The sequence below is a fragment of the Myotis daubentonii genome, chromosome X (genome assembly GCF_963259705.1).
Source record: "Myotis daubentonii chromosome X, mMyoDau2.1, whole genome shotgun sequence".
In the NCBI taxonomy this organism is placed as follows: Eukaryota; Metazoa; Chordata; class Mammalia; order Chiroptera; family Vespertilionidae; genus Myotis; species Myotis daubentonii.
This window is the reverse complement of record NC_081861.1, coordinates 113,447,529-113,519,459: the sequence shown is the minus strand read 5'-3', so window position 1 is coordinate 113,519,459 and position 71,931 is coordinate 113,447,529. Positions and strand designations below refer to the sequence as shown.

The 71,931-nt window shown below is 42.9% G+C and overlaps 3 protein-coding genes and 3 pseudogenes across 3 annotated transcripts; 2 read left to right on the top strand and 4 right to left on the bottom strand.

Moving 5' to 3' along the window:
- Positions 1–19,574: 19,574 nt before the first annotated feature.
- LOC132224990 (ferritin heavy chain-like) lies at positions 19,575–20,117 on the bottom strand (annotated as a pseudogene).
- A 9,463-nt stretch (positions 20,118–29,580) lies between these two features.
- On the top strand, positions 29,581–31,993 carry LOC132223642 (tryptophan--tRNA ligase, cytoplasmic-like; annotated as a pseudogene).
- A 2,079-nt stretch (positions 31,994–34,072) lies between these two features.
- Positions 34,073–35,557, bottom strand: LOC132223641 (putative protein FAM47D). The gene has a single exon (XM_059678715.1). It carries the CDS (start codon positions 35,555–35,557, stop codon positions 34,073–34,075), a length of 1,485 nt encoding a protein of 494 aa, XP_059534698.1.
- Positions 35,558–54,608: 19,051 nt separating this feature from the next.
- LOC132223640 (tryptophan--tRNA ligase, cytoplasmic-like) lies at positions 54,609–56,807 on the top strand (annotated as a pseudogene).
- Positions 56,808–59,375: 2,568 nt separating this feature from the next.
- On the bottom strand, positions 59,376–60,809 carry LOC132223638 (putative protein FAM47D). Its single transcript, XM_059678714.1, has 3 exons — positions 60,443–60,809; positions 59,692–60,187; positions 59,376–59,583 (listed from the first exon to the last, which is right to left on the bottom strand). Exons 1-3 carry the CDS (start codon positions 60,807–60,809, stop codon positions 59,376–59,378), a joined length of 1,071 nt encoding a protein of 356 aa, XP_059534697.1.
- A 2,177-nt stretch (positions 60,810–62,986) lies between these two features.
- Positions 62,987–63,529, bottom strand: LOC132223637 (ferritin heavy chain-like). Its single transcript, XM_059678713.1, has one exon. The coding sequence runs from the start codon at positions 63,527–63,529 to the stop codon at positions 62,987–62,989; it is 543 nt and encodes a 180-aa protein (XP_059534696.1).
- Between the last annotated feature and the right edge of the window lie 8,402 nt (positions 63,530–71,931).

The window sequence follows — 71,931 nt, the reverse complement described above, 5'->3', positions numbered from 1 at the left end:
TACAATCCAGGCATGTGCACCAAACAGGAATCAAACTGTGACCTCCTGTTTTATGGGTTGATGCTTAACTAATGAGACATGATGGCCTGATGCACTTAATACTCCTTAGACTGTCAGAGATGAAAAAAAAAGTCCTTTGTCTTTATTAAACTACATGTTCCTAGAGCGAAATTCTTCTAAGGTTCTGTTACTCCACATGTGACAATATAATACAATTGATTATTACGATATTTGTTTGGATTTCTTTATGTTGTGAACCTCAAAAACAAAAGCAGAAGTTAAGGAATGTGAACAGGCTTTGAAAACTTCATGAGGCTATGCTAACACAATTATATATTAGGCTCTTGTGACTTTTCTGTCCTAAAAAGTACAAATTGGAGGTCAGGTAATATTTCCTACTTTCTCTGGGGTTAAAAAATTCAAATGGATCAAGCACTGTTTCTGTTTCTGTATGACAACTAATACCAATGCACGTAATTACAGCAACAGAGAACCCCATATAATGTCTCCATGAAAGTTTATTTTGCTGGACGTAGCCATCACCAAAGCCAATAGGGAGCTTTACTGATGACTTATTTTGAAAATACATTTTTTCATCTTAGTCAACAGGTAAGATTGAGTCAACTGTAATTGAAAGCTATCACACAGGATAAGCACTATGACAACTTTTTTGCCTTGGCTTCTTGGTGACTTTGTAGCACTCTCCTTTCTATTCTCCCCCTCCTCCTCTTCCACAAATATATGCTGTGCATCATTCTGTGATGCTTGTGGTATTAGGCACTTGTGTAAAGTAACCCTGTAATTCTCACCAAAATTTGAGTTGAATGATACGGTTTCCATTTCATAGATGAGGAGACATGTTCTGGGAAATGCAAGGTCACAAAACCAAAATGTGGAAAAGCAAATTTTATGGACCTGAACAATGAATGTGTAAGGATGAATGCTACTGCACGTATCCCCAGGCTTGAATGGAGACCCCCAGCAACTACATAATCCTGAGCCAGAGAATATAATATTGGCCTCTTTAATGTCTGAATAAATAAGTCTGGGTATTTCCCAGATTTTGGAAATTAGAGTGAGTTCTTTAGAAAACGGCAGCTGTCTAAAAACAAGGTCTTGATAAAACCAATCAAAAAATTGGCTCTGGAGGAGAGAGCATTAAAACCGGATTACAGTGGCTTGAGTGAAGACCTAACAGTAGGAAAGACCCTATACAAAGCCATAGAGGTGTGAAAGCACATATGGACTGGTGTCTGTAATGTAGGAGCATGTTTGTATGGCAGTACGTGTGTGGGAGGTGTGCCTATGTAAATAGATATGTTATTGATTAGCCTGGAGATTTAGCAAGCTTGTGAATTGGACCAGATTTGCATTGTTGAAAAATATACTGAAGTAGAAGAAAGACTAGTTTGGAAACCAATGCAGAATTAAGATACATTGGTGATGTAAACTTAATTATTCTGAGAAAGTCTAGGTCAGAGAGACATTCTAGGCCTTGACTTACAAAAATACATAGAAAAGACCTGGTTCCTCGGGCTCACAATACTCATAGACTTCATTTGAAATGGAAAATTTAAATTAGGCATATATCTGTCCTGTCCTATCAAGATGAAATTCTACATACATATAGTGCCATTTACATGGGTCTTCCTTATGAAGGCAAGCAGAAGTGAACTCTAGATCTGCACTACAAATCTTTCTAGCTATAAATTGTCCCAATCACAGACAGGTTTAGCTGTTATTTTTAAAATGTAAAGAAGTTGTTTGATTTCTCATTTTACATTTATGAGTGAATTTTAAGATGATATTCATGGCATGCAAAGATTACCTGCACTTCAATAGAAATGGGAGGATATTTGGTGGTGCTGGGTAGTTTTATTCACCTATCAATTTTGCACAGGAGATTTTCAGCACTTGAAGCTCCTTGGTGTTCTACAGCTCTGTTATATTGTATGGAAATACGCTTTCGGTCCAGCTGGCAAGGCTCAGTGCTTGAGGGTCAATCCATGAACCAGGAGGTCATCTTTCAATTTCTGGGCAGGGTACATGCCTGGGGTTGCAGGCTCAATCCCCTGTAGGGGGCATGCAGGAGGCAGCTGATCAATGATTCTCATCATTGATGATTCTCTCTCTCCCTCTCCCTTTCTCTCTGAAATCAATAAAAATATTTTTTAAAAGATATAAACTTTCACAGTGAATTTTTATGAATATTATAAGAAAATTTAAATATATTCTATAGGGAGCAATGATAAAACAAAACACCCAAAGGTTATCCTACAATTTTTGTTTAGTAGGTTCCAATCAGGTTTTGGGCCTTGATGCAATCCTAATAAAGGTGATCACAATTTTATTATTAAATGAGACTTAAATTAACTTGGCTACAGATTTCAACTTTTGATAAACAAAATAATTGTCATAATAAATTCCTTAATAATTTTAATATTAGTGGAAATATAGAATTCTCTCATTCTTTATTCTATAACTCAATCCTAACATTAATGCTAACAATAATCACAAAATATAGGTATTTCTGGTGGCTCACAAACAGAATGATGATAATAGCCTCATTTGCAAGAATTAATGATTTTAGTGAAAATGTTTTCATAATTTATAGACTCTAGTGACATCAGGGAAGATTCTGCTTCTTGCTCAAAGGTTATAAACTCAAATACCCATGTGGGCCAAGGAGGTCATTTAACTGTGTAAAATAGATCATAGACTTACTAAGATGGGATGAGGATGGTGATAAAGTAGCAAGGGCAGCCCCCACAGAAAAGCATTCAATTAAAAAGATTGAAAAATGGTTATGGATATACAAAACACGTTTCCTGGCCAACCCACTTTTGTGGACATCCTATTGAATTAATTAGCCATTTCAGTTGGGCAGAAAGTTAGTCTGTCTTTATCATGTTCAGGCTGCCCTACCTCACATTTAACACCTGCATTTTTGGAGTCATGGGGAATCTCTGCATGACAAGTCATCACATGGAGAGACATCACAAGAAACAGGGGCTATAACAGTGGTTCTCAACCTTCCTAATGCTGCAACCCTTTAATACAGTTCCTCATGTTGTTGTGACCCCCATCTATAAAATTATTTTCGTTGCTACTTCATAACTGTAATTTTGCTACTGTTATGAATCGTAATGTAAATATCTGATATGCAGGATGTATTTTCATTGTTACAAATTGAACGTAATTAAAGCATAGTGATTAATCACAAAAACAATATGTAATTATATGTGTGCTTTCCAATGGTCTTAGGCGACCCCTGGGAAAGGGTTGTTCGACACCCAAAGGGGTCGCGACCCACAGGTTGAGAACCACTGGACTATATGATGATTTGCCTCAGGGATTTTTGACCCTAAGAATATTCAAATTAATTGGCAGATTTGAAAAGTGTTCAAACAGGTCTAACTAAATAGTTATTTTTAAAAATATATTTCACTTGATTCTATTCTATAGATGAGCATGTATTATCTTCTGTTCAGCTAAAGTGTGGCATCATTGATTTAATATATGTCTGAATATATTTTTCTTCTAGATTAGGGGGACAGTAAATTTTACTGTACAAATTCAGATAGGAAATTTTTTATGCTTGCAGGCTCTATGATCTCTGTGACAATTCCTAAATTCTCATGTTGTAGTGCAAAGGTAGTCATAGACAATTCACAAACAATACATAAAGTTACTTTGACTATGGGTTACAAGTTCTGCTTAACAAAATAATTGTCAAAATGCATTATAAATTGAATATTATTGGAGCGATACAGTTCTTTCATTCTGCACAATTATTTTGAGATTCATCCCATGGAGTAGCTGGCATAATTTTTTATAAATATACTAAAGGTCTGGTGCAAGAAATTCATGCACAGGTACGGTCCCTTGGCCTGGCCTGTGATCAGGGCCATCTCCCTCAGCTGCCCGCAGCCAGCCCCATACCCCGCCGCCACCCACCCCCAGTAACCCATTTGCCACTGGGTGATTGGAGCCTGCTGGCCAGGGAGAAGAACTAAGAGGTGAGCCATTCTGTCTGCTTGTATGCCCCCCCCCCGCTGTGGTTGCCCTCTGTGTGTGGGGCAACTGGTGGGGTGGGGGCCTAGGCCTGGAGCCACCCACATCTCCTGCCACCCACCCCAGGTTCCCCTTTCACCATTGGGAGATTGGAGCCTGCCGGCTGGGGATAGGAACTGAGAGGTGGTCAGTGCGCATCATAGTGACTGGCCGAGCAGTCATTCTGGTTGTTCCACCGTTAGGGTCAATATGCATATTACCCTTTTATTGTAAAGGATAGAGGCCCGGTACACAGGTGGGCTGGCCAACCAGCCCTGATGGGGGCCCCGACTGGGGTGGGGGGTCTCCACCAGGGGGCAGGGCTGGCTGGGGCGATGGGCTGAGGGTGGTTTGCAGGCTGACCACACCCTGGACCATTGTGGGATCCCCTCTGGGGGTGGGATAAGCAGGGGGAAGGGGCGGCAGTTGTTCTGGTCTCTGGTTGTTCTGGTTGTTCTGACATTTTGGTCACTTGGATTTAATTAGATAGGAATTTTACTGATTTTCAGAGAAGGAGAGGAAGAGAGAGAAACATCAATGTTGAGAGAGAATCATTAATCAGCTGCATCCTGCATGCACCCCCACTCAGGATCAAGCCTGCACCCCAGGCATATGCCCTCACCTGGAATCAAACCATGACCTACTGGTTCATAGGTCAGTGCTCAAACACTGAGCCACATTGGCTGCACAACAAATCCTTTTTAAGTAATTCTTTTATTATATGGTTATTTTTAATGAATAATTGAAATAAAAATATAATACTCCTAATGCAATCAAAACCAAGAGGAGTATGTGTAAGTATTGACTTCATAGTTGGTAAAGTACATAACACATTGATGAACCCAAGCAGAAGCGCATTCAGAAAGTTTTATTAGCAATAGGTGTTAAATTTACAGATATTGTGGAATCAAATGGTCCATACACAGTGAGGCACTCATAGTAAATTCTGACTTATGTTAAAATGAGAGAGACACACTAGCCAAGTGAGTAGTAAATATAAAATTGTCTAATCCTCTTTGTCCCCTGAATCATCCTCTTTGGGTTTGGAGAGGAGTTTCATTACTCGGTGTATAGGAGTCTTCACAGACTCATAGTTCCATCCCTTCCTCATAAACATCTTCTCAATCACACCTGGCATCCTGTAGCCCTTGCTTACAATGAAATCTTTGAAGGCAATTGGTCCATAAAGTTCATCAATAATGTCTGGTTCAAGATGCCTTCCATCGGTCAAATGTTCCTTGTCAGGGACGACTTTAGGGTCGGGCAGAGGCTGGTCATTGACCAGCTTTTTCCAGGAATTGGGGTCCAGGTACTATGCTCCATACCTTATCTTCTCTCCTTTGGGTTTATAAGGGTCTTCTGGTTTTCGGAGTTTCCTTTCCCAGTTACCTTCCTGCAGGGAGAATTTTCTCTGCTGTATGTGATCTAGCTGTGTGCAGGGCCTTATATTCAAAGGAAGCTGGCCTATTTTCTTTATTTTGACTGTATTATGGGTGAGTGGGACCTCTAAGTCAACTTCAAACTGTTTCATGAAGTTCCTCTTCATCAATGCCTATGTCTCCAAAATTATCATCGATCCATCTGCAGAATTCACGAATTCTTCTTATTGATTTTTGGAGCCAAAGATCTTTGGGGATATCCGTTGTGCATGCTGCATTTGTCTCTTCCTCAGGAAACAAACTGAATAAATATGACTGGAGACTCTCCTTGGCTGTTTCCACATAGGCTTGGTCTTCAAGTTCCAGGTTGACCTCCTCGGGAGTTTCCAGGTTGAGCTTCCAGGCAGATTCCAGGCGGACAGCCTGGGGAGGCTCCAGGTTCATGGCCTGGGGAGGCTCCAGGTTCACTGCCTGGGGAGGCTCCAGGTTCATGGCCTGGGGAGGCTCCAGGTTCATTGCCTGGGGAGGCTCCAGGTTCACTGCCTGGGGAGGCTCCAGGTTCACTGCCTGTGGAAGCTCCAGGATCCCTGCCTGGGGAGGCTCCAGGTTCCCTGCCTAGGGAGGCTCCAGGTTCACTGCCTGGGGAGGCTCCAGTTTAACTGCCTGGGGAGGCTCCAGTTTCACTGCCTGGGGAGGCTCCAGGATCCCTGCCTGGGGAGGCTCCAGGTTCGCTGCCTGGGGAGGCTCCAGGTTCGCTGTCTGGGGAGGCTCCAGGTTCACTGCCTGGGGAGGCTCCAGGTTCTTGCCTGGGGACGCTCCAGGTTGACCTCCTCAGGATGTTCTTCATACAGGTGTGTGGGGGTCTTCTTTCTTTCCTTGGTGCCCTCACAATACGCCCACATGTTCCCCAGCTCCCTGTCCGGATCTAGCACTTCCAGGACCTTGAGCAGGAGGTCTGGAGGAAGAGCTTCCTCCAGATTCGGGCAGTTCGCCAGGGACTGCTGGGTCAGGCTGGCTTCAATGTTCTCTACAAAGGCCTTCCGTGCTCGCTGGGCTGGCGAGAGCTTGGAACACAGGTCTGCTCCCTTGGGCGGCTGACTGTGAATCTTTTTGGCGGAGGGCGGGGAATTCTATGAGCAATCATGGGGAGAATGCCCTCCCAAGGGCCACGAGTGATCACATCTTCAGCAGATGGACAGCCCGTTCTGAAGTCGTCCAGTCCCTCCTTCACAAATACCCACCGCCGGCTGTCCATGGAGGTGGGGCACTTCCCAAGCTGCTTGTTCTGCCTGGAGAGATAGCGGGAAGGCAACATGTCCCTGTCCTTGAACCAGGGCTTACATTCCATGCCCAGGGGCTGAAGGGACAGAACGGAACTGATAGCTGTGTCTCTAACTCCTCTTCCTGAAAAAGCCACAGAATGTATCAGTTACTCAGCCTGCCCTTATCTCAGCCAATGGGAAAGCAGGGGAAACTAGCCCAAGGCCAAGAGTATGCTAGCCACCCCCCTCTCTTTGTGTAACCAGACCCTAGCTGCACCCTGCCCTTGCATCACTAGCCCCCGGCCCTCACTCAACCAACCAGAATCGGCCAAATCAGTGGTCAGAGTGTGCACCCACCCCCTACCCCAAGCCCTATAAATTCTTTGTTCCCTTGGGACGCGGGGCTCTCTCTCGCATCCAGTAATGGAGGCGGAGGGGGACCAAGCCCGGGTTTGAATAAAAGGACTCTTTGCTTTTGCATCGGATTCGGCTCCCTGGTGTTCTGTCTTGGGGGATCTTGAAATCTGGGCATAACATTTGGGGGCTCGTCCCGGACCCCCAGGACTCACAAGGGACACTGATCCGGAGAGTCTGACTGACCGCAGTAAGTGTCTGTGTGTTGTCTGTTATGTCCTATGCGAGCTCGCTTCTGCAATCTGGCCCTGATAAGATCTAAGTGGACGCACAGGCGGATCTTGGGCAGGAGGAGTCAAGGGACGCCTTCAACCTCCATCTGGCGGGGTGTAAAATCCCCATCTGGCGGGGTGTAAAAGCCCTATCTGGCTTTTTTCAGTTTTTCTTCCACGGGGTCGGAAGGCTGTTTTTAGGTGTCTTTGTTTGTTTGGTGTCTGTGTTCTTTTGTTTGATTTTGTGGACTCACTGGACGGACGCTAAGGGACACACTCAAACTACTCCTTTAAGCATTATGGTCGTTTTAAAGTCAAGGGCTGGGCCAAACCTGCTTGCCAGCCTCAGGTGTGGTTTTCCAGAACCACTGGGAACTTGGCACCTTGAAGCCTACTGAATTCAAATGATAAAAAACTTATGTCTTGCATTTTTGACGTTTATTCTTAAAAAAATGTTACTGATTGAGAAATGCCAGCTAAAAGTTTAAGATTCGGATCGAATTGAGAAAGACTGTGTGTTGTGATAGCTAAATGCCTTTGCTGAATGAATGTCTGGTGAAAGTGTGCGAGTGTGGAGGGAGGGGGCCTGCCCTCTCCTCTCCTTTGTGTGGCTCCACAACTTTGGTCAGGCGGGTACGTGAGTGAAAATCTGTGAAAACAGGTCACCCCTCCCTTGTCTGTCTCTCATCACTGATCATCATGAGGTTGGGATAAAGTAAACCTGCTGCTCTTAATTACATGTTAAAAAAGATTTTTTAAAAGGGATACAATAGAGATTGTGAAATTAAAATGAATGCTAAAACATTGAGGAAGCATGAATGAACAGCTGTTTGTTTGTGTGGAACTAGCCAACTTGCTACCGAGAGGGGGGACTGGACGCAGTCTTAACTCCTCCGGTAGGTTCTCACCAAAACGTTGGTCAAGAATTCTGTTCTGGGACATGGGTGCCAGGAGTGCTCCCCACGCCCGTCTGGGGAGTTGGGCATTGTTTTGTTTATCTGCTCAGCTCCAGTCTGGGCTAGTCTACTGAGAGTGTGAATACGAGTGTTTATCTATTTTGGCTGCTCATTACTAGTCTGTGTGAAGTGAAAGTTACTTTGATTCATTTTGCATTTCTGTTAATTCATCTGGCTGAACGTTTGGACTGGACCCTCGATGGGCTGCAAGAATCTCTAGCAGTTCTCAGAGTCTTTTGCTCGCCACTACAGAAGGAATCAGCCCACTTAGTTAATATAAATTTCTGTCTATCAGTTGCTCTTACCTGGGTTGTAAATTGCTGTAATTCCAAGATTTCTTAGTTCTAAAATTGCTTGTAAAAGAGTAAAAGAGAAAAAAAAAATCTGTGAGGAAAAGCAGCCTGGGCTGAGAGAAGTGGGGCGGGGGGGGGGGGGGGGGTTGGCAGTTATGCTGCTGGCTGCAAACCTAACAGGTCTTATCAATGAACTTCAAGGTTACAAAAAAATAACTGTAAGCACAGTGTTTCTCTGCCCTGGTTTATTCTTTTAACACCTCCAATGCTGAATCAGACCAATACCTGTTCTTAGTTTTATCACAAAAGGTCTAGATATATCTTAAGAGTAAAAGTACATTTAAAATATGTTCATAAAAATTAATCTAAAATTGCTAAATGTTCACTTTTGGTAATCATTAAAGGATTAAAGTTTCTAAGAATAATAATGATAAAAAAAAACCTAAACTCCAGCTAGAAAAGCAGAGGAGGAACAAAGCTAGAATCTGCAGCCCCCCTGCTGATTTAGAACTGTTTGCCAGGCAGACTCAGCCCCTGAGAGCCAGGTCAGAGAAGTGGGGGCTGAATGCCTGAGCTGCCCGCAAGGCCAGGAAGCCCCTGGTGGAGAAGAAGCGGCGTGATCACAGTCAAGGAGAGCCTACAGGAGCTGCAGCAGCTGCTGGCGGCCCCGAGGTGCAGGCTAAGCTGGAGAATGCCTAGGTGCTGGAGCTGAAGGTGCGGTGCGTGCTGCGGGGGCAGAGCTTGTGGTTGTGAGCAGCTGCAGGCAGAAGCCAGTGAGCGCTTCGCTGCCGGCTACATCCAGTGAATCCCCTGCTTGAGTCCATACCACTGCAAAAGGGCAGCAACTTCCGGGATTTGCTGGGGGACACTCTGGCTGGGCGCCTGGGAGACCCTAGGCTGAGCAGCTGGCTCACAGGAGGAGCTGATATCCCCCTCTAGTGCACTCCCTTGAAAGAGGCCTGGTTGCTGCTCTGCCACAAAGGGAACTGGTAAAAAGGCAAAAAGCAGGGCCCTAAGGGTTAACAAAAAAGCACTCTCCCTGGACCTGGGAGCTATCAGGACTTTGAAATTCTCCAAGAGAGGAGGAGTCTGACTCAGACTGGCCGAAACCTCCTTGGGTTAGAAAAACCGGAGCCTGCATATTTAACTTATAGACTGCAGTTTGCCTCCCTAAACAAAGGTTAAATCGTTTATGTCTATCTGATTAGTGTCATTTGTTGTCCACACCCAGGGACAAATGAAGTTAGAAAATAAGCCTTATTTTGATTAGTTCTTTTATTCAGGAGGAACCAACCTGGTCCCTCCCTGCAACATGGGTGATAAAATGTATGTTAAAAACTTTTAAAATTGCTCAAACCTCGCTGCCTTGGATCCAGTTCTGCGTGTGTAAGAAGGGACAGAGTAAAGGCCAGAAGAAGCTGGCAAGGCCATCCAAACCACCCAGCCGCTATTGGCCAGAGCCACCTGAGGCAGACCTCCTCGGACTGGCAACAGCTGACTCTGACTAGCACAGACTGGGCTTTTCCCAACTGGGCCCCCATGAGCCGATGGTCAAAATGAAAATCGGGGGCCAGACTGGGAACTTTATGATTGATACAGCGGCAAAGCACTCGGTAGTTACTCAGAAGGTAGCTCCCCTCTCAGGACAGGAAGTCACCATTATTGGAGCTACCGGTAAGGTACCACAGCTGCAGACTGTTCTGCCGCCCCCACCGATGTCAGTTAGGCAGCCATCAGGTGGTTCATGAATTCCTATATTTACCAGTTGACCTGGTCCCTCTAATGGGTGGAGACCTTTTAGCCAAAATGGAAGCAGAAACCACTTTTACCCCAGATGGCTCAGCACAGCCTTGCCTAGGTGAAGAGACCTCTCCAATGATCCTGTCCTTAGCAGTGCCGAGAGAGGAAGAATGAAGACTTTATACCCCCCAGCCAAAGGCCCCCACATCTGTTCTTGTCAGGCCCCCATCAGAAGACTTGGGCAGTGTTCTGCCAAAATTCCCAAGACTGTAAAAGTACTTGTTCACTAAAAAGGTGTAAATGTGGATGTTTATTTAATTTTTATATGTCTACTTAGGTTTAAATATTTGTAAATAAATAGAACCCCCGGTTAGTTTCCTGGTGTATTCTGGAGCAGCCCATTCAGTCTTGACAGAGCCAATGGGATCAGTAACATCTAAGAAGACACCAGTTCTAAGAGCCACCGGACAAACTGCCTTTTTCCTTGGACATCAAAGAGGACTGTGGACCTCAGAAAGAACACCGTAACTCATTCGTTTCTAGTCATGCCAGAATGCCTGTACCCCTTACTTGGACGTGATCTCTTACAGAAATTACAAGCCACCCATAAGCTTTTTTGAGATGCCCTGCCAGTGCCACCTCAGACTCTGTACATCCTTTCCAGCCTGGGGACTTGGTGTGGGTAAAGAAGTTCACGACCCCAGGACTCACCCCAACTTGAAAAGGACTATTCCTGCAGAAAATTGTATAATAGGCTCAGATGATGCCTGCATCTTCATAGACATGGCTTCAGAAAGACAAGGACAATTTTACCTTATATAGAAAGGTCAAAGAATGGACTTTAGTCACCTCCCTAAAATGTTTGTATAGCCCTGCCATATCTCATGTTTAGTAGTAGAGTATTCGGCTGCCTGAAGCAGCCATGGTGCCAATATTATGTTTCATTGTATTAATATGTTGTATTAACCTTCAATTCTCATGCAGGTTTGAATGTAGCTGTCAGCAGTTGCTGTAGACCTGTGTTGGTCTACAGTCCTTGGTAGTCTTTGGGAGTAACTGGCAAGTGTTCAGTTTCCCATACTAAAGGCCATTGTTATGGCCATATGTTAACTGTCCTGTAAAGGAACTATGTGGGGTGAACCCCCAAAAGTAAAGGATGTCTAGCTGCCAAGAGGGCAGGTGCCCAACTAGGTAAAGAAGAATACCCATCAGGTTTTGGTCTCTATTAAGAGACAGTTAACAGTTGGCAGCCTGTATACTATCTTGAAGGCCTGAGTGACCATGCCCATGTCAGGGGTGGTACATACCTCATACCTCAACTGTAAAAGAAAACTAAAAACGGCCTGTTTGGAATAGAAGGTCTAAGGCATAGTCATGCATTTTTAAAGAACATAGAGAAAAGATTTAAAGACTGGTTTAAAAGTATAACATTTATAAAGGTTATATACATGATAAAAAGAAAAAGAGAAATGTTAAAAGACAATGAATCAAATGGTACAGGCCAGTAAGTCAGAAAGAATAAATAACTTACATTCTGCCTCACTAAACAGAGGGTAAATAGTTATGCCAAAGTACTTAGAGAGGACTGATAAAAGAAATCCAGCAGTTACTGTTTTATTATAACTCTGAAGAGTCCATGAAAAAGGACTAACGAGAAAAATCAGAAGATCTTAGAGCAGATCAGCATGTTTTTCTCCTTATATAATTCCTCTGAAATTTGGCAATGCTAAAAAAAGTCATGGCAATACATGTCTTTGCATGAAATCAATAAGACCGGTTTTCAATAGTGATTTTATTAACCGGAAACTTTGGCTGGAGTATCATGTTTTAAAGAAACCTGTCTGAACTCTGAAGACTTGAAGCCAATAAGAGTGCCACGGAGAAAGCCTGGTATCCTACTTGGAAGCCCTGAAGATGGCTGGCGCTGGAGCGTCAGGCCCATGCCCTACCATCACTGGCGGTTGGTAAGAGTAGAAGGGGAGCAATAAGGACGCCTCTGCGTCCCTGCGGAACCCCCACACACTCTGGGCCGCAACGAGTAGGAGGGCTACTGAGATGGGCCTTAAAGCCTAGAGCGTGGGCTCAGGTGGAGTTGCTACAGGTGAGGAATTCACCTAACACAGCAGATACTGCAGGCAGGCCTGATGGCAGCTGGATGGCTTGGCTTCCTGGCCCTATGGGGCACATTAAGATTCAATCATGAAATTCCAGCAAAGATAATCAGTTATCATTCTTGTGTTTATGCAAACATCAGGCCAAATTGAATACAGTAGATAAATTAGTCTTGATTTGGCTTTTTCATAGCCATAGAGGAATTTTAAGAAGAAAAATCCTATTTCAATAGAAGTTGTTAAAGCTTCTTTCCCTTCCACCAAACCATTTGTAATAGTTTGTCTCTGCCAGGTCATCAGCCCAGCTCCTTCTGTGCCCAGGACAGCAGGGAGCCTGAGTAGAAGGTGACCTCTAACCAGACACACCCTCAAGAAGACAGCGGACCTCGGCGGACCCCTTGTAACCCTCCTGATGCTGTTGACTTTCGGCCCTTGCATTATCAACAGACTAGTCCAATTTGTCAAAAAGTGTACAAATGTAATTCAGTTGATAGTTCAGTCCGTCTCATGATTGAGCCGGAAGTTCCAAGACAAGGGGGGAATGAAGGGACAGAACGGAACTGATAGCTGTGTCTCTAACTCCTCTCCCTGAAAAAGCCACAGAATGTATCAGTTACTCAGCCTGCCCTTATCTCAGCCAATGGGAAAGCAGGGGAAACTAGCCCAAGGTCAAGAGTATGCTAGCCACCCCCCTGTCTTTGTGTAACCAGACCCTAGCTGCACCCTGCCCTTGCATCACTAGCCCCCGGCCCTCACTCAACCAACCAGAATCGGCCAAATCAGTGGTCAGAGTGTGCACCCACCCCCTACCCCAAGCCCTATAAATTCTTTGTTCCCTTGGGACGCGGGGCTCTCTCTCGCATCCAGTAATGGAGGTGGAGGGGGACCAAGCCTGGGCTTGAATAAAAGGACTCTTTGCTTTTGCATCGGACTCGGCTCCCTGGTGGTCTGTCTTGGGGGATCTTGAAATCTGGGCATAACAGGGCAAGGGCTCCTGCGGCCCAGGCCCTAGCAGCCACTTCTTGCTGGGCTCCGGCTTTTTGTCGAGCTTCGGCCTTGACTGCCACGGCTTGATCAGCCCCGACTCTATTAGCGCCTCCTTCCTCAGGTCCGACTTTAACAGCCACCCCTTGTGGGGCTCCGGTAAGGGCCACTGCTGGCACGCCATGGCACCCTTGGACCAGGGCGCCCAGGGGCCTCAGGGGTTTGTTGTCCCAGCGGCCTCGTTGCTAGGAGACCATTGCCAGGTGCAGCAGCATTCTTATTCATTCCCCAGGCCATTCAGCAGGCGCCCCTGCATAGCCTGCATTGTTCCTGGATGGCCCGCAAGGTTGCATTTCTTGCTTGTGGCACACCATAGGTCAGCTTCCCATTCATCTTTTGATGGACTTTTTGATTGATTCTAGTTTGAGGCTGTTTGGAAATCATGGGGTCACAAATATTTCGCGTTCAGATCTTCATACAAGTACTTTCATTTCTCCTGGATAAATTATAGGTAACAATTGATAGGGGGGAGGTTCTGAGAGCCATGTTTTTTCTATGTACTCACAGCCCTCAGGTTTTGATATTTGCCTAAATATGGGTGAGGTGAGTGAGGCATTGGGTATACAACTTAAGATGGCACCCAAAATCCCCCTCAGAAATCAAGATCAGTTATCTTTTAAGGTAACATTTCAGCATAATCAGAAAAACATTGCCATAGTAAAGCCTGAGGACAAAGGATAGGTCAGTACCCTACTACGGATCCTGTCTTTATTTAAAACCCATGTGTTCTTCACCATCCATTTTCTTTTTACAAATAATATTTGCCCTTTTGGGATACTGTTGTGTTTCTTGGAAACTGTTTGATTCTTTGGGATCCTTTTTAAGATTTGATTTAAATAAAAAGAGCAGTTCCCTGTGATAGTGCATGGCTAAATACTGTTAGACCATGTGGTATGGTTAATTAACTGTTCCTCACTACTGAAGCAAGACCCTTCCACGTAAAGTATTCAATGTCTGTGCATCTAGAGATGTTCTAGTCTGGCTGACAGTAAAGGTCACTATTGCAGGCCCTGTGTGAGTATCAGTTATCAAGAATCCTTTCCAGTGGTTTCTTTCCTGGCTTCTAATAATGTATTCACACAGGAGCTGATCAGTAATCCCCTGAATCATTCTTGTGGGGTGCAAGATTCTGGAGTTCCCTCTCTTTCTCTCATTTTGCTCTCTGGTTGTCTGCCTTGAGATCTCTACCCACCTTCTTCTCTATAGTGTCTTAGCTCCATCTCCTCTACATAGCGTGACTGCTGGTCTTTGCCTCTCTGAGCTGTGGCCTAGAAACGGAAGGAATGTGGAGCCATCATAGGAGTTACCTCATTTATTTCCTATCTGTGAGGCATCTGTCCCTGCTTCCTGATGTCCAGTGTCTTTCATAAATTTATCTTATTTCATTATTTTTTCATGTGTTCCAGGGCATATATCTGATCCCTGTTACTCTACTTTGGCCAGAACAGAAAATATAATTTCCTTTTTTTGTTTCGTCTCCCTCAATTTGTGAGTCTGCCTTTTCAAAGTCTCCCATGACTTCTGAGCAATCATAGGGAGAAAGCCCTGCAGAGGGCCACGAGTGTTCACATCTTCAGGAGATGGACAGCCCTTTGTGAAGTCGGGCTGTCCATCTCCTGGTAACGTAAATTATTGCTATTCTCCATGAGTAGAAATTGTAGATCACACCCACATTATTGAAACAAATGCCTCTTTTAAAATCCATACCAACCTATTTTTCTTTTTTCCCTAATACTCAGGATAAGCATCTTCTAAAAATTCCAAAAAACAAATAGTAAACACCTTAGCATGTCGCATTAGGTGTTTTACAGTTTCAATGCAGCATGGCTTTTTCTTGGTCATAGCCAATAATACACTAATACACAAATTACAGATTAGATGTAATTCTTCAACCATGGCAGCAACTTGAATCTTGTCCTAAAATACATTTTTTATTCATTTACTTATTCAGCATACATTGGTTCAGTTCTCCTTTTGTATGAGGCAGTGTGTCCAATACTCAAACTATTGCAATTAAAGATACAAACACTATATTTTCCCTATAATAAAATTCCCATCAATTTTTGCCATCTGATTATTTTAAAGATTTTCTTCAGACTTCACACTTGAAGTACATTCTTTCTGAGTAAGTGTTGAGTGAAGCAGGCTGAGATTGCAAATCAATAAAGTAGAATTAAATATATTAATACAGCTAAGATGACTTAAGTGGTTGGTATAAGTTAAAATATGAAGCTAAGGAATAGAAAATCAGTGACCACGATTCAATGGGAACTCAATCTATTCTAGAAATCATTGCTTTTAAATTAGTATTATTATTAATATCATTATTAATATTAATATTATTGTCTCCTGCAGTATGAAGCACAGGGAGAATATCTCCATTAAAGGATAAAAACGAAGTGACATTTTCATAAGAAAAATGATAAGTAGCCAAAAGGTAATGCCCACTATATTTAAACCCCTTTAAAAGTTCACTATTTTTCCCATTTGTCATGTGACATATACTGTTTCCAAAGAGGAAAGATAGATGTGCAACAGAAATTACATGTACCCGATATCGAAATTATCAAGTGAATCCTAGCTGTTTTGGGTCATTGGATAGCAGTGATGGTGAACCTATGACACACAAACTCATTTTTTTTGGTTGATTTTTCTTTGTTAAATGGCATTTAAATATATAAAATAAATATCAAAAATATAAATCTTTGTTTTACTATGGTTGCAAATGTCAAAAAATTTCTATATGTGACACGGCACCAGAGTTAAGTTAGGGTTTTTCAAAATGGTGACTCACAGAGCTCAATAGTTTCGCCAAGAGCCTCATCCTGGGGACTGAAGTTTCCCAGGTAACATTTTGGTGAAGGTCACGTGCTCAGGTGGTGGGGGCAAGAAGGCTCAATCCCCACTAGGGACCTACAAGGGGCACCTGATCCATGATTCTCTCTCATCACATGTTTCTATCCCTCTTTCCCTCTCCCTATCTCTCTAAAATGAATATATATATATATATATATATATATATATATATATATATATATATGATTAGCCAATGAAATATAATGAATGAACACCAAGTGTTACAAATAATGTTTCTAGAGCTCACTTCACTCTTAAATACAGGAGGTTACATTACTGTATGAACATCAGCATCTTCCAAGTATTCATCCTACCCTGGCTATGGCAGTTAACATTAGGAAATATGGCTATTGAAAATGGGCCTGCTGTAGTTGTTTACCAATTCCCAAAGCAAATATTTCTGAAGCCTGATTACTGATGTAGAGTACTTATCTTTCTCCATTGTCCCATTTTTTGCTTCTTAGACAGCATGCAAAGATTGAGTCTTACAGGTAGTTGTTACCATAACTTTGATCACTTATAATAAGCACATTTAAGATAATTCTGATACTTTTAATGTAACAACATTTTTCAACATCAGATTATTCCTCTAACTTCACCTTTTAGTTTTCATTTTTAAAAAAATCAAAATGACATTGTTTCTGGATCTATTTTGTTTATGGATTTATTTTGTTCATTAGATTCCACATATGAGTGAGATCATGTGACAACCTTTCTCTGACTGGCTTATTTCATTTAGCATAATACTCTGCAGGTCAATCCATGCTGTTGCAAATATTTCTATCTTGCAAGTACTTCATCTGTCTTCTAATTGTTTCCTTCTATAGTAGACATTTTATGTTAATTTTATAAATCTATTTTCTTCCCTTGAAATTCTGAGAACAGGAATTTGAATTTTTGGCAAAATTATCTTTTATTTCGATATTTTATCTGATTTTTCTTCTAAATGACATAGTTTTGTCTGTTTATTGAGATCTTCTATTTTACCTTCCTCATACATCTGGCATACCTTTTTCATTTATATGTATGAATAAAGGACTTATTTCATTCACCTCGGTAAGTAGCATGGATCAGATCTAGAATTGTGATGTCCATTTCACTACTAGGGTTTTGCTCAAAATGGGAGAGTGGAGTGTGTCAGTTATTCAGTTGTTTTCTCCTTTCGGGATACATGGCATAGGGCTTACAGGTAGGATAGGAACCCTTTCTGATGCCAAAACAAACACAATATTTCTTGTCGAGTAATACTCCCTCCACGTTCTGCGTGGAGTAGGGTTTGGTATCTGAAAGAGGAGCCGCAAACAAATGAGAGAAAAGGCCAGGAGATAATTTTGCAATATTGGGGGACCAGGTGGGCAAGTCCCGAAGGACTTCCTCCACTGCTCAGGCTGCTCCAATCTTTTATTGATCTGGAGTAGCCCTTAGGGTAAGGAGGTTTCAATGACGCACAGATCAGCAAACAATTTCCAGGAATAGACAAAGTATCTGATTAGCTCATCAATAGATTTCTGGGAGTAGGCAGAGTATCTGATTAACAAGAATCAACAAGGATCTACATAAGTATCTAAGGAATTAAGGGAACTAAGGTGGGGAAGCTTAAACTATTATTACCTAAATTAACTGGGTGGTGCACAGTTCTGACCTTTGCTAGAACTTGAAAGGTTACTAGCTTTTGGGGGGTCTCTGTCTAAACTCAGCTAGTGAAGACAATGAATGGACTCCGGCAATTTCTCACATTGGAACGCTAGTGTTTTTTCCTTCTAGGAAAATGTGTCCTATTGTTTCCCTTCTCTGCAGGTCTGTAATTGTCTTACATTCATTCACTGTCTTGGAGTGTAGTTTGGGGAGATTAAAAGGCTCAGATGCCAAAGATCTTTACTGTACTATGTAAGTAGGGGTAGGGGAGGGTTAGAGCTGAGCAAGTTAAAACAGATCTGCTATTCACAGAGCAGCTATTTACTCTCACAATTGACCAAGGACCATCCACAGTGTAGCAATTTCATTTACTCTGATCTTAGAGTAAGGGGTCTCCATCTTTCCACCCAGAGGTTAACAAATGTTAATATTTGCATATTTTAGTAAACCAAAAACTGTAGGTTAAATACAAGAATCCTTTCTTTTAGGCCCTGCCCAATCCCATTCAATTCACCCTTTTCCCAGAGGTAAGCACAGCTGTGATTTAAGGATATGTTTTATATGTTTAGCATGAACATTCACCCTCATTCAAAGGGCCAAAGACCTTCCACCTGACTGCACCCTCATATACATTGTTAATAAGGTGTAGGTTAATTTTGAGTTTTCCCAGGTGCCACGAAATACCTCCTCCTCCATCCAGTTTCACATGGAATAACTCCTCCTCCATGCAGGGTCCCACGGAATACCTAGTACTCCATGCAGGGTCCGATGGAATCGATCCTCCCTCCCTCCAACAGGGTCCTATGGAATCCCTCCTCCGTCCTCCCTCCATCAGGGTCCTATGGAATCCCTCCTCCCTCCATTAGGGTCCTATAGAACCCCTCCTCCCTCCGCCAGCAGGATCCTAAGGAATTCCTCTTCTCTCTATCCAGGGTAGTAAGGAATCCCTCCTCCCTCCTCCATCAGGGACCTATGGAATCCCTCCTCTCTCCTCCATAGGGATCTTATGGAATCCCTCCTCACTCCAACCATCTGGGTCCTATGGAACCCCTCCTCCCTCCCTCCAGGGTCCTATAGAATTCCTCCTCCCTCCATCCAGGGTCCTATGGAATCCCTCCTCCCTCCCTCAGGGTCAAATGATATTCCTCCTCCCTCCATCCATGGTCCTATGGACTGCCTCCTCCCTCCTCCCTACAGGATCCTATTGAATCCCTCCTCCCTCCCTCCAACTGGATGCTATGGAATCCTTTCTCCATCCCTCCATCTGGGTCCTTTGTGCTCCATCCTACCTCCTCCAACCAGGATCCTATGGAATCCCTCCTCCCTCCATCAGGGTCCTATGGAATCCCTCCCTCCTCCCTCCATCCAGGGTCCCGAGCTGCACTAATTCAGGCCTAGATGGAGACTCCTGGATACCGTTTTTAAAAATGAAATGTGAGGGATTTGCACACAGGAATCAGAGAAAGACCTTTATTTATTTAAGAACCAATGACTTTATTTGAAGAGACAGCGAACCTTGAACATGGAACTGAGGTGCCCGTTTTGCACGGGCAATGTGGCCATGGGCATCCGGGCACGGGGCAGGGAGGCCCCCACGGCTCTCGGGAAGGCAGTCCTGGTCAGTGCTCCTCTCCGTCGCCCAGGGTGAGCTTGTGGAACAGGTCCTCCTCCAGGCCGGACTCCGGGGCCTGCATCTGGCGCATCTGGCTGATGTGGCCGCCCAGCTCCTGGAGGAAGGCGGCCTCTGGGTGCAGGCAGTGGCTCTCCAGGAACTCGCACAGGTGGGCGTCCTCCCGGTGGGTGGCCAGGCGGTGCAGGTGTCACAGGCCCTGGTCCACTCTCTTCGCCATGAGCAGGGCCTGCTCCAGGGCCATCAGGCTGCTGTCCCACTCCTGCTGCTGAGGCCGGGGGACCACCTCCAGCAGGACCCGGCCCCCGCGCTGGCTCTGCAGCCACACCAGCCGCTCCGCCTGCTCCCTCTTCTTGAGGGCCCGCTTCTGGAAGTACTGGGAGCCCTGCTGCCAGGCCCGGCTCTGGAAGTAGCCGGCGATGGAGGTGTACACGGAGGCTGCGTAGAGCTCCAGGCCGATCTGCTGGTTGATGGCGGCCTCGCAGTCTGGATGGTAGCCCTGGCGCTCAGAGGAGGGCGGAGGAGTGGCCATGTCTGCAGGCGCAGGAGCGGTCAGAGGCCGAGTAGGAGTGGAGGAGGCTGGAAGGTCACAGGTGCAGGCGGCTGGGTTCTCAGAAGGTCCTGGGTGAGGGCAGGGCACCGGAGTCAGGCGGCTGGGGTCTCAGAAGGTCCCGGGTGAGGGCAGGGCACCGGAGACAGGCGGCTGGGGTCTCGGAAGGTCCCGGGTGCGGGCAGGACACCGGAGACAGGTGGCTGGAGTCTCGGAAGGTCCTGGGTGAGGGCAGGGCACCGGAGACAGGCGGCTGGGGTCTCGGAAGGTCCTGGGTGAGGGCAGGGCACCGGAGACAGGCGGCTGGAGTCTCGGAAGGTCCTGGGTGAGGGCAGGGCACCGGGGACAGGCGGCTGGAGTCTCGGAAGGTCCCGGGTGCGGGCAGGACACCGGAGACAGGTGGCTGGAGTCTCGGAAGGTCCTGGGTGAGGGCAGGGCACCGGAGACAGGCAGTTGGGGTCAGGGAAGGTCCCGGGTGAGGGCCGGGCACCGGAGACAGGCGGACGCAGCGACAGGACACGCGGGAGGCTGCGGGCCGCTGGCAGTGGCGGTTGGCTCTGAGGGGACCGGAAGCAGTGACCTTTACTCAGGGCCTGGGGGAGGGGCGGGGGCCCTCACAGGGGGGCGTGAGGGGGGCCCCAGCAGGCGGGCAGTGCTGATCTTCTCCGGATTCCATGCTCGACTCATGCTGGGCCCCGGGCCTTCCTGGCATTTTAAAATGTGACCCATGAGGACAAGTGTGACCGCTGCCAGGACGTCAACCGCACTTGGTTTCTCGGAGCAACTTGTGTGACGGTGGTCCTGATGTGGGTGTTTCCTTAACCACCGCCCAGCCCTTTTGGGGAATCATTGTTGCATCAGCATGAATCCCAAAGCTTCACCAGAATGACTTCAGCGTCCGCGCCCACAGTTCCCACAGCCTGACCCGGGTCTTAGGCCTGGTGACGCCAGCGACCTCCACTTCCTCCTGTTCACCATCAAGGCCCCCTCTCTGCCGGCAGAGCCCGGCCTCCACAGCCTCACAGACTCTCCGCCTCCCATCTTCCCTCCTGTGAACTTGCCTTCCCCCCCCTTTACTCTGTCTCCTCTCCATCCCTCAGCACAGCCCAGACACCCATTCCTCCAGCCCTGTCTGCCCCAATGGGGACAGTTCCCGTGGTCTCAACGCTGACATCCTAAAGATTCCATCAAAATGCTATTAGATTGATAAATGAATTTATGAAAGTTACAGGATAAAAAATTAGTATTCAGAAATCCATAGCATTTTTATGTACCAATCATGAAACATCAGAAAATAAATTTAGAAAACATCCCATTTACAATTGCATCAAAAATACCTAGCAGTACATTTAACCAAAGAGGTAAAACGTCTGAACTCTGAAAATAATGACACGCTGAAGAATGCAACTGAAGGGGAAGCAAATAAATGAAAGCATATACTGTTTCTTATGGATAGGAACAGTTAATGTAAAAAATGTCCATAGTACCAAAAGGAATATATAGATTCAACACAATCAGTATCAACATACCAATGGCATTTACCATAGAACTGGAACAAATAATCCAAAAATTTATATGGAAAAACAAAGACACCAAATAGCCACAGCAATCTTGAGAAAGGAGAACAAAGTTGGAGGTATCATGCTACCGTTGATAAAACTATTCTACAAGCCCACAGTAATCAAAACAACATGGTACTGGCATAAGATGTATAGATCAATGGAACAGAATAACCCAGAAACAAACTCACACCTATACGGGACATTAATCTATGGCTAACGAGGGAAGAACTTACAATGGGATAAGCACAGTCTAGTCCAGTGATGGCGAACCTTTTGAGCTCGGCTTGCCAGCATTTTGAAAAACCCTTACTTAACTCTGGTGCCCTGTCACATATAGAAATTTTTTGATATTTGTAACCATAGTAAAAAAAAAGACATATTTTTGATATTTATTTTATATATTTAAATGCCATTTAACACAGAAAAATCAACCAAAAAATGAGTTCGCCTGTCACCTCTGACACGCGTGTCATAGGTTCGCCATCACTCTAGTCAATAAATGGTGTTGGGAAAACTGGACAAATATATGCAAAAATGATACTAGACCATTTTCTTACACTATATATCAGAATAAACTCAAAACTGATTAAAGACTTAAATATAAGATGCAAAACCATAAAACTCCTAGAAGAAAGATAGGCAGTAAACTTTTTGACATTGTTCTTAATGACATATATACACTAGAGTCCTGGTGCATGTATTCATGCATGGGTGGGGTCCAGCCAGCATGCCCCAATTGGGCTAACTGACCCTGGGTCATCCTAGGGGAGGGAACTTGAGAGGTTGACTGGTCAGCACTGTCGTGTAAGACTCCCTCCACGTTCTGTGTGGAGTAGGGTTCGGTATCTGAAAGAGGAGCCGCACAACAAATGAGAGAAAAAGACAGGAGATAATTTTGCAATATTGGGGGACCAAGCGGCAAGTCCTGAAGGACTTCCTTCGTGCTCAGGCCTCACCAAGCTTTTATTGATCTGGGATGCACCCATAGCATAGCCCTTAGGCAGGTGACCCCCTAGTAACAAGCAGACTAGCCCATCAGCAAGGATTTACATAATAATAAATGGGGGAGCAGTTTCAGCTACCACTGTCTGCACAAACAGAGGTGGCGCCTAGCTCTGACCTTTGCTAGGGCTTCAAAGGCACCCAACCTTCAGGGGGTTTCGTGGAGTTCTCTGTCTATGCTATCAGATAGTGAAGGCAATAAACAGTTTCCCACATCTCCCCCTTATTTTTTCTTTAAAAAATAATCAAGTCCCAATTTCAATGTCCAAAAGTTCTGAGTCCATGTTTCAATTTCCAAAAGTTCATGTGTACATGCCAGCAATGAAATGTTGGTTCTGGATGGTGGAAAATGCAGGTCCGGTCCTTTCTGGTCTGGTCCTGGGCAACCTGCAGAGATGCACAGATGCTGACTGCTAGCATGGCACGGCGTCTTCCACCATCTCCATCTCTGAACTGTCTCTTCTGTCTTTGTGGCTGGCACAATCTGGTCAGTTTCTCTCTGGTATCCCTTGTTGCAGGAATCCACATGGTTTGGAGTTGTTCTCTGAAAGTATACAAACATGTTCTCGACCAAAGGTTAATAAAGGAAATTTTACTTGGGGAATCCTTTTTATATTTGCCCAAATGATTTTCCTTTGGCTTATTTTGACACCACATATGTTTTTCATGGGTGTCTTGCTGTTAGAATTACAAAATGAAAAAAAAAAAGTTTTCTAGATGTAATTTAGTTGCAAGATATTTTTCCTTACATGGTATTCTTCCACTATCCCCCTTTTTTGATTTAATTAGGAGGCTATGGAAAATTTTTTAATGCAGTCTAGATAACTTTAAATTTTTATTTTTTCTGCACAAAAATATGACTGCTTTAGGTTCATTGCATGTTAAGCAATTTTACCATGAAATGAACATTTTGGTTAATACTATATGAATAATTACTTATTTCAAGTTAGCCAAATTTAATTAATTTGAAAACTTGACAACTATTTTCCTGTCAAATTTAATATTCTAACAATGATCTTAATTTACACTGTAAATATTAATTGAAAGGATGACCTTATGTCCTTGTGAAGGCTCTGAGAATTCCTGTTGTTAGGCTAGATTTAGACATAGGGTCTGTTAGCCAAGCCTCCGTTTATCTGGATTCTGATTTCAGCTGGACCAAATCTCTTGTTATTTGGTTCCTGATCTGGGCAGGGCATGGGAAGCAAGAAGCAGTCATGGGGACAGGAGACCTTGCTCAGAAGGGGCGAGTGTTCAAGCCCCTGTACCATTGGGGGGGTGAGGATCTGTGCCCCACCTTTGTTGCACCCCAACTTTTCTGCTACTGGCCCCCGGCTGTGCCTGTCTTAGGTTGCCCCACCCTGTGGGGTCTTACCCATCGTTGACTACCAACCATCTCTGGGCCAAGTAGGGTGATGTGAGGTTCAGTTCTGTCTCCTTGATAGCCTATGTCCCTCTGGCCTCCATGCCCAGCAACTGCCTTTGGATCCCCTCGCCTGCTGGCGGGGCCCCGGCATTGATCATAGGGAACGCAGGTTTCTTCTCCAGAGAGGGCCCAGCTTATGCCATTGGGCCAGAGACAGATCCATGGTACCAGCTTTTCATGATCCCAGCTTGAACAGAGAGCACAGATAACAGCTGTAGGCAATTGGAATCCTCTTGCCAAAAAAAAAAAAAAAAAAAAAAAAAGTCAAGAGAGGTCAATACAGAATGCTTCAGTGCCTTCCCAGGAGGGAATAAATCCCTTCACATTCTCAAAATATTTAAAGAATTAATTTGTAAATTTGTTTGGGATAAATGCATGATATACTGTTGTAAAACATCAAAAATTATTAATAAAACTTGTAGAATAATACCATGTAAGAATATTCTTTGCTCTAGTTCATGACAACTTTAATTTTCTAAACTGGCTGTCTCAAGGTTTGGAATGAGGAACCTAGTTTAAAAAAAAGAAGAAATTTACAGAAGCAGAGACAGTATGCTATCTAAATTACAGTTCTGGGTCTCCAGAGCACTGATTTGACACGCTAACTGGAGCCTTCTGACTTTGGGATAGCTATGCTGTCCTTCCCAGGTAAAGGAAAAATGTGCCTTCTAAGACCAGTATGAAACTATACTTTTTACCTGAATTAATTGTTACCATACTTCACTTTACCGTGCCCCAGGTGGTCTCTGGGCTGTTGGTTGTCTGGTTTGTCTTCCTCCTGTTCCACATCTTCAGTGGACTGTTTGGGGTTGCTGCTCTCTGTGGCTGAGGTAGTTGATTGTTTACAGCTACATGTTATGGCTCCAGGCACAAGATCTTCAGTCTGGCTAGATTCCTGATGCAGTTTAATATTTCTAGCAGGAATCCATACGGGTTTGGAAAAATTCTCTGGGAATATACAAGTGTACCCTCTGCCAAAGGTTAATAATGGGTCAGGTCCCTTCTATAAACCAGATTCGGGATCCTTCCATTTAACTAGACCATTTTCTTTTGTTTTATTCTGACACCAATGTAGCTCCATAGGTGTCTTTCCATCAGCGTCACAAGTGAAAAAATTTAGAGTAATTAAAGCTAGGTGCAGCCTACCTGTAGGTGATTTCTCCATCATCCCTCTTTTTTGTTTTTCAAGTTGGGATTTTTAAAAGCTGATGAGACTCTGAAGCCTCCTTTAATAAAGCAACCAATTGATCAGCATGTGCATTTCCCTTAGTTAATGGGCTAGGTAATATGCTGTGAGCCCTGATGTGGGTGATATAAAAAGGGTATTTTCTCTGCTGCACAATCTGTTGAAGTTGCTTAAATAGTAAGAATAAACTTTGGTCACTAAGCCATTTCAACCGGGCAGTTTCAATTCTACTTACTATTTCCAAAGCATAAGAGGAATCAGAAATTATATTAACAGGCTGTTGGAAATCTTGCAACGCAGCCTTAATAGCTTTTAATTCAATTCTTTGCACAGAAGTATGACTGGTCAGTATGACTGGTCAGAATTTATAGTATGATAGGCAGCTTTCCCATTTGATGACCCATCAGTAAAAACAGTTAAAGCTCCAGGAATTGGTTCCTGCCTAGGGTTTTTTGGTATAATGATGGAGGTCTTATATAAAAATTGTAGTAGTTTACATTTTAATAGGTGACAGCTAAGTTCCCCTGAATATACATTTAGCCCAATTTGCCAATTTTAAGTCAGTTTGAAATAACATTTATTCTTTTAACTTTACTTGTCCTAAGTTATGGACAGTAAATGACATTCATTAAATTTCTGGTATTAGTCTTTGGGTAAATTTACATAAACTTAGCTTAAGGAGGCAAAACACAAATTATTTAATTTAGCTTATGAGGCCCAATATATTGATTTTTAATTTTAGTTAGACATCTGAAGGAAACCTCTTTTTATTTCCTTCCAGACAGCTCTCTTTCTCACACAAGCAACAAATGTAAGGAACATGGTTGCCTTTTGAGATTTTAACAAATACTATCGCAAAGCTATATATTTCAAGTGATTTTTCATTTATGGTGACTAATTATTGTCAGATTTAGTATTTTAACAGCAATCTGTAAATGTTAGCAATTATATTTTTAAAGAGTATACTCTTTGGCTTATTTGCATATACAGAGGAATCATGGGAAGCCTTCAGTAACCTTTTTGGAAGAATTTGCTTTACTAGGATTCAATTGCTTACAAGGATAGTAATTTAAGTAAATATTTTTTAAAAGCAAAGCAAGTACATTTAGTATTTTGTAAACTTCTGATTCACAAGGGGCAAACGCTGCACCACTTCCAGCCTAATTTAAAATGCAGCGGTGAGGAGCTTTTAAATAAAAGACATTGCTAGTTTAAATAAAGACTTTGCTACTAATAAATCAACTCTTTCTTTTATTTGGCAGAAACTCCTTATGCAACCAAGCATATTATATTTTGAAATATTGCACTTGGGAAAAAACTTCCAAATACATATCTAATTAAAACATTTTCAACACTTTTTAAACAGTTCTCAACATAATAGGATCTAGTCTTGACCATGGAATCAATTACTCTTAATTTGTTTATGACATATGCATAACTGTGGTTCTACTGAGAATTTAAGATATCTTTTAAAGATGTCTCTATCTACAAGCCTTTTAAGAAATACGAGCTCTATTGTCGGCCCTTATAAAGCCAACTGCTTAAAACATTGGTCTATCATACCACTGAAATTATATTAAGACCGTGATTGCTAATTTATTAAGCATTAAAAATATCTTCTTAAAAATAGTATTAAATAAATCTGAGAGGCGAGCACACTTTCTGCCCCATCTGCATTTACCCAGTAAAACTCCGCCTTAAAGCTCCACCCCTGAAATTCCATCCTGCCTCAGTGAGCAGACACTCCTTTTGTGATTGGCTAAGTCAGAGGGAGGGGCCTTTGTTGTTCCAAGATGGCGACCCCCAGGGGAGCGGCAGGCCATGCGGCCAACATGGCGGCTGCCAAGTCACACAGCTCAACATTGTGGCTGTCTACACTGTTCTCTGACAGAAAAGATGATTTCCTTATTCTCACAATAAACAAGGGAAAAACAAACCAAAATCCCTAAAAGATAGATGGCCAACATTATATTGTAGACAAACAGAAATATCATTACCTGTTTATACCCTTTATAATTATCTTAAAGAATATTAATCAAATTTAAACTGGTTTTTGTATTAAAAATTTCAGTTGAGATCTTAAAAATTAATCCTCTTTTTTTTTTTTAAATCAGACCAGGAAGTAATATATTTTGAATTCCTAATCATTTGAGAGAAAACACATTTTATTTTTTCAAAAACAAGTTATACATTAGATATTTAATTAATTTTTCCTGATTCAATTCGCACCTTAAACTTTCAGAGCTTTAAATCTTAGGTAGCAAATTAAATACTTAGCATTTTTCAAATCAATACTTTTGCATTTAAGGATACATTTCAAGTAAAATATAAGGCATTTTCAGTTAATAGATTAACTTCTATCTTCTAGACTTCATACTAGGCATACTCAGATCAACATTTCAGTATTGTAAATCTCAATACTTTTAGATGATTTGAACTTCAAAGTTTTAAGTTTGAAGCCAATAAGCCTGGCATAGCTGCTAAATTTCAAAATGGTCACAATTTTCCTGCTGGGGAAGTCAAGAAGCAAAACCATAGCTATTCACATGTAAACTTGACTATCAACTTCCTGGTGGTACTTGCCTCAGGGTGGGAAATTTCAAAAGAGCTACTTTAAATCGCCTTGGGAAACCTGTCTGCATTTCTTTCTCAGGTTCATCTCCGCCATTTTTAAGACCGAAACAGTCTCGGGTTTTTATTCTGTACACAGCAAAAGGTCAAGTTCAGCTCAAAACTATGTGCACTCGTTTTTAAGCTGGCCTTTTCCCTTCACATTTGCACAGAAATCCTGGATGCATTTATAAATTTGTAAAAGCTTTTCAATTACATGAAGGACTTTAATTTTAGAATACTTGGGGAGGGGGTGTCCATATTGGATTGCCACGTGCTCCTTCTTCCCTTTCCCCACATCCTGCTTTTGGGGGAAGTTTCAGCAAATGACTCAGATGGCGTATTTTTCCCAAAGTCATGCTTAATAGAAGACATTTAAAATTTTTTCCTATTTCGCTTTCTAAAGTCATGGCTAGCACCCAAGGTTATCTTAGCCAAAGTTTGGTTGTCAAAAGATGTTCTCCGGTAATTTTTAAACAAAACATTAAGTAATCTCATTGCGGGAGAGCTTATAGCTCTGCCTTTTCCTGCTACCTTTGAATCTCTCCACACCAGAGGCGGATTCGGCAGTGGGGTTTCATTTCTTATTACAGATTTTAGATTCCAAACACAAATTAAGATATTAATTTGAACAAGAAACCACATTGAGGTGACCATGGCATTATTTTTTCAGCCTGATAAAAAAGAGTACCTTTTTCAAGAAAAACAAAGGTTATGTTCTATAATAACATGCAAAAACTGTAAAAGATTACCTTCTAAAATTTTAACACTTTAAACATGCAAATCAAAAGTCTATAATAAAGTTTCTTAGTTTTTAAAAGCCAAATATACCTTTTTAAAGCCGAATCTACTTTTTTGAAGCCAAATCCTGCCCCGTTTGTTAGCCTGGTTAAGAAAATGTTCCCAGTGTACTTACAGACCCGAGCTTCTGTAGTTGATCCTGGGCACTGTGTGCGGAGGAATTCCCCTCACCTTTTTTCGGTGAGTTTTCCACACCTTTTCGGTGAAAACTTCCTTTTCTCGCTCCAGCTAGCCCTGCACTTCCAGATTACCCATTGGGCGCCAGATGTTGAGTAAGACTCCCTCCACTTTCTGTGTGGAGTAGGGTTCGGTATCTGAAAGAGGAGCCGCACAACAAATGAGAGAAAAAGACACGAGATAATTTTGCAATATTGGGGGACCAGGCGGCAAGTCCTGAAGGACTTCCTTCGTGCTCAGGCCTCACCAAGCTTTTATTGATCTGGGATGCACCCATAGCATAGCCCTTAGGCAGGTGACCCCCTAGTAACAAGCAGACTAGCCCATCAGCAAGGATTTACATAATAATAAATGGGGGAGCAGTTTCAGCTACCACTGTCTGGACTAACAGTGGTGGCGCCTAGCTCTGACCTTTGCTAGGGCTTCAAAGGCACCCAACCTTCGGGGGGTTTCGTGGAGTTCTCTGTCTATGCTATCAGATAGTGAAGGCAATAAACAGTTTCCCACACAGCACCACCCTGATATGGCCGGTTGGCCAACCACAGTGCATGTCATAGAGACTGGTCATTTCAGGCACTTGGTTTTTATATTTACACTAATAAAAGAGAAAAATGCAAGTTGGTGTCACTCTGCTATGTCCCCTAGCCCATCAGGATGAGTATGCAAATTAACCCAACAAAGATGGTGGGTAATTTGCATCGGCCAGTGGGAGAAAGATCAATATCATATGATCTCACTCATATGTGAAAAATAACTAAGAACATAAAGTGATGAAAAAATAGACCTAGAGACATGGAGACATGGAACACACTGGCAACCCTTAGAGCGAAAGCAGGAGAGGGTGGAGGGAGGGTGGAAGAATTCAGCCACTGAACTCATGTGCATATATGCATAACCCATGGACACAGACAGTGGGGTGGTGAAGGCTTTGGGGGTAAGGAGCTGGGAGAGGGCACTAGGGGTAAAAAAAGGGACATATATAATACTTTCAGCAATAAAAAGAAAAGAAAAAAGCCAGCTCTAACCGGTTTGGCTCAGTGGATTGAGCATTGACCTGCAGATTGAAGGGTCCCAAGTTTGATTCTGGTCAAAGGCACATACCCAGGTGATGGGCTCAATCCCTACTAGGGTGTGTGCAGGAGGCACATGATCAATAATTCTCATCATTGAAGTTTTCATCTCACTCCATCTCCTTTCCTCTCTGAAATGAATAAAAATACTTTTTTAAAAAAGCCAAAGCTGTCTTTGGAAATTCAGGTCCCTGTGACCCCAGAACTGAACTTTCACAACATTGCCTTAGTGCACAATACCCGCAGGGCACTTGGAGTCTGCCTTTCCTCCCATCAGGACCACATGTAAACTCACTCCTCATACTGAGGCTGAAGAAGTTAGATGTGAAGTGAGTGGGGAGGTTAAATGGAGGCCAGCTTGCAGTGTGTGGTGGCTAATGACCAGCTAATGATGCAATGACCAGCCAATAGTTTGGATTTAGAGTGGGTTTCATTGGTCTCTGCACCCACCCTCCCCCAAACACACACACTCACAGCCAATTCCTGATTGGACTGTCTCATGAGGAATTGGTCAAGAGGCTCAAGGGTTTGTGAGAAAATGGTTGATTTCTAAGAAATCCTTACTGCAAATAGCTGCAGGGTGGGGTGAACAAGAAGAAAAGAGAAGAAAGGGGCTTAAAAAAGGAAACAGTAAGAGGGGGAAGACTATAAAAGAAGAGCCCAGCTGCACAGAGATCTCAGCTACTCCACTGGCCACCTCTTCAGTGTCCCCTGCAGCCCAGGATGAAATTGATTCTGCAGTGAAGAGGCTGTTATTGCTAAAAATGAGCTACAAAGTGACAACCGGGGAGAACTACAGGGCTGACTGCCTTCCAGAGAACCTTGCACCTGGGTTAGTTGCCCAGGTGCCATGGAAGTTGAAGTGCATTTTGTGGACCCCCGAACTGTACAGAGGAACAGTGCAAAAGGCAGTGACTATGACAAGCTCACTGTTCTGTTTGGCAGCAGTGACATTGATGAAGAGCTGATAAATACAATAGAGAGAGCCAGGGACCAGAGACCGCACTGCTTCCTGAACAGATGCACATTCTTCTCACACAGAGACATGAACCAAGTCCTCGATGCCTATGAAAACAAGAAGCTGTCTCGCCTGTATGTGGGCAGGGGCCCTTCTTCCGAAGCCATGCATGTAGGCCACCACATCCTGTTCATTTTCACAAAGTGGCTGCAGGACATGTTGAATGTGCTCTTGCTCATCCAGATGGCAGATGAGTAGAAGTACCTGTGGAAGTCCTGACCCTGGACCAGGCCTATGGCTATGCTGTGGAAAACGCCAAGGACATCATCACCTGCGGTTTTCACATCAACAAGCCCATCTTCTCTGACCTCGACTACATGTCGTTGAGCCCAGACTTCTACAAGAACATGGTGAAGATTCAGAAACATGTGAACTTCAACCAAATGAAGGCATTTTTTTCATCGCCAACAGTGACTGCAAGGGGAAGGTCACCTTTCCTGCCATCCAGGCTGCTCCCTCCTTCAGCAACTCATTCCCACAGATCTTTGGGGGCGAGATGGACGTTCAGGGCCTCATCCCCTGTGCCATCAACCAGGATCCTTACTTCAGGATGACAAGAGATTTCACCCCCCGGATCTTCTATCCTAAACCATCCTGCTACATTCGACCTTCTTCCCCTCACTGCAGGGGACTCCGACCCACAGGAGTGCCAGCGACCCCAACTCCCCCATCTTCTTCACAGATACTGACAAGCAGATCAAGACCAAGGTCAAAAAGCATGCATTTTCTGGAGAGAGAGACACCATCTAGGAGCACAGAAAACTGCCAGGTGGACATGTCCTTCATGTCCATGACCTTCTTCCTCGAGGATGAGGACCAGCTGGAGGGGATCAGGAAGGATTACAGCAGTGGAGCCATGCTGACCTGGGAGCTCAAGAAGGACCTCGTGGAGGTCCTGCAGCCCCTCCTTGCGGAGCACCAGGCCAGGTGCAAGGAGGCCAGGGAGGAGATAGTCAAAGAGTTCTTGATCCCGCACCACACAGAGCTGTCCTATGACTTTCAGTAACGCCCATTTTATATCTGCACAGAAAGAACCATAATTTACCCAGAGGCTCTGTCACATGGCTTCCCATTCCTGGTGTCTGTAACTCTGTGTGTCTGACAGTACTGTTTCTCCCTGTGTCATCCTTTCCAAAGAAACCCTGTGAGCTGCCTGCTCTGCCCCTAGGAGGACTTCCATTGGAAATCATCCCACTCCACATAGACCCTTAAAGCCTGATGGTTAGAGAGCCTGTAGTTTAGGTGTCCATTTCAGGAAGTTTAATGGTCACAGGCCTGTTTCAGCCCATCCTCCCCCCCCAAAAAAAAACAAACAGAAATGCTGGATGTGCTTTTGACTGAGAGATCTCCCAGCTTGAAAGCTGCTTTTCACACTGAGTATTAGCCCCAGGTGGCCCCTTTTATTAAGTTGAGTCTGTGGGAGAAACTTTCCAGCTCACTTCCTGAAATCCAGACCTCATGTGTTCTCCTGGAACCTCTGCCCTTCCCTGAGCCTCCCCATGCTGCTTCCAGGGACTGGCCCTGAGCACAGGTGCTGTGCCCCCACCCTGTGTCAGCTGAGGGGAATGGGTGTCCTTTGTAGAAACCTTTGACCTGACACTTGATTGGCTGTGAGGCATTGCAAGGAGCAGTGCCCTGCTGGTGTCCTGGGCTGTAGAGAGCAAGCAGCAGCCCCAGGCACCAAGGGAAACATTCAGTCTTGTGCCCTGGGTAGTCTGGGAAAGCAGAAGAATATCCCAGGAAATCCCTCCATGGAGGTGCAGGGTCCACTCCTGAGCACAATATCCTAAATAAACTTCATTTGGTCCCACGGGGGGTGGGTGTAGGGTTGGAATATATATGTGACATACAAACCATGTTTCCTGGCCAACTGACCTTTGTGGACAGCCAATTGAATTAATTAGCCATTTCAGTGGGAAGAAAGTTAGTTTGTCTGTATCATGTTCAGGCTGCCCTACTTCACATTTAACACCCACATTTTTGGAGTCATGGGAAATCTCTGTAAGACAAGTCATCACATGGAAAGAAATTACAAGAAACAGGGACTATCAGATATGATGATATACCTTAGGGATTTTTGTCCCTAAGAATATTAAAATTAAAAGCAGATTTGAAAAGTGTTCCAAAAGGTCTAACTAAATAGTTAATTTTATAAAAATATTTTACTTCATTCTATTCCATAGATGAGTGTGTATTATCTTTCCTTCGGCTAAAGTGTGGCATCATTGATTTAATACATGTATGAATATATTTTTCTTCCAGATCATGGGGGCAGTAAATTTTAAAGTAAAAATTCAGATAGGAAATATGTTAGGCTTCTAGGCCATATGATCTCTGTGACAATTCCTAAATTCTCATGTTGTAGTGCAAATGTAGCCATAGACAATTCACAAGCAATTCAAAAAATTACTTTGGCTGTGGGTTACAAGTTTTGCTTAAAAAATAATTGTCATAATGCATTAGAAACTGAATATTACCAGAGTGATAGTTCTTTCATTTTGCAGGATTATTTTGGGATTCATCCCATGCTTTAGCTGGCATAATTTTTTAAAAAATATGTTTTTACTGATCTTCAGAGAGGGAGAGGAAGAGAGAAAAATATCAATGATGACAGAGAATCATTAATCGGCTGCATCCTGCATGCCCACTCCCCTCACTGGGGATCATGCCTGCAAGCCAGGCATATGCCCTGACCAGAACCAAACCATGACCTCCTGGTTCATAGGTCAATGCTCAACCAATGAGCCACATCAGCTGGGCAACAAGATCCTTTTTAAGTAATTCTTTTATTTATGTTTTTTTTAAATGAATGATTGAAATAAAAATAGAATACTACTAATGCTATAAAAACCAAGAGGAATATATTAAAAATATTGGTTTCATAGTTGGTAAAATAAACACAAACGTAATATTGACGAACCCAAGCAGAAGCTGATTTAGAAATTTTTATTTGCACTAGGTGTTAAATTTACAGATGTTGTGGAATAAAATTTGTCTATACATAGTGAGGCACTCATGGTGATTTCTGACTGATGTTAAAATGAGAGCGAGACACTAGCCAAGTGAGTAGTAAATAGAAAATTGTCTAGTCCTCTTCTTCCTCTGAATCCTCCTCTTTGGGTTTGGAGAGGAGTTTCATTACTCGGGGTATAGGAGTCGTCACAGACTCATATTTCCACCCCTTCCTCATAAACATCTTCTCAATCACACCTGGCATCTTGTAGCCCTTGCTTACAATGAAATCTTTGAAGGCAATTGGTCCATAAAGTTCATCAAAATTGTCTGGTTGAAGATGCCTTCCATTGATCCAATGTTCCTTGGCACGGACAAGTTTAGGGTCGAGCAAAGGCTGGTCATTGGCCAGCTTTTTCCAGCATTTGGGGTCCTGGTACCATGCTCCATACCTTATCTTCTCCCGTTTGGGTTTATAAGGGTCTTCTGGTTTTCGGAGTTTCGTTTCCCAGTTACCTTCCTGCAGGGAGAATTTTCTCTGCTTTATTTCATCTAGCTGTTTGCAGGGCCTGATATTCAAAGGATGCTGGCTTGTTTCCTTTATTTTGGCTGTATTATCGGTCAGTGGGACGTCAAGGTTAATTTCAAACTTTTTCATGATGTCCTCTTTATCAATGACTATGTTTTCAAAATTCTCATTCATCAATCTGCAGAATTCAATCACTGATGCTCCTCTTTGTTTTTCGTAAACAGGAAGTTTGCGGATATCCATCATGCATGATGCTTTTGTCTCTTCCTCAGGAAACAAACTGCTTAAATCTGACTGGAAACTCTCCTTGGTGGATTCCAGGTGGGCTTTTTCTGCAGGTTCTAGGTTGACCTCCTGGGGAGGCTCCAGGTTGCCCTCCTCAGGATGTTCTTCACACAGGTGTGTGGGGGTCTTCTTTCTTTCCTCGGTGCCCTCATAATACGCCCACGTGTCCTCCAGCACCCTGTCAGAATCTAGCACTTCCAGGACCTGGAGCAGGAGGTCTAAAGGGAGATCTTTCCCCAGATTCGGGCAGTGCGCCAGGGAATGCTGGGTCAGGCTGGCTTCAGTGTTCTCTACAAAGGCCTTCCGTGCTGGCTGGGCTGCCAAGAGTGTGGAACACATGTCCACTCTCTTGGGCGGCTTCCTGTGAATCTTTTTGGGCGGAGGGCGGGGAATTCTATGAGCAATCAAGGGGGGAAATCCCTCCCGAGGGCCACGAGTGATCACATCTTCAGCAGATGGACAGCCCGTTCTGAAGTCGTCCAGTCCCTCCTCCACAAATACCCACCGCTGGCTGTCCATGGAGGCGGGGCACTTCCCAAGCTGCTTGTTCTGCCTGGAGAGATAGCAGGAAGGCAACCTGTCCCTGTCCTTGAAAGAGGGCTTACATTTCACGCCCAGGGGCAAGGGCTCCAGTGGCCTGGGCGCAGGCATCCACTTCTTTCTGGGCTCTGGCTTCTTGTCGAGCTTCGGCCCTGACTGCCACCGCTTGATCACCCCTGCCTCTATGAGCGCCTTCTTCCTCAGGTCCGACTTTAACAGCCACCCCTCATGGGGCTCAGGTAAGGGCCACTGCCGGCCCGCCATGGCGCCCTTGGCCCAGGGCGCGCAGCGGCCTCAGGGGTTTGTTTTCCCAGCCGCCCAGTTGCTAGGAGACCATTGCCAGGCTGGCAGCATTCTTATTCTTTCCTGAGGCGGGTCAGCATGCGCCCCTGCACAGCCTGCATTGTCCCTGGATGGCCCGCAAGGTTGCATTCTTGCTTGTGGTAGAGAACTATTCCCGTGTATCGGCACACCACAGGGCAGCTGCCCATTCATCTTTTGATGGACTTTTGGATTGATTCCAGTCTGAGGCTGTTTGTAAATCAAGTGGCCATGAATATTTCACTTATTCACATCTTCATACAAGTACTTTCATTTCTCCTGGATCAATTATAGCTAGGAATTGAAAGGCGGGTGCTTCTGAGAGGTTTGTTTTTTCTTATGGACTGTACTCACAGCCCTCAGGTTTTGATATTTGCCCAAATATGGGAGAGGTGAGTGAGGCATTGGGTATACAACTTAATGTGGCTCCCAAAATCCCCCTCAGAAATCAAGAGCAGTTATCTTTTAAGGTAACATTGCCAACATAATCTGAAAAACAGTGCCATATTAAAGTCTGAGGGCAAAGGATAGATCAGTACTCCTACTGAACCTGTCTGAATTTAAAACCCATGTGTTGTTCACCATCGATTTTCTTTTTAAAAATAGTATTTGCCTTTTTTGGATACTGGTATGTTGCTTGGAAAGAGTTTGGTTCTTTGGTGTCCTTTTTAAAATTTTACTGAAATAAGCAGAGCAGTTCCCTGTGATAGTACAGGCCTAAATGCTGTTCTACCATGTTGTATGGTTAACTGTTCCTCACTTCTGCAGCAAGACCCTTCCACGTAAATTATTCAATGCCTGTGCATCTGGTTTTCTAGTCTGGCTGACAGTAAAGGTCGCTATTGCAGGCCCTGTGTGAGTATCAGTTATCAAGAATCCTTTCCAGTGGTTTCTTTCCTGGCTTCTAATAATGTATTCACACAGGAGCTGATCAGTAATCAGCGGAATCATTCGTGTGGGGGGCAAGGTTCTGTAGTTCCCTCTCTTTCTCTCATTTTACTCTCTGGTTGTCTGCCTTGAGAACTCTACCCACCTTGTTCTCTACAGTGTCTTAGCTCCATCTCCTCTACATACTAGTAGCGAGACTGCTGGTCTTTGCTTGGGTTCTGCCTCTCTGAGCTGTGGCCTAGAAACTCAAGGAATTTGGAGCCATCATAGGACTCACTTCCTTTATTTACTATCTGTGAGGGATCAGTCTCTGCTTCCTGATGTCCAGTGTCTTTCATAATTTTATCTTATTTTATTTCATTATTTTTCCATGTGTTCCAGGGCATATATCTGATCCCTGTTACTCTATTTTGGCCAGAACAGAAAATATAATTTACTTCTTTTCTTTTGTCTCCATCAATTTGTAAGTCTGCCTTTTCAAAGGTCACCGATGACTTCTAAACCATCAAATACCTTAAAATTCTTGCTGTTCTCCATGATTAGAGATTGTAGATCACACATTACTGAACAAATTCCTCTCTTATAATCCATAACAATCTATTTTCCTTTTTTTCTTACTGCTCAGGATACTCATCTACTTTTAAATCCATGAAATAAATACTAAACTCCTTAGCATATAACATTAGATGTTTTACCATTTCGTTGCAGCATAATACACTCCATGACCATTGATGCTGTTGCAAATGGTAAGAGATATTCCTTTTTTACAGGTGCATAGTATTTCATTGTGTAAATGTACCACAGCTTTTTTATCCACTGATCTGCTGATGGGCAATTGGGCTGTTCAGAAATCTTAGTTACTATAAATTGCACGGCTATGAACCTTAGGGATGCATATATTCTTTCTGGTTGGTGTTTCTGATGTCTTAGGATATATTTCTAGGAGTGGGATCACTGGGTAAAATAGGAATTCCTTTTTTAACTTTTTGAGGTAACTCCATACTGTTTTCCATTGTGGCAACATCAGTCTGCATTCCCACTAGCACTATACTGGGGTTCCCTTTTCTCCACATCCTCTTTAACACTTTCGTTTATTGATTTGTTGATGATAGCCATTCTGACAGGTGTGAGATGATAACTCATTGTCAATTTAATTTGCATCCCACTGATGATTAGTGACTGAGCATGTTTTGTATATCTCTTGGCCTTCTGTATGTTCAGTTTGGAGAAACGTCTATGTAGGTCCTTTGTCCTTTTTTAAATTGGATTGTTTGTTTTCCTTTTGTCAAGCTGTATGAGTTCCCTATATATTTTGGAAATTAACCCTTATTGAATGTATGATTGTCAAATATATTCTCCTATTCAGTGGGCTCTCTTTTCACTTTATTGATGGTTTCTTTTGCTGTGCAGAAACTTTTTATTTTGATGTAGTCCCAATTTATTTATTTTCTCCTTAGTTTCATTTGCCCTAGGGAATGTATTGGCAAACATATTGCTACGTGAGATGTCTGAGATTTTGCTGCCTATGGTTTCTCCTAACATTGTTATGGTTTCATAATTTACTTTAAGGATTTTATCCATTTTGAGTATATTCTTGTGTATGGTGTAAGTTGGTGGACTAGTTTCTTTCTTCCTTCTTTCCTTCCTCCCTACCTCCCTCTGATCTCTTTCTTTCTTTCTTTCTTTCTTTCTTTCTTTCTTTCTTTCTTTCTTTCTTTCTTTCTTTCTTCTTTCTTTCTTTCTTTCCTTCAATTTTCCAAACAGCAATTATTAATAAGCCTGTCTTTACTGCATTGCATGTTCTTGCCTCCTTTGTCAAATATTAATTGAACAAAATGGCTTGGGTCAATGTCTGGGTTCTCTGTTCTATTCCATTGATCTATATGCCTGTTTTTGTGTGTGGGTCTTTTTGTTGTTGTTGTTGTTGTTGCTGCTGCTGCTGCTGCTGCTGCTGTTTTTTGCCAGTACCAGGATGTTTTGAGTACAGTGGCTTTGTAGTATAACTTCATATCTGATAGTGTTCTTTTTCCAACTTTGGTCTACATTTTCAAGATTGCTGTGGCTATTCGAGGTCTTTTTTTATTCCATATAAAGTTTTGAAGAGTTTGATTTAGATCTGTGAAATATGCCATTGGTATTTAATAGGAATTGCAATGAAGCTATAGATTGCTTTGGGTAGTATCGACATTTTAATGATATTGATTCTACCAATCCATGAACACTGTGTATTTTTCCACTTGTTTAAACCTTCTTCTATTACTTTTTTGAACATTCTACAGTTTTACAATTGCAGATCTTTAATCTGCTTAGTTAGGTTTATTCCTAAGTACCTAATTTTTTTTGTTATAATGGTAGATATGATTGTTTTCTTAGTTTCTCTTTCTGAGAATTCAGTGTTGGTATATAAAAATACCATATATTTCTGGGTGTTAATTTTGTGACCTGCTATGTGGCTGAATTGATTTTTTATATCTAGTAGTTTTTTGGTGGAGTATTTATGGTTTCTATGTACAATATCATGTCATTGTCAAATAATGCGAGTTTTATATAATCTTTTCCAATTTGGTTACTTTTTTATTTTTTCTTCTTGTCTGATTACTATGGCTAGGACTTTCAGTACTATGTTGAACAAGAGTGGTGAAAATGGTAATCCTCAATTTATTCCTGGTCTTAGTGGAAATTGTTTTAGTTTTTGCCCATTTAGTATGATGTTGGCTGTATGTTTGTCATATATGGCTTTTATTATTTTGAGGTATGATCCCTCCATTCCCACTTTGCTGAGAGTTTTTTTTTTTTTATCAAAAAAGGGTGTCGTATTTTGTCAAATGCTCTTTCTGCAGCAATCAATATTTTCATGTGATTTTTTCCTGCCATCTGTTTATATGAGATATCACATTTACTGAATTGTGACTATTGTGCCAGCCTTGCAACCCCATACTAAATCCCATTGGTCATGGTGTATGATAGTTTTAACGTATTGCTGGATCTGATTTGCTAATATGTTTTGAGGAATTTAGCAAATAAATTCATCACGGATATTGGCCTATAGGTCTCTTTCTTTGTAGCGTCTTTATCTGGGTTTGGAATTGAGGTAATGTTGGCCTTATAGAAAGAGCTTGGAAATGTTCATTCCTCTTGAATTTTTGGGAATAGTTTGAGGAGGATAGGTGTTAGTTCTTTGAATGTTTAGTTAAACTCACCTGTAAAGCCATCTGAACCAGCACTTTTGTTTGCTGGGATTTTTTATTTTTTATATTTTAATTACTGTTTCAATTTCATCAGTAGATATTGGCCTATTCAGGTTTTCTGATTCTTCTGGATTGATTTTTAGAAGATTATCTTTTTCTAGGAATGTGTCCATTTTGTCCAGGTTGTTCAGTTTCTTTTGGAATATAGTCATTCATAGTATTTTTTTTATGGTCCTTTGTATTTCTGTGGGGTCAATTGTTACTTCACCTCTCTCATTTCTGATTTTTTTTTTTAAATTTTGGTCCTCTTTATTTCTTGATAAGTTTGCCTAGAGGTTCATCAATCTTGTTTATCTTTTCAAAGAACCAACTCTTGGTTTTATTGATCTTTTGTATTGTTTTTATAATCTCTATTTCACTTATTTCTACTCTGATCTTTATCATTTCCTTCCTTCTACTTTTGTATTTTATTGTTGTTCTCTTTGTAATTCTTTAAGTTGTAGGGTTAGATAATTTATTAAACATTTTTCTTATTTTCTTTAAATAGACCTGTAATGCTATGAACTTACCGGTCATGATTGCTTTCTCTGCATGCGATAGGTTTGGTTTGTTGTGTTTTCATTTTCATTTGTTTCTGGGATGTTTTTTTTATTTCTTCTTTGATCTTTTTGGTATCCCATTTATTGTTTCATAGCATACTATTTAGCCTTCATGTGTTTGGATGCTTTTGAGTATTTTATTGTAGTTGATTTCTAATTTCATGCCATTGTGATCTGAAAAGATGCTTAATATGATTTCAATCTTCTTAATTGTAGAGAACTGTTTTGTGTCCTAATATGCAGTCTATCTTTGACAATACCCCATGTGCACTTGAGAAGAATGTATATTCTATATTTTTTAGGTGAAATGTTCTGAAAATGTCAAATAATTCCATCTGATCTAGAGTTTCATTTTGGATCGCTGTTTCCTTGTTGAATTTTCGACTAGAAGATCTATCCAATGCTGTCAGTGGGATATTAAATTCCCCCTCCTATGATTATAATGCTGTTGATCTCCCTTAAAATCCTTCAGATTTTTTTCTTTATTGATTAAGGTATTACATATGTGTTCTTATCCCTCCATAGCTCCCCAACTCTCAACTCATGCCCTCACCCCCCTGGTGTCTGTGTCCATTGGTTAGGCTTATATGAATGCATACAACTCCCAGATTTTTTTATATATATTTGGATGCTATGGTATTGGGTGCATATATGTTTATCAGAATTATATCCCCCTGTTATATCAATCCATTTAGTAGTATAATGAAATGGCTTTCATTATCTCTTGTTATGGCTTTCACTTTGAAGTCTATTTTGTAAGATGTGGGCATTGCTACCCCAGCTTTTTTTTTTTTTCATTTCTGCTTGCATTTTATATAGCAAAGGACTGATAGGACATTTTTTATGTGTGAGTCCTTAGTTCTGAGGTGGGTCTCTTGTAGACAGAATACATATGGGTCATATTTTCTTATCCATTCAGCTACCCTATGTATTTTTATTGGAGCACTGAAGCCATTTACATTTAAGGTTATTATTGATAGCTACCTATGTATTGTCATTCTTATTCTCTATGTCTGTGACTTTCTCTTTATCTCTATTTCTTCTTCTAACAACAGTCCTGTTAGCATTTCTTGCAGTGTTGGTTTGGTGATAATAAACTTTTTTAGCCACGTTTTTAAACTTTAAAGCATTTTATTGCACCTTTGATTTTCAATGATAACTTTGCTGGATAGAGTGATCTTGGGTTCAGTCCTTTGATTTTCATTATTGTATATACTTCATGCCATCCCCTTCTGGCTCGAAGTGTTTCTATTGAGAAGTCAGCTGACAATCTAATGGGCGGACCCTTATAGGTAACTTTCTCTCTCTCTCTCCCTCAGCCTTTAAGATTCTTTCTGCATGTTTAATGTTTTCCATTTTAATTAATATGTATCTCAGTGTTGGTCTTTTGGGGTTCATCTTGATTCAGACTCTCTTGGTTTCCTGAACTTGAGTAATTTTTTCCTTTTACCAGGTTAGGGAAATTTTCTGCCATCATTTCTACAAAGAATTTCTCTATTCCTTTGTCAGATTCTACTCCTTCTGGTACCCCTATAATGCAAATGTTGTTACATTTCATGTTGTCCCAAAGCTCCCTTAGACTCTGCTCCTGCTTTTTAATTTTTTTCCTATTTGCTTCTCTGAATGGGTGTTTTCTTCAACCCGTCATCCAACTCGCTGATTCAGTCCTCAGCTTCTTCTAGTCTACTGCTGAATCCGTCTAGTGTGTTACTTATTTCAGATATGTCATTCCTCATTTCCAGTTGATTCTTAAGTATTGTTTCAAGCTCTCTTTTCATGTTGGCGTAGGTCTCACTAAGCATTATAATTCTCATTAAATTGCTTGAAGTTCTCACTGAATTGTTTGAGCACCCTTATTACCAATACTCTGAATTCTTTATGTGACAAATTCTTTACTTCCATTTCATTTAGTTCATTTTCTGCTGATTCCACCTTTTCTTTCCTTTGGGGCTTGTTGTCTTTTGTCTCCCCATTTCTGCTGCCCCTTTGATTTTGTTTCTGTGTATTAGATCAAACTGCTATGCCTCCCAGATTTTGTGGGGTGGTCTTATGTAGTAGGTGTTTGGGGAACCCAGTAGTGCAGTCTCTTAGATCTCCTGAGCTGGGTAATCTAGGAAAGCCCATTACTTGAGTTATTTGGGTTCTGCTGTTGTAGTTGGGTTTTGAATGTTATTGTCCATTTCATGGATGGAGTCTCCTCTTAGGCTGGCTGACTATGTGGCTCATCCCCGACCATTTCATGGGTGCTGTTGTGGAAGTGCTGAATGAACAGAACAAAATACAGCATAAAACACACACACACACACACTGCCCCAACCCAGTGGTCGGCAAACTGCGGCTCTTTGGCCCCTTGAATGTGGCATGCACGTACAGTGCGATTGAAACTTCGTGGCCCATGCACAGAAGTCAGTATTTTGTGGAAGAGCCACACTCAAGCGACCAAAGAGCCGCATGTGGCTCACGAGCCGCAGTTTGCCGACCACTCTCTTAACCGGTTTGGCTCAGTGGATAGAGCATCAGCCTGCAGACTCAAGGGTCCCAGGTTTGATTCCAGTCAAGGGCATGTACTTTGGTTGTGGGCACATCCCCAGTAGGGAGTGTGCAGGAGGCAGATGATCAATGTTTCTTTCTCATCGATGTTTCTAATTCTCTATCCCTCTCCCTTCCTCTCTGTAAAAAATCTCAATAAAATATATTTTAAAAAAACAAACACACACACACACACAAAAACAAACAAACAGAATAAAGAAAAGAAAAATGTACACAAGACGCCTACACCACCAAAAAAAGCAAACATCAGAGAACAGATAATTAGGAAAGAGAAAATAGAGTAAGAATGATAGAAAAGGGGGTATAAAAGGGTATATCATATGAGGAGAAAATAAAATGAAATAAATGAATAATAAAAAGAACAGATAAAGACAATAAGAAAAGGGGATCTGGAATATATAGATGCAGAGCTGTAATAAATAAAATCAGAATAAGGAATTAGAGGAATATGGGAAGTAAAATTGTTCATTGAGTGAAACTAGCTAGGGCCTTTTTCACTATTAATTGATAAATATATTGATCATATCAGTGTATTTTAGCTAATCATTTTGTCGCAGTGGTCGGCAAACTCATTAGTCAACAGAGCCAAATATCAACAGTACAACAATTGAAATTTCTTTTGAGAGCCAAATTTTTAAAACTTAAACTATATAGGTAGGTACATTGTTATTAACTTAATTAAGGTACTCCTAAGGCTTAAGAAGAGCCACACTCAAGGGGCCAAAGAGCCGCATGTAGCTCTCGTGCTACAGTTTGCTGACCACAGGTCTAGAGTGATTATAGCTACAAGAAGAAACAACATTCTCAGTTTATTCAGTTTTTACAAATGTAGGAGGAGAAGTAGAAATACAAATAAGAAGATTCCATGCAGAATCAAGAGGCCACTTCCTTTTCTCTCACAGATATTGTTTTATAAACCACTAGAGAACCCCTGCAGTGGGTTTCCCTTGGCATGGCCTTCGGGGATTGAGCCGAAATTGGCAGTCCAATGCCACCTGTTGCTCCTGCCTGCTGCCCCGGCTCATCTTGGACCCACTGTGCCTGTGCTGGTTCATGCCCAGTCAGACCCAATTGGGAGAGGCTTGCACCACCACAGCAGCACTCGCCAGCCATGAGCCCTGCCTCTGGCACCCGTAGGTCAGCTGAGCGGCACTCCCCCTGTGAAAGCACACTGACTACCAGGGGGCAGCTCCTGAGTTGAGCATTCTGCCCTCTGGTGGTCAGTGTGTATCATAGCAACCAGTCGACTGGTTGTTTGGTCACTTAGGCTTTTATATATATACATGGTGGTGATTTTCCTGGCCATGCTATTAAATATATTTGTTTAGATTACATTCTAAATTGAACCACTTCATTGGAGTAAATGTATGGGACACTTGGTTTTATAAAACTGTTTCATAGCTAGATAATGTAGAATATTCCTTAGGCTATCTTCTTGCAAAGGAGTTCTGTTGGGCTAAATGAACAAGAGAAAGTAGGTAATAATATAATGTTAGAACTATTTTTATAAAATAATTCAATTTATATTTTGTGATAAGTTCAATAACGTCTTAGAAAACCATGGATGTCAGAGTGCCAGTTTAGGCCCAATCCCAGCAGTCGGACATCCCCCAAGGAGTCCCAGATTGGAGAGGGTGTAGGATGGGCTGAGGGTAGCCCTTCCCCCCATGCACAAATTTTGTGCACTAGGCCTCTAGTATATATATATATATATATATATATATATATATATATATATATATATATATATATAAATATATATATGATTCTTTAATTGAAGCACTCATGATTATATTTTGTGTATTCTTTTTAAAATATATATATTTTACTGATTTCAGAGAGGAAGGGTGAGGGAGATAGAAATATCAATGATGAGAGAGAATCATTGATTGGCTGCCCCCAGGATGCCCCTACTGGGGATTGAGCCCACAACCTGGTCATATGCCCTTGACAGGAATCAAACCCAGGACCCTTCTGTCTTCAGGCCAACACTCTATCCACTGAGCCAAACAAGCTAGGGCTGTGTATTCTTCTTAATTTTTTTTTTTTTAGTTTTTAATTACAGTTGACATATAATACATTATATATTCATTTAATAATACTGTACTTTATTAATAAAATGCTTTATAGCATATATACCTTGTGGGATTTTTTTCCTCATAAATGTCTGAATTTTTAGTAATTTCAGCATTTTATTCCCCCAAATACAGTAATAGACTGCTTTTGACTCAAAGGTGTATTACCAAAATTCAGCAATCTAGTCTGGAAAATGAAAGTGAAGAATTCTGCTGCTAGTGAAAATAAATACAAAGGTAGAGAGGCATGTTGAGAATATAAGCTATTTAGCATCCTTTCTTTCAACTCTTAAGTACTGAAAAAAATATCTATATATCATTGCCAGCAAGCCATCCATTTAGATATGGAAATTAGAATAGGATGGGAAAATATAATGTTAGAAGTTATCCACTAGGAAACAAAATGGATAGGTGATACATCTACCCACTCTCATGGTGAGGACCCTGCATTACATTTATTGTCCTAAAACTTACTGTGCTGGAATATTCACAGGAAACATTACAGTTTCTCACAGTGACTTCTTAATGAAAATGATTGAGGTTTAACTACCAGGTATGTGATTTTGGAACAACACGTGAGATCATTTAACCTTGTTTTCAAAGCTTTTTTTTTCAATACTGTTCTATAAAATTTGGTATAAAAGATTCCTATGATGAGAATGCTTGGAAATATTGAACATGTTATAAGTTCACGATGTATATATGTTTTATACTAAAGTCATAAAATTCGTAGAGCAAACAAAAACTGAAAAACCAAACCAAAAATACTGCTAATTAGATTAATATATATTAATATATATATGCATATATATGTATTAAATATTATATATATGAACCCATTTTTCACTGAACATCTGCTAATATTTTGTGGCAACTGGCTGATACTGAACACAGTCTTATAAAGTCTGGTATAAGGAATTAAAAACCTGCAAATTAAAGGGAAAATAATTTCAGGTGAGAAGGGATGCTTGTGGTACCAGCCTTCATTAGTGTGTATTTCTATCCAGGCAATTATATTTATTTTATCCCTTTTACCCTTTCATATTTCCTTTTCAGTGGAATCTGTACTAGGGATAAAGAAAAAAAAATGTCATTTACTATCCTAGAGGAAGTTACAGTGGAGCCTGGTAAAGGTGTGATGATAATAAGAAGACGTATTAGCTTAGGTTATCTTGGTAACAAATAAAAAATACTAAATCAAAGTTAATATTTGAAACGCAAGGGCAGATATACCACCAGGCTCAGAAAAGCTCTAGAAAGCAGCTGTATCATGTCCAATAATGCAGTCACTGAAGTGGTTTTCAAGAAAAGGTATCTTCCAGAGCAAACATTCAAAAATTTACTCTGGAGTTTGAAAATGAACTCTGCTGCAGAATATCTATACACTTATGATACAAATGAAAGAAAATATACATAAGTAAATGCTTTGTAACTGGAATGTGCATGCCAGTCACTGGTGATTGGAAGTCACACCCCTCTCTATGGGAAAACCAGTATAAGGCTCATTTCCATAATCACTATTTCCCAGTCCCAAGGAATAACTCCTCCCTTCCTCCAGGGTTCCAAGGAATACCTCCTCCCTACCTCCATTCAGAGTCCCAAGGAATCCCTCCTCCCTCCCTTCATCCATGTTACCACTGATCATTTTCCCTCCCTAAATCCAGGGTTTCATAGAATACCTAGTCCCTCCTTCCATCCAGGGTCCCAAAGAATATATTTTCCCTTTCTCCATTAATGTCTCCAGGATTACCTCCTCCTTCCCTAAATACAGGGTCCCAAGGAATACCTCCTCCCTCTCTCAATCCAGGATTCCATGGAATACCTCCTTCCTTTCCCCATCAGGGTCACAAAGAATTCCTCCTCCCTCCACCCATGAAGGGTTCCATGGAATACCTGCCTGCCTGCATCCAGGGCCCCAAAGAATAACTCCTCCCTCTCTCCATTCAGGGTCCCACAGAATACCTCCTCTCTCACACCATCCAGGGTCCCTTGGAATATCTTTTCCCTTTCTCCATTAATGGGTCCCAAGGATTACCTCCTCACTCCCTAAACCAAGGGTTCCATGGAATACCTCCTTCCTCGCTGAATCTAAGGTTCCATGGAATACCTCCTCTCTCCATCGATTCAAGGTCCCAAGAAATACCACCTACCTCCCTCGATACAGGGACCCAAGGATTAATTCGTCCCTCCCTCCATCAGGGTCCCACAAAATAATTCCTCATACCATCAAGGGTTCCATGGAATTCCTTTTCCCTCCATGAATCCAGGGTATAATGGAATACCTCCTCCCTCCATCCATCCAGGGTCCCTTGGAATGCCTCTTCCCTACCATTATCAAGGATTCCAAGGAATACCTTCTCCCTCCATCTATCCAGAAATCCAAGGAATACTTCCTCCCTCTCTCCATCAGGGACCAAGAGAATACCTTCTCCCTCCATCCAGAGTTCCATGGAATACCTCCTCCCTCCATCCCTTCAGGGTCCCAAGGAATACTATCTCCTTCATGGGGTCCAGTTTCCCAAGGAATAACTCTTCCTTCCCTCCATCACTATCCCAGGGAATTCCTCCTCCTTCCATCCAGGGTCCCATGGATTACCATCTCTCTCCATTCAGGCTTCCATAGAATACCTCCCTCCCTCCATCCAGAGTCCTATGGAATCCCTTCTCCCTCCCTCCATCCAGGATCCCAAGGAATACCTCCTCCCTCCCTTCATCCACAGTCCCAAAGAATGACTCTACCCTCTGTTCATCAGGGTCCCACAGAATATATAAAACTTCCATCCGGAGTTCCAGGTTATACCTCCTCCCTCCATCAATCCATGGTTCTATAGCATCCCTCCCACCCTCCATTCAGGGTCCTTTGGAATTCCTCCTGCCTCCATCCATTCAGGGTTCCAAGGAATACCTCCTTCCTCCCTCCATCCAGGGTTCCATGGAATACCCATTCAGGGTCCCACAGAATACCACTTCCCTCCCTCCACACATCGTTCCATGGAATACCTCATTCCTCCCTCCATTCAGGTTCCCAAGGAATATTTCCTCCCTCCCTCAATCAGGGACCAAGAGAATACCTTCTCCCTGCATCCAGGGTTCCATGGAATACCTCTTCCCTCCCTCCATCCAAGGTTCCATGAATACCTCCTCTCTCCATCTGTTCAGGATCCCATGGAATACCTCTTCCCCCCACCCAGGCTTCCATGGAATACCTCCTGCCTCCATCAATCCATGGTTCCATAGCATCCTTCTAGCCCTCCATTCAGGGTCCTATAGAATCCTTCCTGCCTCCATCCATTCAGGGTTCCAAGGAATATCTCCATTCTCCCTCCATCCAGGGTTCCATGGAATACCCATTCAGGGTTCCACAGAATGCCACTTCCCTCCCTCAAACCACGGTTCCATGGAATATCTCATTCCTCCCTCCATTCAGGTTCTCAAGGAATACCTCCTTCCCTCCCTCCATCCATGGTATGAGGGATCTGTCACCCTCTTTCCATCTAGGGTTCCATGGAATAGCTCTTCACTCCTTCCATCCATGTTCCCATGGAATACTTTTCCCTTTCTCCATTAATGGATCTGAAGGATTCATTTCTCCTTCCTTAAATCCAGCGTTCCATGGAATACATCCTTCCTCCCTACATCCAGGGTTCCATTCTATACCTCCTCCTTCCCTCCATTCAGGGTTCCATGGAATACCTCCTTCCTCTAATCAGGGTCCCATGAAATACCTCCTTTCTCCCTACATCCAGGGCCCCATAGAATATTTCCTCCCTCCACCCAGGAACCCAATGAATAATTACTCTCTCCATTCAGGGTCTCAGAGAATAACTCCTCCCTCCATCCAGGGCCCCAAGGAATCCCTCCTCCTCCACCCAGGGTCCTATGGAATCCCTCCTCCCTCCTTCCATCCAGGGTCCCATGAAAAACCTCCTCCTTCCGTCCATCCAGAGTTCCATGGAATACATCCCTCCATCAGGGTCCTAAGGAATCCCTCCTCTCTACTTCCATCCAGGGTCCCACAGAATACCTTCTCTCTGCATCCAGAGTTCCACTGAATACCTCCCTCCATCAGAGTCCTATGGAATCCCTCCTCCCTCCTCATCCAGGGTCTTATGGAATCCCTCCTCCCTCTTCTTTTCAGGGCCCCGAGGAATACCTCTTCCTCCATCAAGGTCCTATGGAATCCCTCCTCTCTCCCAACATCCAGGGTCCCACGGAATACCTCCATCTCCATCCTGGGTCCTATGGAATACCTCCTCCCTCCATCCAGGGTTTTATAGAATCCCTCCTTCCTCCATCCAGGGTCCCACGGAATACCCACTCCCTCAATCCAGCATCCCATGGAATCCCTCCTCCCTCATTCCATCCAGGGTCCCACGGAATACCTCCTCCTCCATCAGGGTCCTATGGAATCCCTCCTCCCTCCTTCCATCCAGGGCGCCGAGCAAACTTAAAATGTCTAAAGGACTTCAACACAACATGGGAAACCATAAACACCTTAGAAGAAGCCATAGTCACATAAATAACAGACATTTGTTGCAGCAATATCATTACTGACACAACTCCTAGACGCAGTGATGGCGAACCTTTTGAGCTCAGCGTGTCAGCATTTTGAAAAACCCTAACTTAACTCTGGTGCTGTGTCACATATAGAAATTTTTTGATATGTGCAGCCATAGTAAAACAAAGACTTATATTTTTGATATTTATTTTAAATATTTAAATGCCATTTAACAAAGAAAAATCAACCAAAAAAATGAGTTTGCTTGTCACCTCTGACAAGCGTGTCATAGGTTCGCCATCACTGTCCTAGAGCAAGCAGGCTAAGGAGAAAATAAACAAATGGGACTACATCAAAATAAAAAACTTCTGCACACCAAGAGAAACCCTCAACAAAACAACAAACAAGCCCACTGCATGGGAGAATATATTTGGCAATGTTATCTTCGATAAGGGCTTAATCTCCAATATTTATGAGTAACTCATAAAACTTAACAAAACGAAGATAAACAATCCAATCAAAAAATGGACAAAGGATCTAAATAGACAATTTTCAAAGGCAGACAAACAGAAGACCAGGAGACATATGAATACATGCTCAAAATCACTAATCGTCTGAGAGATGCAAATCAACACAACAATGAGGTACCACCTCACACCTGTCAGACTGGATATTATAGACAAACAACACGTGCTGGAGAGGATGCAGAGAAAAAGGAACCCTGCTTCACTGCTGGTGAGAATGCAGATTGGTGCAGCCACTGTGGAAGACAATATAGTTTCCTCAAAAAATTAAAAAATGGAACTCCTACTGGATCCAGTAATCCCACTTCTAGGACTATATCCCAAGAAACAAGAAACACAATAAGAAAGGATATGTATACACCTATGTTCATAACAGCACAATTTACAATAGCTAAGGTTTGGAAACAGCCTAAGTGCCCATCAGAAAATGAGTGAATTAGAAAACTGTAGTCCATCTACACAATAGAATCCTACGCCACTATAAAAAAGACGGAATTCTTACCATTTGCAACAGCATGGATGGAATTAGAGAGCATTATGCTAAGTGAAATAAATCAGTCAGAGAAAGATAAATATCACATGATGTCACTCATTTTTGGAATATAATGAACAACATGAACTGATGAACAAAGCTAGAAATAGAAGCCTCAAACCGACTGTCCAACCTATGAGGGAAGGCAGGGGTTGAGGGGATAAGAGATCAACCAAAGGACTTGTATGCATGCATACGAGCATAACCAATAGACAGCAACTGGAAGGGAAGGTGAGGGCATGTACAGGTGGGTGGGTGTGGGTGGGGCGAGGACAAGGTGGAAAAAGGAGGCATATGAAATACTTTAATCAATAAAGAATTTAAATTAAATAAAATCAAATTACCTTTACAAAAAAGTAAATGAAGAATGGCATAGCAGCCATAAAGAACAGAATAAAAGGTTTCAAGAGTAGACTAGAAGAAGCTGAGGACCAAATCAGAGTGTTAGAAGTGAAAGTATAAATAGATGCCCAATCTGAGCAGCAACTGGAAAAAATAATTTAAAAACAGGAGGAAAGTCTATGGGAGCTTTGGGACAATTGGAAACAATACAACATGTGCATAATAGCTGTGGAAGAAGAAGAGTGGCTGAGCAAGGAATAGACACATTTTTAAAGAAATAATGACAGGAAACTTTCCAGAGTTGGAGAAGAAAAGTCACACAAAGCCAAGAAGCACAGAGAGTCCCAAGCAAGATGAACCCAAAAAGACCCAAACCAAGACAGGTCGTAATTAAACTGGCAAATGTAAAAGACAAAGAATCTTAAAGGCTGCAAGAGAGAGACAAAGTCACGTAAAAGGTATCTCCCATTAGACTATCAACTGATTTCTCAACAGAAACATGCCAGGCCAGAAGGGAATAGAATGAGGTATGTAAAGTGATGCAAAGCAAGGGACTGATTTGAATAATGCTCTAACCAGCAAGGCTATCATTCAACATTAAAGGTGAAATTTGGAGATTCACAGACAAAAAAACAAACAAAACAAAACAGACAAACAAAAACCCAAACAAACAAACAAACAAACAAAAACAACTAAGGGGATTTATTACAACCAAGACAACAATACAAGACATGCTAAAAGGGCTGTTGTAGAGAAGAAATAGAAAGGAAGGAAGAGAAAGAAAACAGGCTCAAAGAATAAAGATAGCAACAAATAAAGACCTAGCAATAATAACCATAAATGAAAGTGGATTAAATGCCCCAAAGTAAAAAACATAGGGTAGCTGAATGGATAAGAAATCATGACTCATATATATGTATACTATCTAAAACAGACCCAATTCAGAACAACGAAGTCACACAGACTGAACATGAAGAAATGGAAAAAAAAATTCTTCAGGCAAATTGAAATGAAAAAAAAAAACACAAAACAAAAACAAAATAAGCTGTAGTAGAAATACTTATATCTGAGAAAAATACACCTCAAAACGAAGGTCATAACAAGAGGTAATGAAAGCCACTTCATAATACTAAGGGGAAGACTACTTTCAGGGAGCATTTCTATAGTCCATAATACTAAGGGGATTGATACAACAAAAGGTTTTAACTCTGGTAAACATATGAGTACCCAATACAGGGGCATCCAAATACATTAAAAAAAAAAGCTTCTGGAAGATATCAAGGGAGAGATCAACAGCAGCACAATCACAGTAGGAGACTTTAATACACTCTTGACATCAATGGAAAAATTAATCAGAAAACCTGAATAGATAATAACTATGATGAATTCAAAGAAGTCATAAAAACAATTCCCAGCAAACAAACTCTCTGGACGAGATGGCTTCACAGAGAAGTTTTACCAAACTTGAAAGAATTAACACCTATCCTCCTCAAACTATTCTAAAAAAAAGTCAGGACAAAGAGAAACACTTCTAAGCTATTTCTTTGAGGCTAGCATTACCCTATTCCAAAAACCAGATAAAGACAGTAGAAAGAAAGAGAATTACAGGACAATATCCCTGATGAACATAGTGGCTAAAATCCTCAACAAAATTCTAGAAACTCGGATCCAGATATACATTAGAAATATCATACACCATAACCAATTGGTATTTATTCCAGGGATGCAAGGCCAGTGCAATATCCACAAATCAATAAATGTGATACATCACATAAACAAGCTGAAAGATAAAAACCACATGATCATATGAATAGATGAAGAGAAAGCATTTGACAAAATCCAATGGAACAAAATTCCCTTTTTTGATAAAAACTCTCAACAAAGTGGGAGTAGAGGGATCATACCTCAACATAATTAAAGCCTGCTATGACAAACCTACAGGCAGCATCATACTCAGTGGACAAAACTTAAATCATTTCAAATAGGGACAAGAACAAGACAGGAATGTTCACTTTCACCACTTCTGTTCTACATAGTGCTAGAAGTACTAGCTGTTGCAATCAGACAACAAGAAGAAATGAAAGGCATTCAAATTGGAAAGAAGGAAGTAAAACTGTCACTATTCCCTGATAACATGATACTATACAAAGAAAACCCTAAAGACTCCATCAGAAAACTACTAGATTTAACAAATGAATTTGGCAAAGTAGCAGGATATAAAATTAACCAGAAATCTATGGCATTTTTATACACCAGTATTGGACTCTCAGAAAGGGAAACCAAACAAACAACCACATTCACCATTGCAAAAAAAAAAAAATTAGATACTTAAGAATAAACTTAACCAAGCAGTAGAAAACCTGTACTAGAAAAACTACAAGACATTGAAAATGGAGATAGAGGAAGATACGAACAAGTGGAAGAATATAACGTGTTCATGGATTGGTAGAATCAATATCATCACAATGTCCATAGTACCCAGGCAGTCTACAGATTCAAAGCAATACCCATTAAAATACCAACAACAGACATATACACCAATGGAACAGAAAAGAGAACCCAGAAATCGACACAAGTCATTATGTTCAATATATGACAAGGGAGGCAAGAGCAAACAATGGAGTCAAGATAGTCTATTAAATAAATGGTGTTGGGAAAATTGGACAGAAACATGCAAAAAATGAACCTAGAACACCAAGTTACACCATGCACAAAAATAAACTCAGGATGTATGAAGGACTTAAATGTAAGATGGAAACCCTAAAAATCCTAGAAGAATCCACAGGCAGCAAAATCTCAGACATTTCTTGTAGCAATATGTTTATGGATACTTCTCCTAGGACAATGGAAATTAAGGAGAAAATAAATGGGACTGCATCCCAATGAAAAGCTTCTGCAAGCAAATGAAACCACCAATAAAATAAAAATAGTGCCCACTCCATGGGAAAACATATTTGCCAACAATACATCTGGCAAGGAGTTAACCTCCAAAATCTACAGGGAACTCATACATGTTAATAAAGGAAGATAAACAGTCCAATAAAAAATGGGCCAAGTATCTAGACACTTCTCCAAAATGGACATACAGAAGGCCAAATGGCATATGAAAAAGTGCTCAAAGTCACTGATTCTTCAAGAGGTGCAAATTAAAAGGACAGTGAGGTGCCACCTCACACCTGTTAGAATGGCATTCATCAATAAATCAACAAATGACAAGTGTTGTTGAAGATATGGAAAAAAGGGAACCCTGGTGCACTGCTGGTGGGAATGCAGACTGGTGCAGCCACTGTGGAAAAACAGTTTGGAGTTTCATCAAAAAATTAAACATGGTACTACCATTTGACCCAGTGATTCCACTTCCAGGACTATATCCCAAGAAATCAGAAACACCAATCAGAAAGAATATATGCACCGCTATGTTCATAGCAGCACAATTTACAATAGCTAAGATTTGGAAACAGCCTAAGTGCCCATCAGCAGATGAATGGATTAAAAAATGGTGGTACAACTATTCAATGGAATACTATGTAGCTGAAAAAAGAAAGAACTCTGACCATTTTCAACAGCATGGGTGGACCTAGACCACAACATGCTAAGTGAAATAAGCCAGTGGGAGAAAGATCAATATCATATGAACTCACTCATATGTGAAATATAACTAAGACCATAAAGTGATGAAAAAATAGACCTAGAGACATAGAGACATGGATCACACTGGCAACCGTCAGAGGGAAAGCAGGAGAGGGTAGTGGGGGGAAGAATTCAACCAACAAAGTCATGTGAGTATATGCATAACCCATGGACACAGACAATGGGGTGGTGAAGGTTTGAGGGGTAAAGTGCTGGGAGAGGGAAGCAGGGGTAAAAAAATAATCGACATGTATAATACTTTCAGCATTAAAAAGAAAAGAAAAAAGCCAGCTCTAACAGGTTTGGCTCAGTGGTATGAGCATTGACCTGCAGGTTGAAGGGTCCCAAGTTTGATTCTGGTCAAGGGCACATGCCCAGGTTTTGGGCTCAATCCCTAGTAGGGGGTGTGCAGGAGGCACATGATCTATGATTCTCATCATTGATGTTTTCATCTCACTCCATCTCCTTTCCTCTCTGAAATGAATAAAAACACATTTTTGAAAAAACCAAAGGTGCCTTTGCAAATTCAGGTACCTGTGACCCCAGAACTGAACTTTCACAACATTGCCTTAGTGCACAATATCCGCAGGGCACTTACAATCTGGCTTTCTTCCCATCAGGACAAATGTAAACTAAGTTCTCATACTGAGGCTGAAGATGTGAGATGGGAAGTGAGTGGGGAGGTTAAATGGAGGCCAGCATGCAGTGTGGGGTGGCAAATGACCAGCTAATGATGCAATGACCAGCTAATAGTTTGGATTTAGAGTGGGTTTCATTGGTCTCTGCACCCACCCTTCCCCAAACACACACACTAACAGCCAACTCCTGATTGGACTGTCTCATGAGGAATTGGTCAAGGGGCTCAAGTGTTTGTGAGAAAATGGTTGATTTCTAAGAAATCCTTACTCCAAATAGCTGCAGGGTGCGGTAAACAGGAAGAAAGGAGAAGAAAGGGGCTTAAAAAAAGGAAATAGTAAGAGGGGGAAGACTATAAAAGAAGAGCCCATCTGCACAGAGATCTCAGCTACTCCACTGGCCACCTCTTCAGTGCCCCCCACAGCCCAGGATGAAATTGATTCTGCAGTGAAGAGGCTGTTATTGCTATAAATGAGCTACAATGTGGCCACGGGGGAGAACTACAAGGCCACTGCCTTCCACAGAACCTTGTACCTGGGTTAGTGGCCCAGGTGCCATGGAAACTGAAGTGCATTTTGTGGACCCCTGAACTGTACAGAGGAACAGTGCAAAAGGCAGTGACTGTGACAAGCTCACTGTTCTGTTTGGAAGCAGTGACATTGACCAAGAGCTGATAAACAGAATAGAGAGATCCAGGGGCCAGAGACCGCACCACTTCCTGCACAGATGCACACTCTTCTCACACAGAGACATGAACCAAGTCCTCGATGCCTATGAAAACAAGAAGCTGTTTCGCCTGTATGTGGGCAGGGGCCCTTCTTCCGAAGCCATGCATGTAGGCCACCACATCCCATTCATTTTCACAAAGTGGCTGCAGGACATGTTGAATGTGCTCTTGCTCATCCAAATGGCAGATGACTAGAAGTACCTGTGGAAGACCTTACCCTGGACCAGGCCTATGGCTACACCATGGAAAACGCCAAGGACATCATCACCTGTGGCTTTTACATCAACAAACCCATCCTATCTGACCTCGACTACTACAAGACTTCTACAAGAACATGGTGAAGATGAGAATCACGTGACCTTCAACCAAGTAAAAGGAATTTTTTGCATCGCCAACAGTGACTGCAAGGGGAAGATCAGTTTTCCTGCCATCCAGGCCGCTCCCTCCTTCAGCAACTCATTCCCACAGATCTTTGGGGGCAAGATGGACGTTCAGGGCCTCATCCCTTGTGCCTTCAACCAGGATCCTTACTTCAGGATGACAAGAGATTTCACTCCCAGGATCTTCTATCCTAAACCATCCTGCTACATTCGACCTTCTTCCCCTCACTGCAGGGGACTCAGACCCACAGGAGTGCCAGCGACCCCAACTCCCCCATCCTCCTCACAGATTCAGCCAAGCAGATCAAGACCAAGGTCAACAAGCATGCATTTTCTGGAGGGAGCGACACCATCGAGGAGCACAGGCAGTTTTAGGGAAACTGCCAGGTGGACATGTCCTTCATGTCCATGACCTTCTTCCTCGAGGATGAGGACCAGCTGGAGCGGATCAGGAAGGATTACAGCAGTGGAGCCATGCTGACCTGGGAGCTCAAGAAGGACCTCGTGGAGGTCCTGCAGCCCCTCCTTGCGGAGCACCAGGCCAGGTGCAAGGAGGCCAGGGAGGAGATAGTCAAAGTGTTCTTGATCCCGCCCCACCCAGAGCTGTCCTATGACTTTCAGTAGCGCCCATTTTATATCTGCACAGAAAGAACCATAATTTACCCAGAGGCTCTGTCACATGGCTTCCCATTCCTGGTGTCTGTAACTCTGTGTGTCTGACAGTACTGTTTCTCCCTGTGTCATCCTTTCCAAAGAAACCCTGTGAGCTGCCTGCTCTGCCCCTAGGAGGACTTCCATTGGAAATCATCCCTCCCCACATAGACCCTTAAAGTCTGATGGTTAGAGAGCCTGTAGTCTAGGTGTACATTTCAGGAAGTTTAATGAGCAAAGGCCTATTTCAGCTCATCCCCCCAAAATCAAGTTGAAATGCTAGCTGTGCTTTTGACTGAGAGATCTCCCAGCTTGAAAGCTGCTTTTCACACTGAGTATTGGCCCCAGGTCTCCGCTTTTATTAAGCTGAGTCCGTGGGAAACTTTCCAGGTCACTTCCTGAAATCCAGACCTCATGTGTTCCCCTGGAACCTCTGCCCTTCCCTGAGCCTCCCCATGCTGCTTCCAGGGACTGGCCCTGAGCACAGGCGCTGTGCCCCCACCCTGTGTCAGCTGAGGGGAATGGGTGTCCTTTGTAGAAAGCTTTGTCCTGACACTTGATTGGCTCAGAGGCCTGCAAGGAGCAGTTCCCTGCTGGTGTCCTGGGCTGTAGAGAGGAAGCAGCAGCCCCAGGCACCAAGGGAGACATTCAGTCTTGTGCCCTGTGTAGTCTGGGAAAGTAAAAAATATTCCAGGAAAGCCTCCATGGAGGTTTAGTGTCCACTCCCGAGCACTATACCCTAAATAAACTTCATTTGGTCCCACGGGGGGTGAGTGTGGGGGTGGAATAAGTATATGACATCCAAAGCATGTTTCTTGGCCAACCCACCTTTGTGAACATCCCATTGAATTAATTAGCCATTTCAGTGGGAAAAAAGTCTGTCTTTATCATGTTTAGGCTGCCCTACCTCACATTTAACACCCATAGTTTTGGAGTCATGGGGAATCTCTGCATGACAAGTCATCATGTGATGAGACATGACAAGAAGCAGGGACTATAAGATATGATGATGTGCCTCAGGAATTTCTGACCCTAAGAATATTGAAATTAATAGGTAGATTTGAAAAGGGTTCAAAAAGGTATGACTAAATAGTTATTTATTAAAAAATATTTTACTTGATTCTATTGCACAGATGAGCATGTATTATCTTCTATTCAGCTAAAGAATGGCATCATTGATTTAATATATGTCTGAATATATTTTTCTTCTAGATCAGGGGGACAGTAAATTTTACTGTAAAAATTAAGATAGGAAATATTTTAGGCTTGCAGGCCATATAATCTCTGTGATAAATTCTAATGTTTTAGTGAAAAGGTAGCCATAGTCAATTCTCAAAGAATACATAAAGTTACTTTGGCTACGGGTTACAAGTTGTGCTTATCAAAATAATTGTCATAGTGCATTATAAATTGAATATTATTGGAGCGATACAGTTCTTTCATTCTGCACAATTATTTTGAGATTCATCCCATGCAGTAGCTGGCATAATTTTTTATAAATATACTAGAGGCTTGGTGCAAGAAATTCGTTCACAGGTACAGTCCCTAGGCCTGGCCTGTGATCAGGGCCATCTTCCTCGGCTGCCCGCAGCCAGCCCCATCCCACGCTGCCACCCACCCTCAGTTCCCCTTTCACAATTGGGAGATGGGAGCCTGCAGGCGGGGGAAAGGAACTGAGAGGTGGTCAGTGCGCCTCATAGTGAATGGCTGAGCAATCATTTTGGTTGTTCCACCATTAGGGTCAATTTGCACATTACCCTTTTATTGTGAAGGATAGAGGCCCGGTACACAGGTGGGCTGGCCAACCTGCCCTGATGGGGGCCCCAATTGGGGTGGGGCGTCCCCACAGGGAGGCGGGGCTGGCTGGGGTGAGGGGGCCATGGGTGGTTTTCAGGCTGGCCACACCCTCGACCAGGGTGGGATCCCCTCTGAGGGCGGGGTTGGCCAGGGCAAGGGGCGGCAGTAGTATTGGTCTCTGGTTGTTCTGGTTGTTCTGACATTTTGGTCTCTGGAATTTTATTATATAGGATTTTTACTGATTTTCAGAGAGGGAGAGGAAGAGAGAGAAACATCAATGTTGAGAGAGAATCATTAATCAGCTGCATCCTGCATGCACCCGCACTTAGTATCGAGCCTGCACCCCAGGCATATGCCCTGATCTGGAATCAAACCATGACCTCCTGGTTCACAGGTCAATACTCAACCACAGAGCCACATTGGCTGGGCAACAAGATCCTTTTTAAGTAATTCTTTCATTTATAGTTACTTTTAATAAATAATTGAAATAAAAATATAATACTCCTAATTCAATAAAAACCAAGAGGAGTATATGTAAATATTGACTTCATAGTTGGTAAAATACATAACACATTGATGAACCCAAGCAGAAGGTCATTTAGATTTTTATTAGCACTAGGTGTTAAATGTACAGATGTTGTGGAATCAAATTGTCCATACACAAGGAGGCACTCATGGTGAATTCTGACTCATGTTAAAATGAGAGAGACACACTAGCCAAGTGAGTAGTAAAGAGAAAATTGTCTAATCCTCTTTGCCCCCTGAATCCTCCTCTTTGGGTTTGGAGAGGAGTTTCATTACTTGGTGTATAGGAATCTTCACAGACTCATAGTTCCATCCCTTCCTCTTAAACATCTCAATCACACCTGGCATCTTGTATCCCTTGCTTTCAATGAAATATTTGAAGGCAAATGGTCCATAAAGTTCATCAATAATGTCTGGTTCAAGATGCCTTCCATAGGTCCAATATTCCTTGTCAGGGACGGCTTTAGGGTCCGGCCAAGGCTGGTCATTGACCAGCTTTTGCCAGGATTTGGTTTCCAGGTACTATGCTCCATACCTTATCTTCTCCCGTTTGGGTTTATAAGGCTCTTCTGGTTTTCGGAGTTTCCTTTCCCAGTTACCTTCCTGCAGGGAGAATTTTCTCTGCTGTATGTGATCTAGCTGTGTGCAGGGCCTTATATTCAAAGGAAGCTGGCTTATTTTCTTTATTTTGACTGTATTATGGGTGAGTGGGACCTCTAAGTCAATTTCAAACTGTTTCATGAGGTCCTCTTCATCAATGCCTATGTCTCCATAATTATCATTGATCCATCTGCAGAACTCACGAACTGTTTTTCTTGCTTTTTGGAGCACAGGATCTTTGGGGATATCTGTTGTGCATGCTGCATTTGTATCTTCCTCAGGAAACAAACTGAATAAATATGACTGGAGGCTCTCCTTGGCCGTTTGCACGTGGGTTTGGTCTTCAGGTTCCAGGTTGCCCTCCTTGGGAGGTTCCAGGTTGAGCTTCCAGGCAGATTTCAGGTGGACTTCCTTGGGAGGCTCCATGTTCACTGCCTGGGGAGGCTCCAGGTTCACTGCCTGGGGAGGCTCCAGGTTCGCTGCCTGTGGAGGCTCCAGGTTCACTGCCTGGGGAGGCTCCAGGTTCGCTGCCTGGGGAGGCTCCAGGTTCGCTGCCTGGGGAGGCTCCAGGTTCGCTGCCTGTGGAGGCTCCAGGTTCGCTGCCTGGGGAGGCTCCAGGTTGCCCTCCTCAGGATGTTCTTCACACAGGTGTGTGGGGGTCTTCTTTCTTTCCTTGGTGCCCTCACAATACGCCCACGTGTCCTCCAGCTCCCTATCAGGATCGAGCACTTCCAGGACCTTGAGCAGGAGGTCTGGAGGGAGAGCTTCCTCCAGATTCGGGCTGTTCGCCAGGGAATGCTGGGTCAGGCTGGCTTCAATGTTCTCTACAAAGGCCTTCCGTGCTCGCTGGGCTCGCAAGAGCTGGGAACACAGGTCTGCTCCCGTGGGCGGCTGCCTGTGAATCTTTTTGGGCAGAGGGCGGAGAATTCTATGAGCAATCATGGGGAGAAATTCCTCCCGAGGGCCACGAGTGATCACATCTTCAGCAGATGGACAGCCCGTTCTGAAGTCATCCAGTCCCTCCTTCACAAATACCCACCGCTGGCTGTCCATGGAGGTGGGGCACTTCCAAATAATGTTTCTAGAGCTCTCTTCACTCTTAAATACAAGAGGTTACATTACTGTATGAACATCAGCATCTTCCAAGTATTCATCCTCCTCTGGCTATGGCAGTTAACATTAGGAAATATGGCTATTGAAACAGGGCCTGCTGTAGTTGTTTACCATCTCCCAAAGCAAATATTTCTGAAGCCTGATTACTGATGTAGAGTACTTATCTTTCTCCATTGTCCCATTTTTTGCTTCTTAGACAGCATTTGAAGATTGTGTCTTACAGGTAGTTGTTACCATAACTTTGATCACTTATAATAAGCACATTTAAGATAATTCTGATACCTTGTAATGTAGCAACATTTTTCAACATCATACTATTCCACTAACTTCCCCTTTTAGTTTTCAATTTTTTTAAAAAAACAAAAAAGTTATTGTTTCTGGAACTAATTTGTTCATGGATTTATTTTGTTCATTAGTTTCCACATATGAGTGACATCATGTGACACTTCACATTCTCTGAGTGGCTTATTTCATTTAGCATAATACTCTCCAGGTCAATCCATGCTGTTGCAAACATTTCTATCTTGCAAGTACTTGATCTGTCCTCTAATTGCTTCCTTCTAGAGTAGACATTTTATGTTAATTTTATAAATCTATTACCTTTCCTTTAAATTCTTAGAACAGGAATTTGAATTTTTGGTAAAATTATCTTTTATTTCCATTTTTTATCTGAGTTTCCCCCCCAAAATGACATAGTTTTGTGTGTTTATTGTGATCTTCTATTTTACCTTCCTCATACATCTGGCAAACCTTTTTCATTTATATTTATGAATAAAGGACTAACTTGATTCACCTCGGTAAGTAGCATGGATCAGATCTAGAATTGTAATGTCCATTTCACTGCTAGGGTTTTGCTCAACATGGGAGAGTGGAGTGTGTCAGTTATTCAGTTTCTTTCTCCTTTGGGGATACATGGCATAGAGCTTACAGGTAGGACAGGAACACTTTCTGATGCCAAAACAAACACAGTATTTCTCACAGTTGAACACTAGTTTTTTTTTCCTTCAGGGAAATGTGCCTATTGTTTCCCTTCTCTGCAGTTCTGTAATTGTCTTCCATTCATCCACTGTCTTGGAGTGTAGTTTGGGGAGATTAAAAGGCTCAGAATCCAAAGATCTTCACTGTGCTATGTAAGTAGGGGTGGGTGAGGGTTAGAGCTGAGCAAGTTAAAACAGATCTGCTATTCACAGAGCAGCTATTTACTCTCACAATTGACCAAGGACCATCCTCAGTGTAGCAATTTCATTTACTCTGATCTTAGAGTAAGGGGTCTCCATCTTACCACCCAGATGTTAACAAATGTTAATATTTGCATATTTTAGTAAACCAAAAACTGTAGGTTAAATACAAGAATCCTTTCTTTTAGGCCCTGCCCAATCCCATTCTATTCACCCTTTTCCCAGAGGTAAGCACAGCTGTGATTTTAAGGATATGTTTTATATGTTTAGCATGAACATTCATCTACATTCAAAGGGCCGAAGACCTTCCACCTGACTGCACCCTCATATACATTGTTTATAAGGGTAGGTTAATTTTGTGTTTTCCCAGGTGCCAAGGAATACCTCCTCCTCCATCCAGGTTCACATGGAATAACTCCTCCTCCATGCAGGGTCCCACGGAATACCTCCTACTCCATGCAGGGTCCTACGGAATCCCTCCTCCCTCCTCCATAAGGGTCCTATAGAACATCTCCTCCCTCCATCAGGGTCCTATGGAATCTCTCCTCCTTCCATCAGGGTCCTATGGAATCCCTCATCCCTCCCCCATCAGGGTCCTATGGAATCTCTCTTCCTCTATCAGGATCCTATGGAATCTGTCTTCCCTCCATCAGGATCCTATGAAATCCCTCCCTCCTCCCTCCATCCAGGGTCCCGAGCTGCACTAATTGAGGCCTGGGTGGAGACTCCTGGATACCGGTTTTAAAACTGAAATGTGAGGGATTTGCACACAGGAATCAGAGAAAGACCTTTATTTATTTAAGAACCAATGACTTTATTTGAAGAGACAGCGAACTTTGAACATCGAACTGAGGTGCCCGTTTTGCACAGGCAATGTGGCCATGGGCATCCGGGCACGGGGCAGGGAGGCCCCCATGGCTCTCAGGAAGGCAGTCCCGGTCACTGCTCCACTCCGTCGCCCAGGGTGAGCTTGTGGAACAGGTCCTCCTCCAGGCCGGACTCCGGGGCCTGCATCTGGCGCAGCTGGCTGATGTGGCCGCCCAGCTCCTGGAGGAAGGCGGCCTGTGGGTGTAGGCAGTGGCTCTCCAGGAACTCGCACAGGTGGGCGTCCTCCCGGTGGGTGGCCAGGCGGTGCAGGTGCCACAGGCCCTGGTCCACTCTCTTCGCCATGAGCAGGGCCTGCTCCAGGGCCATCAGGCTGCTGTCCCACTCGTGCTGCTGTGGCCAGGGGACGACCTGCAGCAGAACCCGGCCCCCGCGCTGGCTCTGCAGCCACATCAGCCGCTCCGCCTGCTCCCTCTTCTTGAGGGCCCGCTTCTGGAAGTACTGGGAGCCCTGCTGCCAGGCCCGGCTCTGGAAGTAGCCGGCGATGGAGGTGTACACGGAGGCCGCATAGAGCTCCAGCCCGATCTGCTGGTTGATGGCGGCCTCGCAGTCTGGATGGTAGCCCTGGCGCTCAGAGGAGGGCGGAGGAGTGGCCATGTCTGCAGGCGCAGGAGAGGTCAGAGGCCGAGTAGGAGTGGAGGAGGCTGGAAGGTCACAGGTGCAGGCAGCTGGAGTCTCAGAAGATCCTGGGTGAGGGCAGGGCACCGGAGACAGGCGGCTGGGTTCTCAGAAGGTCCTGGGTGAGGGCAGGGCACCGGAGACAGGCGGCTGGGTTCTCAGAAGGTCCCGGGTGCGGGCAGGGCACCGGAGTCAGGCGGCTGGGGTCTCAGAAGGTCCAGGGTGAGGGCAGGGCACCGAGGACAGGCGGACGCAGCGACAGGACACGCGGGAGGCTGCGGGCCTCTGGCAGTGGCGGTTGGCTCTGAGGGGACCGGAAGCAGTGACAGTTACTCAGGGCCTGGGGGAGGGGCGGGGGGCCCTCACAGGGGGGCGTGAGGGGGGCCGGAGGAGGCGGGCAGTGCTGATCTTCTCTGGATTCCATGCCCGTCTCATGCTGGGCCCCGGGCCTTCCTGGCATTTTAAAATGTGACACACGAGGACAAGTGTGACCGCTGCCAGGACATCAACCGCACTTGGTTTCTCGGAGCAACTTGCGTGACTGTGGTCCTGATGTGGGTGTTTCCTTAACCGCCTCCCAGCCCTTTTGGGGAATCCTTGTTGCCTCAGCATGAATCCCAAAGCTTCATCAGAATGACGTCAGCGTTCGCACCCACAGTTCTCACAGCCTGACCCGGGTCCTTGGCCTGGTGACGCCAGCGACCTCCACTTCCTCCTGTTCACCATCAAGGCCCCCTCTCTGCCGGCAGAGCCCGGCCTCCACAGCCTCACTGACTCTCCGCCTCCCATCTTCCCTCCTGTGAACTTGCCTTCCCCCCCTTTACTCTGTCTCCTCTCCCTCGCTCAACACAGCCCACACACCCATTCCTCCCGCCCTGTCTGCCCCCAAGGGGGACAGTTCCCGTGGTCTCAACGCTGACATCCTGGATTTGCTCACCATTTCACCTCGTTTGCCGATTTTTTTCCTCTTGCGTAAGTACAGACTTCAGTTTTCTCTGGCAAGAAACAGTAAAATTAGCTGCATTCGCAGAGAAAGCACTTGGTTATGGGGATGTATTCATCCCCTCCAACCTCATTTGTACTTTACGCTCTCAGTGGCGTTCTAGGGAATAAGCCACCTTGGCTGGGGACACCACTGATCTCAATTTGCCTTTCCTTCCTTCCTTCCTACCTTCCTTCCTTCCTTCCTTCCTTCCTTCCTTCCTTCCTTCACTCATCCAACAAATATTTATTATCTAAAATGATCTAGAATTTGGGCGTATATTAGTAACAAGGAGACATAGACTAAGGCTCTGGGATTTGTATTCTAGTGCAGAAACAGATCCAAACAAAAAGAAACATAAAACTGGCATTTTCCCCCTATTGTCCCAAGGAAATACACACAAGATATTACATATGGATATGGACATTTAAAAATAGTAAATATAGTAGAAGTCAAAGACATTAGACTGAAACACATAAGACAAACCTAGGAATTTATAACGCATTTATGCATTAATTCAACAAGCATTTATATACTGCAAATGTATGTGGGGCAGTATGATTTTGGAAATACACAGAAGAATCCAATGTAGTCTCTCTCCTCAAGGTACAAGATAGAGTAACAGAATATCATAAGTGTTCTCAGGTGGATTTAAAGTTATGAATAAAGGGCCTATTTTCAATTAAAGTTTTATTCCCAGGGTTTCGATTGATACCTTTTTTGAGGTGTCTATTTCTCTTTGGAAGCTTATGCTATTTTTAACATTTATTTATTTATTTACTTACTTATTCATTTTTAAATTTTCATCTAAAATATGTTTTTATTGACTTTAGAGAGAAACACTGATGTGAGAGAAAATACATCAATTGGTTATCTCTCATATGCTCCCCAAGCTGAGAGCAAACCTGTAACCCAGGTACGTGCCCTGACCAGGAATTGAACCCATGACCTTTCAGGGCACAGGACAACACTCCAAACAACTGAACCACACCAGCCAGGGTGGAAGCTTATGCTACTTTATAATCAGTGTTTATGAAGAAAAGAAAGGATCAAGTATTAAATGTCACAATGAAAACTTATCTAATCAGATCAGATACATTTAATTGTTGAATCTTTAAAATAATTGAATAACATGTCTATTTGATAATTTGATTGTAATGATAGAATCATACATTAGATGTAGAAAAGAACTACATGATCAGTTTCTCAATGAAGTAAAAATTTAATCTATATTTCCTACACCATTGTTTAGTTTTATTGTAATTGTAGACTTTCAAAATTCCCTTGGGAGATTTCATTGCAGATCTCACTATAAGGATCTATTTAAATAAAACAAATCTTAATTTTGTAGACTATTTATCATTATGTTCCCAGATTATTAAATAATTTATCCCTATACTTTTACTCTACCTAGTGTTTAAAAACTCAGTTTTTCAAGTGAAAGTAATAAACAAGCATTGGCTGGGACCTCAAAATTCCATGAAGGAAATATACATATGCATAAACAAAGGCATTCCTTCAAGGTTTTCTTTAATGAGAAATACAAAACTAAATATGAACACATAATGAATATAGGACTAAACATTTATTGGAATTTTTTTCCTTTATCAAGGTATTACAAATGTGTCCTTCTCTCCCCATTGTCCCCCTTCCCTCCACTCATGCCCTCACCCCCTCCCCCTGGTGTCTGTGTCCATTGGTTAGGCTTATATGCATGCATCCAAGTCCTTTGGTTGATCTCTCCCCCTTAGCTCCACCCTCCCTCCTGCCTTCCCTCTGAGGTTTGAGCATCTGATCAATGCTTCTCTGTCTCTAGACCTACGTTGGTTCATCGGTTTATGTGTATCCTTAACTAGAGGCCCGGTGCATGAAAATTCATACACTTGTTGGTGGAGGCGGGGGCGGTCCCTCAGCCAGGACTGTGCCCTCTCACAGTCTGGGAGTCCTCAGAGGATGTCCTACTGACAGCTTAGGCCCTCTTCCCCCCAGGGCCTAAGGTACACCCAGCTTTGTGCTCAATGATTGCAGCAGACATTGACTTTAATTGCATGTCTTCAAGAGTCTGTTTAAGTTCACTTTGCACCAAGAGAATATATATGGAACCTATATAAAATTAATTGTTATTGAGGTGATAATAGAATGCATATTAATACATTTGTTTTAAAATACGCATGCAGTCAATAATATTTTGTTATATATTTCCTATTGTCGCAGATACGGAGGTTGCTACAGAAGTTCTAATATTTTTTCCTACATAACAACTATGTTTAGGGAGAAAATATTTGGTGCAATTATGCTAGGTAAAATATAGATCCAAAATGTCTTGGTTGAAGCTGTAAGCTGTAGATTTTTGTTTCACTAAAATCAAGTATATGTTTTTTCATACACGTTAAGCAAAAACCGTAATCCTTTGAACATTTTTCTATGATTCCATGACTTACTCTCATATTGACCCAGGCAGTTAATAGAATAAGCTTATATTTTATGCAATCATTTTCCTTCATGTTTTGACATGAGTAATTTTCTCTCACTTTTAATTTTCTAAACTTTTCTTCTACATTCTCGATTGCTTACTTGCTGACTTCCTCATTCATAAAAATATAATTACCTCACTAGCCAATGTTAAAACTCAGTGAAAAACACAACTTATAAAATTAAGTTTTGTATAGTGTTTCCTGTGTGTTATTCACATTTCTTACCTTCCCCCTGAGCTTTTCATTCTTCAGTTTTTGTTCATACTTAAAAAACAGTGTCCTTTTGGTTTATTTCCTTGAAGGCTTTTGCCATAAAAAAAAAAATCTCTGAATATATAAGGCCAGCTAACCATATTTAGGGAGTTTCAAATTCCTAGAAAATATCTGATTATTTAATAGGTTTCTGACAAAATGGTTTTAAACCTCACTTATTTCAGGTCAATAAATGAGTTGGGCCATACTCTTTTGTTGTTGTTGTTCTTAATCCTCACCTGGGGATACCTTTCTGTAGATTTCTAGGAGAGTGGAAGGGAGAGGGAGAGAGAGAGGGAAAGAGAGAGAGACTTCAATGTGAGAGAGACACATAAATTGGTTCCTTCCCACAGGAGCCCAGACAGGGGCGGAGAATCAAACCTGCAACCCAGGTAGGTGCCCTTGACTGGGAATTGTACCTGTGACCCCTTGGTGTGCAGGCCGACTCTCCAATCATCGAGCAACACTGGCCAGGGCAATATTCTTTAGGTAGAATATTAAGATTTTGCTTTTGCATTTGTGGATGGTGCTCTCAAGTTCTGATTTCTTACACGACAAACAATTAATGAAGAAAGGTTCGTTAATCAGTCAAGTACTGTGAGCTGTATGACTTGCTTCTCTGTTAGTAATGTTATCCCTTGGTTTTGTCTAGCCAGAAAAGTGTTGATTCTTCCAAACCATTGATAGTGGTATGAATTTATACAGTATAGGTATGTATGCGTGTACACACACACACACACACACACACACACAAACACACACACACGACACAAACACACACAATAAGAAGAGAGATTGAGTGCAAAGACAAAACCTAACATTCCTTCATCCCTTGGAGGACATGGATCAAAGATAAGTTATGGAGAAACTGGTGTATTTGGTGAGTCCACAAGTAGCCCACTTGAAGGGAAGAGGCTGTTGAAACTGGAAATTGAGGGAAAGAGAATGAGTGAAAAGAATTCTTGAAAGATAATACCCTCCCTTTGGTCATTTGTGTGTATAGCCCCTGGCTTGGAGTAAAGGGGGAAGCTGTGCTGAGAGCAGCTTCTGGTGGCAGGGAATATTATTTTCTCGTACATGTAGCTATTGAGACGTAGTTCATCTTAACTCTCAAGGATTAAAACCAAGAAAGATAACTGTCAGTAAGATGTCCAAAATAATTTATAATTGCTTCTCTTTTTCACCAGGTCTCTATCAATTATCAATGCTTTTGCCCGCCCCCCACACCCCAATTCTTCACTTTGGTCCTTAATCAAATGTATTTCTCAATTATGCTGTAGAAAAATGCATATGTCCCTATGTGGCCCTTTCCCCATAATTCTTTTTTCTTTCCACATTAATAATCCCTAATTTTTAGAAAAACAATAGCATATAAATGAATCAAGGTACAGAATACCTCAAATTATAAAAATCAATTCCTGTTTCACTGTTGTTGGTTTTTGTTTTGTTTTGGTTTGTTTTGTTTTTTGATAATTGTTACCTGAGGATTTTTTTCATTGATTTTGAGTGAGAGTGAAAGGGAAGGGGAGAGACAGAGAAAGAAACATCAATGTGAGAGAGGCACCTCATGGTTGCCTCCTGCACACGCCCTGACCTGGGCCAGGATGGAGGTACATGTCCTTGACTGGAATCTGACTCGGGACCCTTCAGTCCTCAGGCCAACACTCTATCCATTGAGTGCAACTAGCTAGGGCCTTTTTCACTATTAATTGATAAATATATTGATCATATCAGTGTATTTTAGCTAATCATTTTGTCGCAGTGGTCGGCAAACTCATTAGTCAACAGAGCCAAATATCAACAGTACAACAATTGAAATTTCTTTTGAGAGCCAAATTTTTAAAACTTAAACTATATAGGTAGGTACATTGTTATTAACTTAATTAAGGTACTCCTAAGGCTTAAGAAGAGCCACACTCATGGGGCCAAAGAGCCGCATGTAGCTCTCGTGCTACAGTTTGCTGACCACAGGTCTAGAGTGATTATAGCTACAAGAAGAAACAACATTCTCAGTTTGTTCAGTTGTTACAAATGTAGGAGGAGAAGTAGAAATACAAATTAAGAAGATTCCATGCAGAATCAAGAAGCCACTTCCTTTTCTCTCACAGATATTGTTTTATAAACCACTAGAGGACCCCTGCAGTGGGGTTCCCTTGGCATGGCCTTCGGAGGTTGAGCCGAAATTGGCAGTCCAATGCCACCTGTGGCTCCTGCCTGCTGCCCCCGCTCATCTTGGCCCCACTGTGCCTGTGCTGTGCTGGCTCATGCCCAGTCAGACCCAATTGGGAGAGGCTTGCACCACCACAGCAGCACTCGCCAGCCATGATCCCTGCATCTGGCACCTGTAGGTCAGCTGAGCGGCACTCCCCCTGTGAAAGCACACTGACTACCAGGGGGCAGCTCCTGAGTTGAGCGTTCTGCCCTCTGGTGGTCAGTGTGCATCATAGCAACCAGTCGACTGGTTGTTTGGTCACTTAGGCTTTTATATATATACATGGTGGTGATTTTCCTGGCCATGCTATTAAATATATTTGTTTAGATTACATTCTAAATTGAACCACTTCATTGGAGTAAATGTATGGGACACTTGGTTTTATAAAACTGTTTCATAGCTAGATAATGTAGAATATTCCTTAGGCTATCTTCTTGCAAAGGAGTTCTGTTGGGTTAAATGAACAAGAGAAAGTAGGTAATAATATAATGTTAGAACTATTTTTATAAAATAATTCAATTTATATTTTGTGATAAGTTCAATAACGTCTTAGAAAACCATGGTGTGTGTATGTGCGTATCAAATACATCCATTTGTATGTTCAGATAAAGTTTTGATTGCTAATGTTATTAACTAAACTATTTAGTCAATGTTATTAACAGAGGTTTGGACCTTAATGTGGAATGTGATACGAATGCATATTATAAATTACTACAGGCCTGGTGAATGAAATTCGTGCACTTGCGGGGGAGGGGAGGCTTCCCTCAGCTCAGTCTGCACCCTCTTTCCGTTTGGGAGCCCTTGGGGGATGTCCAACTGATGGCATAGGCTTGCTCCCAGTCAGATATTCTTAGCGATGTTATGGAGGCAGGAGAGGCTCTAGCCACTGCTGCTGTCCGCACCATCCATGAGCCTGGCTCCTGGCTGAGCAACACAATGACCACCAAGGGGCAACTCCTGTGTTGATCATCTTCCCCCTTGTGGTCAGTATGTGTCATAACAACCGCTTGTTCCGCTGTTCAGTGGATTTGCCTTTTATTATATAGCATTCTGAAGAGATATTATCTACACTAATAAAAGAGAAACATGGTAATTGGCGTACGACTGCTACCCTTCCCATTAGCTACTCCGGGCAATATGCTAATTAACTGTCAGCCACGACGGCGGCCGGCAGCCAGGCAGCTTGAAACTAACATGAGGCTTGCTTGCTTCAGTGATGGAGGACTCCAACGTTCCCCGCCGGCCACTGCAAGACTCTGAGCCTGCAGTTTCAAACATTGTAACAAATACAAACGCTAAACAAAACTCCAGAAACCAGCTTTCAGTGAGCTGGGATCTCAGAGCTGGAGTTGATACATAGTTTGATAACCAAAATAATCCAGATACCTGCTTTCAGGAGCGGAGGCATAAGAACTTGAGCCTTAGAGCTAAAGCTGGCCAAGAATAAAAAGAAAAAACGAAAATAGGAGCGGTTGGGAGCTTCAGTCCCAGCCTGAAAACAGCCCTCAGCCCCTCACCCAGATGGTCAGGCACCCCAGTGGGGACCCCCACCCTGAAGGGTGTGTGACCAGTTGCAAACAGCCATCATCCCCTCATCCAGGCTGGCCAGGCACCCCAGTGGGGACCCCCACCCTGAAGGGTGTGTGACCAGTTGCAAACAGCCATCATCCCCTCATCCAGGCTGGCCAGCAACCCCAGTGGGGACCCCAACCCTGATCCAGGACACCCTTCAGGGCAAACCAGCCAGCCCCCACCCATGCACCAGGCCTCTAGTCTATATAGTAAAAGGGTAATATGCCTCCCAGCACTGGGATCAGCGGAGCCACGAGGCCTCCTGGCACCAGGATCAGCATGACAGGGGGCAGCGTCCAAACCCCCTGATCGCCCTGCGGCTCTGTGTGTGACTGGGGGCAGCGCTCCAACGCCCTGATTGTCCCTGATCTGTGAGTGACAGGGGGTGGCGCCACAACCTCCCCATCAACTCTGCCTTGAGTGTGACAGGGGGTGGTGCCCCAACCCCCCAATCAACCCTACCCTGAGCGTGACTGAGGGTGGCATCACAACCTCCCAATATGCCCTGCTCTGTGCATGACAGGGGGTGGCGCCGCAACTCCCCAATTGGCCCTGCTCTGAGCCCAACCAGGGGCTGCACCTAGGAATTGGGCCTGCCCTCTGCCACCCGGGAGCAGGCCTAAGCCAGCAGGTCGTTATCTCCCAAGGGGTCCCAGCCTGCGAGAGAGCACAGGCCGGACTGAATGACCGCCCCCCACCCCCCAGTACACAAGTTTCTGTGCACCAGGCCTCTAGTTATTATCATAAATTGGTAACCTACATTTCACAATTAAGGTTAGATTGACATAATTTATAGATAATACTAATATTGAATACTTTTGCCCACTCTTCCAATGTTGGACATGAGACAGGTAGAGTAGAAATTAGTGGGAACCTGCATCTTAGCTGA

Excerpts from the sequence above, each read along its gene's own strand:
- LOC132223641 (XM_059678715.1), bottom strand. The coding sequence starts at position 35,557 with ATGGCGGGCCGGCAGTGGCCCTTACCTGAGCCCCATGAGGGGTGGCTG.
- LOC132223638 (XM_059678714.1), bottom strand. The coding sequence starts at position 60,809 with ATGGACAGCCAGCGGTGGGTATTTGTGAAGGAGGGACTGGATGACTTC. Across the intron at positions 60,188-60,442 it reads GGAGGACACGTGGGCGTATT|TGAACATGGAGCCTCCCAAG; the intron begins GTGAGGGCACCA and ends CTCCCCAGGCAG. Across the intron at positions 59,584-59,691 it reads CCCAAACGGGAGAAGATAAG|GCATCTTGAACCAGACATTA; the intron begins GTATGGAGCATA and ends GACCTATGGAAG.
- LOC132223637 (XM_059678713.1), bottom strand. The coding sequence starts at position 63,529 with ATGGCCACTCCTCCGCCCTCCTCTGAGCGCCAGGGCTACCATCCAGAC.